This window comes from Mustela nivalis (assembly GCF_964662115.1).
Source record: "Mustela nivalis genome assembly, contig: HAP1_SCAFFOLD_1557, whole genome shotgun sequence".
Classification (NCBI taxonomy): Eukaryota; Metazoa; Chordata; class Mammalia; order Carnivora; family Mustelidae; genus Mustela; species Mustela nivalis.
Genome location: NW_028135107.1, coordinates 63,364 through 125,356, shown reverse-complemented (window position 1 = coordinate 125,356; position 61,993 = coordinate 63,364). Strand labels below are relative to the sequence as shown.

Below are 61,993 nucleotides of genomic sequence, written 5' to 3'. Positions count from 1 at the left end.
ATGTATCCTGCAACTTTGCTATAATTGCTTCTAAGTTCCAGGAGGTTTTTTTGTTGATTCTTTTTCATTTCCCACATAGATAATCATATCATTTGTGAATAAAGACAGTTTTGTTTTTCCTTTCCAACCTATATGCCTTTTACTTCCCTTTTTGTCTTATTATATTAGCTAGGAAACAGAGGACAATGCTGAAAAGGAGTGGTGACAGGAGACATTCTTGCCTTGGTCCTGATTGTAATGGGAAATTTTCTATTTTCTCACTTTATATATGATGTTAGCTGTAGGGTTTTTTTTTTAAGATTTTTTTAAATAATGTTGAGGACATTCCCTTGTATTCTTAGTTTACTGAGTATTTGTAATGAGTGGGTGTTGGAATTGTCAAATGCTTTTTACTTCATCTTTTGATGAGATCATATGATTTTTCTTTTTAGACTGGTAATGTGATGGATTTCATTAGCTGATTTTAGAATTTTGAACCAGCTTTGCATACCTATGGTAAATTCCCCTTGGTTGAGGAGTACAATTGTTTTTAGACATTTGTGGCTTTTATTTGTTAATATATTGCTTAGAACTTTTATACTTATAAGAGATATTGGTCTGTTATTTTCTTGTGAAGTCTTTGGTTTTGGTATTAGTGTGATGTTGGCCTCATAAAAAAAGTGAGGAAATATTTCTTCTATTCATGTCTTCTGAAAGAGATTGCAGAGACTTGGTGTAATTTAAATGTTTGGTAACATTTAATAATTATTATTTTTTTCAAATGTGTGTAGATAGGTTTTTATTATTACAGTAAGATCATTGCTCAGTTTTAGCACCTAGCTTCTCATATGCTGAATATATGTTTATTGTGTATTGTCTGCCTCCTCCCACTGGAATAAGAGCAGAAATTCTTGACTATTTTGTTTATTTGATATGTTTTATATGCCTAAAACAGTGGTTCTCAGTGTGTGCTTTGCAGTTTCTTGGGGTTTTGCAAAATCCTTTTGGAGAATATAGAAGGTCAAAGCTATTCTTGTGGTAATACTAAGACTAAGACTTAATTTGCTTTTTTCTGCCCCACTGTGCTGTTGCTCACACTGGTGGGGGAAAATCAGTCATGTGTAAAACTGCTGATGTTTTAGTGTGAATCGAGCAGTGACACCAAATTCTACTAGGAGCTACTACATACTTCCTGGTCCTCCCTCATGAGGGAGTGACAAGGGGATGCCAATTTCACTTAAAGCTGTAAAAAATATGAGTTTTATTAAGTCCTGACTCTTGAGCATGTGCCTTTTTAATATTCTGTGTGATGAAATGGGAAGTATATCTAGTACTTCTGCTGCATACTCAAAAATATGGTTGTCTCCAGGGACTAGAATTTGTGATTGAGTTGCTATGGAACATTATATTTACTTGAAATAACAACTGTGAGATAAACTATGTTTCAGTTTCAGGGCACTCAGGCATTTGGCAGATACTTTTTTTCAAAAAAAAAGAATAAAGTAAGCTTTTCACCTCAAGGAAAACAACTGATAGTACTTGTTGATGATGATAAATTCAAGTTTGCAAGGAAATTCGAGTTTTGGAAAATTTATATCTATGAGCTGGATACTTTCCAAATACCTACAGATTTTTCTAATGAGTTGGATAGTGATATTAACTATTGTGATGGTGGGTTTTCTTTGATATAAAATAACAAAATGTGTTAATATCTTGAAGATATATTTAACTCCCAGTGAATCATTGCTAAAAAAAAAAAAAAAAAGTACAGCATCAAGCATATGTAATACATCCCTTCAAACTGCAGATAGATTAGTTGGTTTTAATGCAACAGAGTGTGGAGAGTTCACTGATATCATTGGTTTCAGATTAAAAATCATGACTACCCTTTAAGAAATGACCACTTAATGAAGTTTGGTGTTGTATTAAAGAAGAATATCCACAACTATCTGAAAATGTTATAGCAATGAACATGTCTGTGTGACTTTTAAGAGTGATCTACTGTGCGTGCCTGACAGGAAGAGTGGGGAGGACAAAAATGAGTTGAAGGAGATAAATTAGTACATCAGAATTATAAAGTAAACTGGTACATTCTGAGAATGAAATTCATCGTGGAGTTTGTCTTACCCTTTCAACAAGCAGTGGCCCAGATGGGCAGACATGGAGGAAGGGAATTGCTGTTTTCTCTCTCTTTTATCCTCATGAGTTTTCTTCCTTCTTTTACTCTCTTGGTTGCACATTTGTGACATTTTTAGCTTTCTTAAGCTTTAATTAATATATGGCATTTATCCCGTTTTACCAAATACATGGTAGGAAAAAAACAAAATGGAAGAAACTGAAGAGGAGATGAAGAATTCTGTTCTTGGTGTAGGGAAAGAGAAGCCCCTGACTGCAGTGAATCTAGGAATGTGTTGTGTAATCATTGTTAGCTGAATGCTGGCAAATTGAGTTCATGCTGACACACCTGCAAGCTGGAAGGCACAAGAAAGGGTAACTGTGAGCCTCACCTCTTCCAAATGCAATGTAGTCTGTCTTAGGTCACTGGTCTCTGCATCTCCCTAGCCTTCAGACATATTATGCCCCGTTTATGCAGCCCATATTTGAGGTTCATGGTCCAAACGGTATCCTCTGGTATGATGATCAGGAACACCAAGTGGCAGATCCAGAGGTTATTGTGAATAGAGGGAGCTGACATAGGGTTTGAAAATAAAGAAGAAATAACTGAACCCATTTTTGCTATTGAGACTCACTTATTTCTTCGCGGTCTGTTTCTTTAGTCTTTGGAAGAATAAACTCACAGGAGTGTTCATCAGATGTGGTCTCTATACCAACTATATCAGAATCATCTGGGGAACTTACCAACGTGCAGATTTCTGGGTCCTCAACTAGTCTGCTGAGTCAGACCTTCTGGGGATAGGGCAATCTGCAATTAGAAGAAACTCTCCAGATTTCATGCACAATAAAAAGCTTGAGAACCACTGGCATTACAAGCTTTTTCCAGTACTTACTTTCAATGTATTCATATCAAAGTGAAGATGACCTAATTCTGATGAAACTCTGGACCAATAGGAATTAACGAATGCAGAGATAAAACAGTGTATGAAATCTCTCATGTATTTTTGTATTTAGGGTATTAATGACTAATTGGAGAAAAATTAAATGCTCCAATTACAAAGACTGAAAGGACTTTGTAGATGCTGGTTTTTACAAGAGGATTCTGAAAACATGTTATTTTTCTTTATCTTAGGGAAAGAAGACTTACATGTTTTGTTAAGAATGTCAGTTTTAGTGATTTTGTGCTCTAGGCAAACTATCTGAAATCTGACTGAACGGTGTGTATTAAATGAAAGACAAATGCCTCATCAGAAATGTTAACAATTTCCAGGTTTTCTTTCATATACAGTTAAACAAAAAGTTCCATGTTGTCACAGAGGCTAAGAAGATAAAAAGTCAGGTGAAGATACAGTTTACTTTCTTAGTGTGTATGTGCCTTTCTAACTCACATTTTGATCCATTCGTACTGTCTCCTTACTTTAATTCATGGGCTTCAGAATGTGACTGAGTTTAGCTCCTAAGAAAAGGTTTATAAATGTAGAGGTGAACTTTCGGTTTTGCTTGCATGAGAGGTTACCTGTTTACTGTGTGGTCAACACGAAATGTAAACTAGGCGACTACACCACCATGTTATTTTAAGACTAAGTGGAAAGAACTGATGGAGCCTTTTTGATATGAGTGTACAAAACCAAATCTAAAATTAAAAATGAGACTGATAGTGATTAAAATGGGCAAAGTCAGAAAATTTGAAATCTCTTTTCATGAGTAATTTTACTTAACTCTAGATAATAGTTCAAAAATCATATCACAAGTTTCCAATTAAAAAAACAAGGACAAGACATCCATTACTTTCTTATTAAGTTTATTTAATTCAGCTGAATTATTTCATTCTGTTGAGGCTGTTAGTATTGATGTGGCTTTGTAATTATAGACTGAAACATGAACTAATTGAATCAGGAATAGAGATGAGTTTGAAGCTAATGCTAGGAATGAGGTCCTATGGCTCATTTTTTTTAATAGTTTTGCTTTTCTTTTTACTAATGTTACAGTATGCTCACAGCCAAATATTCTGTGCATAAGGAGGTATACAAAGGTCACTTTAACCACTGTTGCATTTTGATATGTGCTACATATTTTTTCTTAGTATGAATGCACACTGCCATTACACAAGTATATTTATGCCTATATGCTTGTGTGTGTAATATGTATTTGTGTGTACATATAAGTGTGTACCTATCAAGAAAGCTGTTTGATAAATTTGTTCATGAAACAATATTTTATAGACATCTATTTACACATATTTCTATGAAATTTTGGTCACATTCCACTTATGATTATAGTTCTGCATAGTATTTTGTAATTTGCATGTACCATTATATAAATGATTCCCTTTTGAATGGGCATTTATGTTGTTTCCAATGTTTTCACTTTTGTAATTAATATTTCATCTTATCTGAAAAGCTTTCTTGGGATAAATTCTTGGAGGTAAGAATTTCTGGGTTAAAGGGTATGCCCATTTAAAAATTTGAGATATATGGTCAAGTTATTCCCAGATATGTTGTGCCATTTTATACCCCCCCCCCTTTTTTTAGAAGGGGGAGGGGCAGAGACAGAGGGAGAAAGAGAATCTTAAGTAGGCTTCACACTCAGCCCAGAGCCTGATGTGTGGCTCCGTCTCACAACTCAGAGATCAGGACCTGAGCTGAAATCAAGAGTTGGATGCTTAATCAACTGAGCCACTGAGGCGCCCCTGTGCCATTTCATATTCTTACTCCAGTGTGCTTGAGGGTGATTTGGAACATTATGAGCAATACTGGGTTTTCTTAATCTCTCTTTTTTTAAAAAATATTTTATTTATTGACAGAGAGAGAGAGATCACAAGTAGGCAGAGAGGCAAGCAGAGAGGGTTTTCTTAATCTCTTAAGTCTTTGTAAATATAGCATGTCAAAAATGGGATTCTTACTTTAATCTTCATTTGTTTGATATTAGTATCCAGAGGTTCCTTGGAGACTCTGTGTGCCCTGGGGATTGATGGGCTATGTACTCATACCCCAACTTGGCTGGTAGTACTTGAAGTTCTTAAGACAGACAGGGAAACAATGATTTCACCTGGTTACTAGGTGGCTAATGAGCAATGTCTTGAGGACACAAGTGACTGCATGGAAAGTCACTTCTCCTTTTCCTTCCAAACTTTCTATTTTAAGGCCCAATATAAAAAGTTCTTTCTACTCTTTTCTTCGTTTGCAAAAATAATAGCTTACTTGGTCATGGGTCCAAGTTTAATTAATGACTTATTAAGGAGAGTCCAGATCTTTGAAATACTAAGGAACTTTTCTGCCTACCATAGGGCTTTGGAGAGCCCTGACCTGATCCCAGAAATGCAAAATCTGGCTTTCTAAAACTTGGCAGGGGGTAGTTAGGAAGGGAAGGGAAATTGTTTCATTCCTTCTTGAAGAGTCACTTTCTTTCTCTCTTTCTCTTTCATTCTCTTTCTATCTTTGACTCCCTATTTCTTCCCTCAGTCTATCTCAGTCTATCTTAGTTCCAAAGGATCACCTTGGAATTTCTGACCCCTCCCCTTTTTTAAAAATCAGAAATCCCATTTTTCATTAGATCTTGGTGTTATGTGCTTCACAAGACTTAGAAGTTTAGGAAACATTTGACTCCTGTTTACCACAGAACAATGAGATCGTGATGGATAAATTTAGTTCATGTATATACATGGTCACTTTTGGTCTTGCCCCCAAATTCTGAAGGATATAATTCCCAGGGAAAAACCACTGTGAACCAGGGTTTCACTTTTTACAACAAAACTATTATTCTCAGTAGTTATTGGGTTTTTAAACTCTGGCTTCCTACAAAAAATTTAGTTCTAATCAATACCCTGTTATTTTACTAACCTAATGTTGCCTTCACAAAATCTTTTTTTATTTGTTTGTTTCATGCAGGCATTCTTACAAGAATGAACCAGTGTGCAGCATCAAAAATTGAGAAAAATATAACAAAAGAAACAGTAAAGGTGAGGAGACACAGACAGCCCTTAACCCAAGCACACATTCCCTTTTAGTTAAAATTTCTTCTGTGGGATGTTACTCTAGGCTTTTCAGCTTCTCCTCAGTTCCACTATAAGTTCTGCACCAGCCACTTGTGTGGGCAACCCTGAGATAAAGGGAAAGAGGGTTTGGGAAAAGAAACAGAGACTGACAAGGATGGCGAGAAGACATGGAACAACTTTCTGCCAAGGCCTTAGGACAGTTTGAAAAGAGGGAGAAAAACAAACTCCTGACCAAGAACCTCAGTGTCTGTGAGCAGGGGGGAATAGAGCCCTAAGTGGGAGAATTGCCAGATGTGGCTTAGGAAGGCAAGGGTAAATGATTTGAGTGGTTCCGTGGTGCGGATAATGTCTGCATAATGTCTTCAACTCAGAAACACATGTATAAGCCCTTCCTTTTAGGCTGCAGGAAAGGAAAATGATGAAGGGTTTTGTAAAGGGGGGAGGAGGTAAATGAAAATTAATTGCACTACATTACTATTCATTTAAGCTGCCTAAATTATTATTGATGTTTATTTTTGGTGCTGATTTGCTGTTTTATTTTACAAAAATTAAAAAATTCCCAAGGATTTTTATAGGCTCTTCTGACTATTTTTTCATAAATTAAAAATGAACTTTCAAATTCTCTTACCATGGGAGCATTTTAGTTTGTGTGCTTTAGGTCTCAAGCAAAAGACACTTATTATTCAAATGACTTGGAGACACTTCAGCTCTCATTTGGGGACTCCAGACAGAAGAGAAGGTTCAGGACCTGTGACTCAGGGAGGTCGATAAGATTGCCAGGTTCTGTCTAGCTCTTCACTTTGCCATTCAGGTTATCCACTTTGCCCCAGGAATGGCTCCTCTCATCCCTGCAAAATGACGTTGTAGCTGTCCAAGCTATCACTTCCAGACAGCACCTTTCCAGAGGGGAAGCTGTCCATTCCAGGATGCCGTTCCAGAACCAAAGAAGCCTTTGCTCTGAAAAGCCTACCAGCAAATCTGCCTGCACTATGTTACCTGCTGCCCATTCTCACTAATGGGTTTGGGACTGTCATGCTTGGATTTAGTCACTCGGGTTTTTCCTGAGAGCCAGGAATGGGTTCCTGGTTCCCAGAGCTGTGTAGGAGTAGAAAGGATGTCCATACAAAATTGGTCCTCTGCTCTCTGGGTGGGTGGAAAGGATAAGCATGCCCTGAAATTTTCAGCTTGGAAAGAGAATACCATCCTCTCATGGACTTTTTTTTTACCTGCTTCATTATTGCACTTATATTTATTTGTAGATGCTGTTCTCAAACATTGAAGATATCCTTGCTGTACATAAGGAATTTTCAAAAGTCGTGGAAGAATGCCTGCATTCAGAACCTAACGCTCAACAAGAAGTGGGAACCTGCTTTCCTCACTTTGTAAGATCAATTTCTGTTTATTTTAGAAGCTCTGGATTTTAAGGTTTTAAGGTATAGCTCCAGATTTTAAGGTTTAGCTTTTAGCACAGTAGCATGTGAGAACTCAGTGTAGAAGTAAAATGTGACACGGAAAATTTGGGGTCTTTTAAGGCCAATGAAATCTTCCACTGAGAGCCAGAAAGGGGATGAGGGCCTCACATCATCCATTTTACTCAGTGAAGAACAAACAGCCTTTTCTTTTTCCCAGCAAGTTAGTTCTTCGCATCCTCTGTAGCTTTGAATCCTAATGAATATTCAGGCTGTTCATAATGAATGGATTTTTATGTTTCTCCCAAAGACAGAGCATTTCCCTTTTGAGGCAGAAAATCCTTACTCTTATAATGGCGTGATGAGCCTTTTGTGAGTCAGAATGTTTCCTTGTTAATCGGCTGGTGACAAGCCTGCGGGTGAACAAGGGGTGTCACTCTAGGTACACAGACACCAGAGTCTTGGTGTTTCTCAAGGGTAGTTTCTCAGAAGGTCATACTGAGTGGTGGAGAAGTATAACCAGTCAGACCTCAGTTGTTTCAAATTACACATCACGCTCATGTAATCATTTCTGTCTCTTTGGACAGGATAGTTGAAATTATTTGTGTAATTGATTTATAAAATAAGAAGTCACCTATAAAATGAAAATTATTTTTAGAACTGAAGGGCATTCATAGCAAAAAAAAAAAAAAAAAGAAAAGAAAAATAGTGCTGCTATTTATAGCATTCCACAGACGCTAATTTTCCGAACACCTACCTGAATTTCTTTCTATACCAAAGTGCTATATAATTGATGTTTTATTTTAAAATGCATAAGAGTATTTTGTCACAGAAGTCAATGTTTGTTTATTTTTATTTATATTTAGCCTTTAGAAAGGTAATGGTATGTAGTCTCTAAGGCTGTAATTCTGTATGTAGTGGGCAGAGCTGCATATGTCCTTTTTATAATCAGGAAATATTTCATAAAGGTAATTAATATTAAATGGAGAGAGGCTCCTTGGCATAGGAAGATCAAGCCGTACTTTCCTTGGGTATAACTAGAAACCATGCATGATTGTGTCCACTTAATCCAGATTGTTCCTCTTCATGAAGGAATTCCCATCTTCTGCCAGATGGGCATTTGCTGCCTTAGTCCAGGGCCTCACATGGGAATCTTGCACTCTGACATCCATTTCCTCAGTAACACACTATGAATCTGTCATCCATGAATTTAGCTAAACTATTTCTGAAGCATATTTCATTCTGGGTCATACCATCTCTTGAAATAAGTAACTCAATATATATATATTTTACTTTATCAAGTTATCAATGATTTTTTTAATACTTTTTATTTTTTCAGCATAACAGAATTCATTATTTTTGCAGCATACCCAGTGCTCCATGCAACCCGTGCCCTCTCCAACACCCACCACCTGGATCCCCCAACCTACCACCCCCCACCCCTTCAAAACCCTCAGATTGTTTTTCAGAGTCCATAGTCTCTCATGGTTCACCTCCCCTTCAAATTTCCCTCAACTCCCTTCTCCTCTCCATCTCCCCTTGTCCTCCATGCTATTTGTTATGCTCCACAAATAAGTGAAACCATATGATAATTGACTTTCTCTGCTTGACTTATTTCACTCAACATCATCTCTTCCAGTCCTGTCCATCTTGCCACAAAAGTTGGGTATTCCTCCTTTCTGACGGAGGCATAATACTCCATAGTGTATATGGACACCTTTCTTATCCATTCATCCATTGAAGGGCATCTTGGTTCTTTCCACAGTTTGGCGACCGTGGCCATTGCTACTCTAAACACTGGGGTACAGATGGCCCTTCTTTTCACTACATCTGTATCTTTGGGGTAAATACTCAGTAATGCAATGGCAGGGTCATAGGGAAGCTCTATTTATAATTTCTTGAGGAATCTCCACACTGTTCTCCAAAGTGACTGCACCAACTTGCATTCCCACCAACAGTGTAAGAGGGTTCCCCTTTCTCCACATCCTCTCCAACACATGTTGCTTCCTGTCTTTCTATTTTTGGCCATTGTAACTGGTGTAAGGTGGTATCTCAATGTGGTTTTAATATGAATCTCCATGATGGCTAGTGATGATGAACATTTTTTCATGTGTCTAATAGCCATTTGTATGTCTTGATTGGAGAAGTGTCTGTTCATATCTTCTGCCCATTTTTTGATATGATTGTCTGTTTTGTGTGTGTTGAGTTTCAGGAGTTCTTTATAGATCCTGGATATCAACCTTTTGTCTGTACTGTCATTTGCAAATATCTTCTCCCATTCCGTGGGTTGCCTCTTTGTTTTTTTTGACTGTTTCCTTTGCTGTGCAGAAGCCTTTGATTTTGATGAAGTCCCAAAAGTTCATCTTTGCTTTTGTTTCCTTTGCATTTGGAGACATATCTTGAAAGAAGTTGCTGTGGCTGATATCGAACAGGTTACTGCCGGTGTTCTCCTCTACGATTCTGATGGATTCCTGTCTCACATTGAGATCTTTTATCCATTTTGAGTTTATCATCATGTACAGTGTAAGAGAATGGTCGAGTTTCGTTCTTCTGCATATAGCTGTCCAGTTTTCCCAGCACCATTTATTGAAGAGACTGTATTTAATTTTAGACCAATATCACTGATGAATATGGATGCTAAGATTCTCAAAAAGATCCTAGCAAACAGGATTGAATAGCACATTAAATGACCAGGTGGGATTCATCCCTGGGTTACAAGGGATTCGCAAATCAATCAATGTGATAGAACAAATCAATAAGAGAAGAGAGAAGAACCACGTGGTCCTCTCAATTGATGTAGAAAAAGCATTGGACAAAATCTAGCATCCATTCCTGATTAAAACACTTCGAAGTATAGGGATAGAGGGAACATTTCTGAACTTCATAAAATCTATCTATGAAAGACCCACAGCAAATATCATCCTCAATGGGAAAACGCTGCAGCCTTCCCATTGAGATCAGGAACACGACAAGGATGCCCACTCTCACCACTCTTGTTCAACATAGTATTAGAAGTCCTAGCAACAGCAATCAGAGAACAAGGAGAAATAAAAGGTATCTAAATAGGCAGTGAAGAAGTCAAACTCTCTCTCTTCGCAGATGACGTGATTCTTTATATGGAAAACCCAAAAGACTCCACCCCCAAACTACTAGAACTCATACAGCAATTCATAACGTGGCAGGATACAAAGTCAATGTACAGAAATCAGTGGCTTTCTTATACACTAACAATGAAAATACAGAAACTGGGGGCATCACGTTACCTGATTTCAAGCTTTACTACAAAGTCATGATCACCAAGACAGTATGGTACTGGTATAAAAAACAGAAGTGGCGGGGGGGTGGGAGGTTGGGGTACCAGGTGGTGGGTAATATAGAGGGCATGGGTGGCATGGAGCACTAGGTGTGGTGAAAAAATAATGAATACTGTTTTTCTGAAAATAAATAAATTGAAAAATTAAAAAAAAAAAAAGACACATAGACCATTGGATCAGAGTAGAGAGCCCAGATATGGACCCTAAGCTCTATGGTCAATTCATCTTCCACAGAACAGGAAAAAATATACAGTGGAAAAAAGACAGACTCAATATATTTTTTGCTGGCTATATAAAATAGTATACATTGTTGCTTTCCAAATGTATGTCATGGAAATTCCAGAGGGTACTTCGGTTCTAATATTTGATCAATACATTTTCTGTGTCTTCCTGGTATTGGAGCTGCTTTGGTAGATACTAATCCAAGCCACTGAGAGAAAATTTAATGACGGAAGGATGCTCAGAGGCCATGATGGTGAAATTACTCCCTTTTTGAAAGTACCCCTTCTGTAGCAAATACGAAGGTTATTTATTTTGTTCCTACTTGATCACTTTTAGTGAGAACTATAAACACTAGAAGACCTTTATGTTAATCCTGAATCTGCCTACCACTGCCCATTATGGATTGCCCTTGCAATTTCCACCCAGTGGTCTTGGCTTTTGTTTTGGAGCTACACGCTGTTGTAAGTCCTATTACAGTATGACAGCTGTCTGAAAGTAGCTACCATTTCCTTACTTTATTATACTAACAAATCATTCTACTTGAAATTACCTCTCATACTTTTTCACAGAGAGTCTCATATTAGAGTCTTCAAAGTCCATCATTATCTTAGTCACTTGTTGCTGACTATTCTCATTTGTTCCTGTCCCTCCTAAACACAGCTGTCCAGATTGGTGCATGTGAACTGCAGGGTACTAGGTCTCTCTATTCTTGCATGATCAGGCACATGCTTTTCCCTGTTCCTAAAATGCTTTCTTCCCTCACCCTGCCTGGGAATGATGGATTCATCTCTCTGAACCTTGCTCAGATACTACTTTTTTTTTTTTAAGCTGTATCTGAACCCTCTCAGGAAAGCTAAGCACTCTCTTCTCTGTAATTTGCTACCATTTGGCTCATTTACTTAGTATTGCATACATCATATTGGACTCTAGTTAATATAACCTTTTTTCTTAGATTATTATTCTTGAATCAGAGAAAATTGATAAATAAAGTGTGCTTAGATACATACATAGAATAGAGCTCCCAAAATATTGTAAACACTTTGGACACATAGCGTATGTTCACAAACATCATACAGGTTAATCTTTCCAAGTAACTACTGCCATGACTCTCTCTAACTTATCCTTATTCAAATTCACAGAAAGACAAGTTTCGTATATATGATGAATATTGTAGTAACCATGAGAAGGCAGAGAAATTGGTTCTCGAACTTAACAAAATAAGAACAATCTGCAAATTTTTTTTGGTAAGTATATGTATGAGTGTTACCATACGCTGTGATTTGTTGATAGGCTCTCTAAGGAACCAAGGACTAGCGTCAGTGTGGTGTAAAAAGTACTCATGGGACAATGCTTTAAATGTGTCTAACCTAGGAGACTAGAGTCCCAAAGGACTCTAATCGTAAGAGGAGAGAGTTGGCAGGAGCTCATGGATGGGCAAACACTGATAATGCCCTCTCCTGGCTGACTATGAATTGTTTGTGAGAACCACAGATTCTTAGTGAGAGAAGACATTTATGCTCATCATCGCTTTTATATCCCTCAGCTCCCTAGGGTTTCATTTGCTTTTCTAAGAGAGCTGTAAGTGGGGCAGTCACAGGAAGGAAGCAGATCCTGGATATGGTAGAAAAGAAATTTAAAGATTGACCTTTCTCCTGCATAAATTCTTTACTCACTTTCCACAGAAAGAATAAGAATCTATGTTTCATTTCTTCAGGATAGCACAAAGAAATGCATATTTTGGTAGTAATTTGGGCAATTTAATTGCCAGTGAGGACCACATTGAAGTGTACAATTCAATAATATCTAGCCAATTGTGGAGTGGAGGAATAATCCCCAATATCCAGTTATAGAGATTTCTAGCACATCCCTCATGCCTGCTCATGGCCCATCTCTACAACCCCTGTAAACTTTAGGCAATCATTGATTTATTTTCAATCTCTGTAGTTTGCCTTTTCTGGATAGTTCTTACAAATGGAATCCTTCAATGTAATATTTTACACCTGGTTTCTTTTACTGAGTAAAATGTTTTGAGGTTCATCCCCATTGTGACATGTATCCATATGCCATTCATTTTTATTGCTGGATAGTATTCGTTGTACGGCTATACCATATTTTATTTATCCATTTGCCAGTATATGGGCTTTGGTCAGCAAGCAGGTATGAGTTTAATGATGGGCCTTGAAGATCTTTTTGGAGAGAGGTATTAGTATAGAAAAAGTCAGGAAATGTCCAGTTTGAACTGTTTTATAAACGATGCTGAGATGAACATTCATGTACAAGTCTTTGTGTGGATATTTTCATTTTCTTGGATGGATGCTAAGAGTGGAATTGCTAGGTCATAGTAAGTGTATATTTAAGAAACTGCCAAAATGACTGTGCCATATACACCAGCAATGTATGTTTGCAGATTCTTTATATCTTTGCAAACACATGGTATTAACAGTTGCAATTACAGCTGGTTTAGTGGGTGTAGTTTATCTCAAGATGATTTTTATTTGCATTTCTCTCATGACCATTGATATCAGGTATGCTTTCAATGATCTCATTAGACATTCATATATCCTGTTAGTGAAATGCTTATTCAGAACTTTTGCTCAATTTTTAAATTGAGATGTTTATCTTATATTGAGCTACAAGTGTTCTTTATTTTGGAATACACCTTCTGTATCTGACATATAATTTGTGAATATTTCCACTCAGTGTGGTTTGTTTAAAAATGTTATCTTTTGGAAATCAAAATTCTTACATTTTGTTGAAGTAGGATTTATTAAATTTTTCCCTATGAACATATTTTCATTTTATTTAAGAAGTCCGTATTCAGGTTTTATTCTTACTTGTTAAGTTTTTTCCCAAGTATTTCGCTCTTTTTGATGCTGTTGTGATTGGAATGATCTTAATATCATTTTTGGACTGTTTATTGCTACCATATAAACATTTGACTTTTATTTATTTTTGTTTATTGTATATTTTTGTATCATGTGCTTTAAATTCATGTATTAGTTCTAGTAGTTTTTTGGTAGATTCTTAGGACACTTTACATATAGAATGAAGTCATCTGAGGGTAAAGACAGTTATATTACTTCCTTTACAATATAATTGTCTTTTTTATCTCCCTGGGTTTTGCACTGGTTAGAACCAGTTTACTATTGAATAGAAGTGATAAGAACAGACATGCCTGCCTTGGTTCTGATCTTGGGGGAAATCAATCAGTTTTTCATCATGAAGTGTGATGTTAACTGTTGTCACAGATGTCCTCTTACAGTTGAAGAAGTTCCACTATATTCATAGTTTGTCAAGAGTTTTTATTGGAACCTTTTTGCTTTTTCCAACGTAGGTGTTTAAAGCTATGAATTTTGCCCTACACACTGCATTAGTTTTATTCCCTAAAATTTTACATATGTTTTGTTATTGAAAAGGTCTAGTTTCCTTTGTAATATCTATAGTCTATTCTTTATTTAGAGTTTGTCTTGGAAGGCAGTTCTGCATGGGACTGTGTCCCTGCACATTTTCTGAGTGGAGGGACTGACTGCTTTTGTTCTGGCTGATCTTTAAAGGATGTTTATATCACAATATAAGGGACGTTTATATCAGAAAGTAGAGATATTCTCTTCCTCCTAAGTGATGGGCAGTCATGCCTGCTGACCTCATGAAAGATGCATGGTTCTTAGCCTTAGGTCTCCTTTCCTGGTGTCCCATGTGCATGGGCCACCTGGTCTTCCCTGTGTTGCAATTTGGGAACTGAGCCTTGGCAAACTGGCCCCCAAATAATGATACTCTGGCTACTGCTATTGCTCTAAGGGGAAAAAAGTCCTGTAGCTCTGGCTTAGGAGTTTCACGTGTTCTTCCAGCATCCAGAAATCTCTGGCCTGTTGACTTTTGAGCTTGTCAGTAGGGTAAAATCTTAGAATCATCAGTTTTAACATTCTGTTATTTTATTTCCCAATGTTGGAATTTTTCAAATTTCTTCCTGTAGTTGACTTTTTAAATTTAATTCCATTTTGGTCAGAGAACATAATTAAATCATTTAAATCTTTTTAAATTCATTAAGACATTTTTATGGCTTAGCATGTGATCTGTCCTGGAGTTTTTTGTTTTTTCCCCCTCTCTGTATGCTTCATGTGTGCTTAAAAACTATGCATATTCTGCAGCTGTTGAGTGGAATATTCTATAAATGTTAGGTCAGTTTTGTTCATAGTGTTGTTCTTCTCTTCTTTGTCTTTTCCTCTAGGTGTTCTGTCAGTTATTGAGGGTAGGATATTGAAATCTATAGGTATAATTGTTAAATTGTCTGTCTTGCCTTTCAATTATGTCAGTTTTGTTTTATATGTATTGGGGCTCTGTTATTAAATATATACGCATTGAAAGTGCTTGTATTTTTATTTCTATTGATCATAAAATGTTTTTCTTTGTCCCTAGGCATATTTCTTTTCTTTTTTATTTATTTATTTGTTTGTTTTTTTAAAGATTTTGTTTATTTATTTGACAGATGGAGATCACAAGTAGGCAGAGAGGCAGGCAGAGAGAGAGGGAAGCAGGCTCCGTGCTGAGCAGAGAGCCCGATGTGGGGCTTGATCCCAGGACCCTGAGATCATGACCTGAGCTGAAGGCAGAGGCTTAACCCACTGAGCCACCCAGGTGCCCCGGGATATTTCTTTTCTTAAAGTCTGTTTTGGCTGATATTATTATAGCCATGACACTTCTTGTACTGTTTGTTTATCTTTTTCCAGTATTTTACTTACAAACTATTTAGGTCTTTGAATCTAAAACATGTCCCTGGTAGACAGTATATAGTTAGATCCTACCTTTTTTTTTTTTTAAGTATATTTTATTTAAATTCAATTAGCCAACTATAGTACATCATTATGGATCTTGCTTTTTTTATCCAGCCTGATCATCTCTGACTTTTGATTGGAGTGTTCCATTCATTGATCTTTAACTGAATTATTGATATTGTATTGACAGGTATTGTTTTACTGTTTTTTCTGTATGTGTTTTTATTGTTGCCCCTCTGTTCCTCCTTTACCTTCCTTAGTGTACTGTTTTATCTCCTCTGTTGCTGTTTTTGAACTATTTTTTTTAGTGTTTAGTTTTTTAGTGTTTTTTTTAGGTTTTTTTTTTTTTTTTTTTTTTTTTTTTTACTGTTTAGTGTTTTTAGTGTTTAGTGTGATTGCTCTAAGAACAATATTCATCTTAATTTATCAAGTCTATTTCCTGAAGTTGGTTTTTGTTTTTTGTTTGTGTTGTTTTGTTTTGCTGTTGTAACTTTCCTGGACTTGATTTAAGAACCTGTGACTCTTGTATGTACAGCTTCTATCTCTACTCATTTTTTTGTTTGTTTGTTTTATAATTTAGCCTTTCTTTATAGGGGGTGACTACAGTAACTGCTTAACTTAGTTCTGTTGGTGGTTTGTCAGAGGTGACTAAACATCGTTAATCATCTTGTCTATGGATCTATGTGTTAGTTGGTGGGGGGTGGGGGAGACATTCAAAGGGTAGGCAGTTTACAAGTCAGATCTAGGTCTTTATTTCCATGGGGATACCCCTTCCCCTTTGGGTCTTTTCTACAGATGCACAGCCTGATATCTGCTCCAAAGAGGGCTGTAATCTCAGGCCAACAGAATTGTGGGCATTCTCCATTTTTCTTATAGAGTGTGCTAACTTTATTGACATTGCCCTCAGGAGTGAGATATTTACCCTCTGCAGTAAAGGGTCTACCTGAAAGCAGGTTTTCAGGGTCTATCACTATGTCAGGGCCCCTTTGATGGAGCCACTGCAGGACAGCCACTGTGGAAGCACCATTTTGATAGGGCCACTGGGCAGGGTGAGCTGAGGAGGATGGGGGCATGAGGAGGCAGAGGGAAGGTGGGAGAAGCTCTTGTGAGAATGTTATAGACTCCCACCTTTCTTATCTGAAATTTCCACAGTTTTTCATGAATAAAAATATCGTTTTTTTTTTTGTTTGTTTGTTTGACTTTAGTTGATTTCCAGAGCTCTGAAGTTGATATTTTTGACAATTTGCTGAGGTTACAGTTGTTTTTTTGTTGTTGTTGTTGTTTTGGTTTGGTTTGGTTTGGTTTTTTTGGAAGAGGATTTACTGATCCCTTTTCTCTGCCACAGCCAGAAGAGGTGTCTATGCCACTAAAATTTTAGGGCTTTTTAGGAGGTGTTAGAGCTTCATTGTCTTAGTGAATCCGGTCTTTTCTCAGCACAGTCAACTCTTTGATCCCCCTTGGTCTAGTTTATTGACTGAATTGTGTCAAGCCATGCCAGTAAAGTCCGAAGAGTGCTGGTTTTTATATGGTCTTACAGCACAGTCTGGTAGGAAACCTGGCTTTTATAATTCCCGCTCTGGTACTAAGTGACCTCTAATTACTTGAATGACTTTAAGAAATTCATTACATCGCTGGTGTCATTTTCCATCTCTGTAAAATGGGGGTTAATAACAGTCACCCTTGGGAAGACAGGTGAGAGCTTACAGATTTGGTGATAAATACTTGGATATGCCACCACCGTTTTCATCATCAGGGAGATCTCTGGGAGGTCATTTAGAAGATATTCTTTCTGGACGCATGGAGAGAGAGTTGGCTTTCATAAGCCAGTCTAAAGTGACAACCCACCTCTGCTGTTATGAAGACAGTCCATGATCTGTACGGGCCTATTAGACAAGGAAATAACAGTGTTAAGCAGTCATGAAATTCTTAGGGTACTTCAACCCAGGGATGGGGAAAGGGGTGGATGTGTTTATAAGGGGTGCTAACTTATGTAGGGATGCTGAAACATCACTGGAAATACAGTGAGATGTACATGGTTGTGTTTCATATGGTTCCTCTGGGGACAGCACCATGTGGGGTTGGAAAAAATATTTTGGTAAACTGATTGCAATGGGGGATGAAGCCCTCAAAGAGCATGCTTGAGTCAGAACATTTCTTTGCTTCCCTGTCTTCTAAAGTGTCTGGGTGAAGTTAAAGGCATGATGTTAGTTTTGCTGACATGAATACATTTGGCTAAAGCCAAGTTGCTCACGACAGTCGGGGGTGGGGGCATATACTGCTACCCCCAGTCTTTTCTTTTTCATCCTTTCCTGTTTAGCTCTTGGTCTCGCTTCTCAATGTATGTAGGACAGTAGTCTCAACCCTTGTAAAATGCTGGTATAAAGGTTGTTAAATTATCAGTATGATATTTGAGGAGCCCTTTTCTCCATTTATTACATATTTATTGACTACTTTCTTTTTGCCAGCCACTCTGATAGGCATTGTAGGAAAAGGATTTGGCACAAGTTTCTAATCTTTTTCTTTTTTAAATTGATACTTAAACTATGAAATAAAGACAAGATGCTTCAGAGGATATAGGCTTTTTTTTTTTTAATCAGAGTTGATTCTCTCTTCTATTACATCTTATTCTGATTGCTGCTTTTGAGATTTCTCCATTCATCTTGCCTCTCTGGTGATCATACCTGACCTCCTTCTCAGAGACTGGCTGGCCATTGTCACTGGTAGTGTATTATAACTAAAAGTAATTTAGCAATCACTTGGTTAAAACACGACAGTTTTACAGGCAGGAAAACTAGCATTCTGAAATCAACCCAAAGTGGGAGCTCTCTGCCACTCACGGAGCTCCCAGGGGAGTGAGCCGGTCCGATGGTGGAAGCAAACGGGTCACACACAATAACTGAAAGCGAAAACTGTTTATTAGCATGTACCACACAATAGCTAATACAAGACAGACAACTCTAGCCATGTGGGCTAGGGAGAGGGCTCGATCCCCTTCTCGGGAGCACACCGTTTGGGTGCATCGACTGATAAGGTGACCAATCCCCTCCCTGGAGCACACCTTTTGGGTGCATCGACCGGGAGGATGATCTGAGTGAGAGTGTCCCAAGAGCCCTCTGACAAGCAGAGGGCCAGTGTTGCTTATATGCCAGTTCAGTCACTGCGTCAAAGGCGCTTGCGGTTAATCTGCGGTCTGCTGTACGTGCGAGGCTGCTCGTCTGCTGCTGCTGATGTTGTTTGTAGCACATACCCCATGTCCTGGTGGTCTATCTGTGGTCGGTTATAACATCCTGTATAACATCTCCTAGTTCATAACAGTTCTCGGAAGCCCTTTGTCTGCTGGGAAGTTCTGCAACAGTGGGGTTCATGCTCACAGGACTCCCTCACAAAGTTACATCACTAGTCAGTGGTGAGGATGTATAGAACCCAGTTGTCTCCAGCCCTGTTCTTTACAACACAGCACAACACCACAATTCAGCTACAACACAACTCCCTTTATAAGCAGGATTGATCTGTGTATCTTTGTGTCTATTATTTATTTATCCATCAGTCCATTCATCCACCCATCTGTCCATCCATCCATCCATCCATCCACCTACCCATCATTTATTCCTCCATTTCTATCCTATTTCTTTTCTTCAGACTTCAGAGGATAGTACATGAAAATTAATTTTAAAGGTATGTATTTAAAACATATTTTGGTTTCTATAACTAACGTGATATGAAAATACTTCTCGTTGTCTTCTGTAAATGTTCTTTGTGATTTCACAGGCTCATCTCAGAGAAAGAAGGTATAAAGAAAGGCTTTCACAAGTTTTTGACAGAAAATTTTATGATAAAAGAAAATTTCATGCCTTCAGCTTTAAAAATTTATGATTATTTTTATCTCCACTGCAGAACTGCATGCTACTTGGAGGACGGAAGAATACAGATGTTCCCCTGGAAGGATATTTAGTAACACCAATACAAAGAATTTGCAAATACCCTCTCATTTTGAAGGTATTTTATGTGTTTATTTTACTGTAGTATCTTTCTTGTATCTGCATATTTTGCTGCATATTTTGCTTTAATTTTTTTTTCTTTTAAATAATCTGATTTTCTGAAGAAAGAGCAGCTCAGAGTTACTAGGGAAAATAGCTATTTCATCACATATATATGGATTAGGAAACAAATCTTTTAGGAAAGGAGACTTTTAGTGCTCTCTGTATAAAACGTATCCATTTGAGTTTTCTTTAGAGTAAATGCATTAGTTTCAAGATGGATCCCATTAAATATCTTATGACAAGTTTATATTGCATATTATCTACAGGGTTCATTATCTTAAGTAAATCTATTGTTTTATTTTTTGACTTCCCCATTGATGCTAATGAACTTAAAGTGAAAGTTACATAATTTCACAGTTTGGTTTTTGAATCAGTATTATAGGAAATGTTGTGGGTCACATGGGACAATAAATGGTACGATGTAGAATGACCGTGCTAAGCAAGTACTGCCTCTGGACACATTAATGGTCGTAGGCCATTGCCTCATTACAATGACTAAAAGTGTTGTGAAAAACATATTTTTTTTAAAGATTTATTTATTTATTTGACAGAGAGAGATTACAAGTAGGTAAAGAGGCAGGCAGAGAGAGAGAGGAGGAAGCAGGCTCCCTGCTGAGCAGAGAGCCCGATGCGGCACTCGATCCCAGGACCCTGAGATCATGACCTGAGCCGAAGGCAGTGGCTTAACCCACTGAGCCACCCAGGCGCCATATTTTAATGTGCTAATTATGCTTGTACTGTAAGAATATGTGAATAGATTGGAATAGCAATTCTGGAAATGGTGCTTCTTGGAACTACAGCAGCAGTTTGTGTTTGTGGTTGAGCACGGGAGCTCTGAGTTCAGATCCTAAGTATTCTGCTTACTAGCTGTGTGACTGAATACATAATCTAACTTCTTAAAGCCTTGGGTTTTTATTAATGAAACAGAAATAATGATGATGAAATTGTAGCATATGTCTGCAAGGATGTGTATAATGGATGTGTATGTCTGTGTATGTGTGTATATACATATATATACACACATATGGAAAATGTATTACATAAAAATAGTAATTAAACTGTTATGCCAATCATTTAGCACAGTATGTACTCCGTATATGTTAGCTATTATTATTCATATATATTTGATTCTGATTTATCTTAATAGTTTAACTACTTCTTTAAATTTTTAAAAATTTAAAATATTTCAATATGTTATGCACATATTAACTGGTGTTCTTATTGATTTACTTTTTGAGAAACAAATATAAGGAATTTGAACTTAAAATACATTTTTTTTAACTACAACTTCCATGAGTTGCATAATTGGGTTTTTGTGTAAAATTTCTTTGAAAACAATTTCTCCTTATTTAAAAAAACAAGTTAAAATTGCTTGGCTAAGCCACAGAGGGAAGCTAACATGGGGATCTTCAGTTCTGCAGACCTTTAATATGGTCTTCAGTACAGGAAGGTTGGGGCAAACATGACTCCTGTCTTTCTGAGAGTCCTTTCAGACTCTTGACTTGGTGACTCAGATCACATCAGCTATTCCTGGACCTGATTTAGCAATCCCAGGCATCTGTTTGTTTTAAGAGTCAGAAGGGGTAGTGATATTAAGAGAAGGATATCATGCTAAGTAGTTGTTCTAAATAACTTCTGGATGGGGATGACCACCAGAGAGGGTTGGCTGATCTGACCTCTCAACAGATAGAATAATGGCCACATCCTTGCTTAGGAAGAAAATGATCAACTCAGCGCTCCTTCAAGAAGTGGAAAGATGCCATATTTCCCCTTCTTTGGATGATTATCTTCACAAAGAAACTATTTACTTGTGTAGTAGATATGTTGGTGTTGATAATTTTTTTGTTGTTGTACCATTGTGCTGATAATCTCTTTGATTTTGGTTGGTTTTATATATTCAGAGAAAAACATTAGGGGTTACACTTTGTGTTAAACTATTGGTCATATTTGTGGAACTTGAAATTATTGGTGTGGCCAACCAGTACAGGGTTCATAGAAAGTAACTGACAAAAGATTATTACTAGTTATTTTTCTTGCTATTTCACATTGTCTACATTCATGTCTCAACTTCATGGATACCCACTGGGCACAATTCCATAGGACCTCAAATCACAGTCCGCAGACTGACTTGACCACTTCACATAATTTACAAATACTTCTGCACTTTAGAATTTTTAGAGAAGCTAGCATATATCTTTTATGGATTTGTGATCCAACATAAGTTTTTAAATTTTATCTTGGGAGTGATGCAATGTGTATTCTTCTGGCGATAGCTCTGCAGAATGAAGTTTGAACATACTGAATGCAGGGTCAAAGTTTATGGCAGAAGTTTCAACAGTAACAGCCCTCAAGAGAGTATAACAACTGCATAATTTCCCACTGGATATTAAGAATTGAGAAAATTATTTTAAAGACTTGCCCCAGGATTTCTGTAATTGTGTTAGTTACGTGATGATGGCAACTGTAGTAAAGAAACAAATGACTGATTAAAAAGCAATGTGGTCACAACTGTCTACACAGTGGGTGAAGATGTTTAATTTTGTGCTTCTAAACAACAAACAAAACCTTTAAATTTAAAATATTAAAGATCACGCTTGCTCTGATATCCTAAATGGGAAAAAAAAACCATAAAATGCCCCCCAAAATCAAATCAAAACCACAACAAAAAAAATAATCTGTGGCGGGGCTTATGGCAATTCATTCATTGCAGAAAGTGAAACCAGGTTTTTGGTGAAAATAGCATAATTGCTCTGTTAGTGATGGAGTATAATGGAACTTGTAAGTTATTTATTTTGCTAGAGTATAAGACATTATTTAAAAATTTTGCTTTACTTATGGCATGTTTTTGTAGTTTCTCAAAGGTGTATTAGGAAATAAGGCATTGAAATTATTTTTGATATTATGAGACATATTTATATAATGACTTAATGTTCCGCTAAGGCTCTAGGAAGACATACAGAGTTCTATTTCTGTTGGAGCAGAGGTCAATCTTAGAAACAAATTACATGCTGCAGGTGAGATATTTGACAATTCAAAAGGAGAAATCTAATTTAGTTTTTAAAACAAAATAATTTTAAGGCAAAAAAATTAAAGGAGCTGCAAAATGTGTGTCAGGGTAATGTATATTCATTGATTCAACCTTTGTTTTTGATCTGAATTTTAGTGGAGTTTGTGATGTCCCTTCTGAAAGTGACTCTCACAATCTCTGCAGTTCTCATTTCCTGGCCATTCTGAACATGCTATACCAGAAAGCTGAAGATCAAAGGGCGATTTATTTTTTTGTGTGTATAAACAGGAGTTGCTGAAGCAGAGTCCAAGGAAACACAGTGACTACGCAGCGGTAATGGAAGCCCTCCAAGTCGTGAAAGCTGTCTGTTCCAACATAAATGAGGCCAAGAGGCAGATGGAGAAGTTAGAAGTCTTAGAGGAATGGCAGTCTCACATTGAAGGCTGGGAGGTACATTCACTCTACTCAACAATGGAGCTTAAAATAGTTTTGTTATGTCTTGTGCTGCATGTAGAATTGTTGACATTGGATGGAACCATAAATGGTCATTTTAACAGATAATGCCAGAGGGCTATAACCATTTCTGCAAAGTGCTGTCATTATCATTTTTAAATATCTTTAGAGTGGCAAGTTAACTAACTTTACATCAACCTGAAAGCTTTGTCATAGAACCTTCTAATATTGTGTGGGTTATGAGCTTTGGTATTTCAGTATTTGTGCATCTTGATTATCCTGCCCTCCTTTGGTCAGTAAGTACATAGCCTAAAACCTGGAGAGAGTAAGGAAGGGGAGTTATGCCCCATATGTGTTCTATGATACTGTTATTTTCAGATTCTAAATTAGGTGTTTGATGATGATTTTAATTTTAAGGCCACTTAATCTCTTAAATTGCATTTCATTGCAATTATTTCATCATTTCTAAATGAAGAGACTGTCTATGATGTGATTTTTAAGGTCCATTCAAGATGAAAAGTCTTATGGATTTATGACACATTAAAGAAAGATTTTTTTAAATGATAAAAAAAGCAAACGAAGAGTGATATATGTTTTCATCCATGGTAACTTTGAATCCCTATTATTTCATGGGGTTGGAGCCCTATGTTATTTTAATGCTATATAAAGCATAAACTAAAATTTTGTCTTTAAATTGACTTAATTGAGATGAGATGAGCTTTCAACTGGGATCATTTATTTTTATAAAGTAAAGCAATTAAGACATTTTTTAAAGGTATAGGGAAGATTTAAAATGTTTCCAACCAAATAATGTATCACACAAATTCGATTGGATTGCTTTTTATCTTTAGGACCTTATAATTGACTGATTTGTTTCGTATCTTCAATATGTTGGTTTCCATTTAGATCTAAAATTATATCCATTCAGATTTGCAAAGAAACTTCAAACGTTGACGTCCACGAATTCCCCAGTTTATCCACTCTTCACCATGAAACTTTCAAATCCAGTAGGGATCAAAGCTTTCTCTTTATCTATATTCTTTCATTTCAAGTGTCCAGGGTGACCTCATATTTCAGCATGAATGCTACTTATTTCAGTCAGTTAAAATGGTTGTGTGTTTTACAGTTGATTCACGATGATAATTCCTTTCCTGGGGAGTGGTTGTCCTGCTGGGTTGAGAAAAATGGATTGAAGTTTGCTTTTGTCATTCTGTTGTCACTTGAGCATTGGAAGAAAAACTGAATGTGCTTTACATTGCAGGGTTTTTCATTGATATCTGCCCAGCCTTTTCCCAAAACAAAACCTCACAGATTCTTCTTGGTACTCTAGGGGAATGGAATCTGTCATAATTTTGTTCCTCCTCACTTATATTCTAAAAATAAAATTGCATCTAGTGCAGAATTAAGAGATTCTTTAAAAAGTTGATATTTCTTGCTCTGGGCAAGCCAGTTACTCAAAGGAAGAATGTGTGTGGATCATGTTCCGTTACTATCAGCCCCTAACAGGGGGGCCCTCAATCTCACCAGCTCTCTATGTTTACAATAAACAGTTGAAGTGCAAGAGGAAAATGCAGCACCTGGACAGAGGAAACTGGCTGCAGGAAATCAGATATGACTACAGTTCCAGCAGGCACAGAGGAGATCATATGAGTGTTGGGTCCCAATAAAAGGGCAGCAATGCAGATTCTATTTGAGTAGGATTTGAATATAATTGCATGAGACACAGCCAGGCTACTTTGGGGGGTTTTGGGACATTGAGGGAATGCAGCTTGGAGGAAGGCCCAGCTAACTGGTTGGCAATTTTTGATAAGAACATGATTCCTCATCTCAGTCCACCAGCTTGGAGAGCGGGGGAAAGGTCTTATAATACTCACACCTGGTCTGTTCCTGGAAGCTTTGGAGAAACTGCTGATAGGACTCCAATTTGTCCAGGAGAGAGGGGTAGTCTTAAAGAATAAATGCAGGCCCTGGGAGGGAAGGAGGATAGATACAGAGCTTTCTCTAAATTGCAAACAGAGATTACTGCTCAGCTTGCAGACAGCTTTGTGTATGTTTAAAGTAGCTCTAGTGGGTTTAGGACATGGCCAAGGGCAGATGTCAGGTGGCATGCTGGCCAAGAATTGAGAGTTACTTAAAAAACCTTTGAGGTAAGAAGTCTTGAGCTTATAAGGTTGGGAAAACAACTCCCTGTCTAATTCCTTCCCCAAGCTCCTGCAGACCCTTGAGGACCACCTGAGGGATGACACCCTCGCTCCAGTAACTAAAATTTCTTGAATGGGATCTGAATCTGATACACCATGATTTAGCATTATTTTCACCTTAGGTGGATTATTTATTTCAAGTAAGTCACTTCATTATCCAGTCTTATCTTCCCATTAATCAAATAAAGGCTTTTTAGAGTGAAATATATCAGGTATCTTGCCTGTCTAATATTCTGTGCTATAAATTATCGTTACATTCCTTTATGTTGAATTTAGGTAAACAAGTGATTGAAATCTATGGTCCCAAATTAGATGACATAGAGCTGAAGCCTGATTTTCAAGCAGACTTCATCTTTTGTCCAGACTCTAACCCTTACCTTGGGGATGATGTATCAGACCTCTCCCACATACTATGTGGGTTATTACAGGAGCCAAACGAAATAAGTGGAGGTGCCTTGAATAATGTCAAATGCTATGCAAATGAGTAATTTTTTTATTATTTATTTTTTATAAACATATATTTTTATCCCCAGGGGTACAGGTCTGTGAATCACCAGGTTTACACACTTCACAGCACTCACCAAATCACATACCCTCCCCAATGTCCATAATCCCACCCCCTCCTCCCAAACCCCCTCCCCCCAGCAACCCTCAGTTTGTTTTGTGAGATTAAGAGCCACAAATGAGTAATATTTTAAAGCTCTGGTTCAATGGTAGGATTTTACCCTTGAGAAATTCCTATTTGTCTAATACATGCTCCTGCCTACTGAAGGTGTTATATTACTTCAGTTAAGGTTAGATAGTTCCAAGTCACAGAAACTAAAAGAAAAATTAATTTAAAAAGATATGGGGCAGCTCACAGAATCAGTAGAAAAGCTACACTCTCAAGGGTGTCTAGGCAGCCAATGCTCATAAGTAGGTTCATCAGTGCCCTGACTAAAATGAATAGACTCTAATAATTTTTTCTATCATTCTATTACATCACTCAGGATTCAAGATCAAAATCTAAGATTCCTGTAGTCTTGCCTAGGGGAAGACAGAGGTCCTTATTGGCCAGTCAGCCACTTTCCTTTTGGGGAAAGACTGATCTTCCATTGTATGCAATCTTGGTGAGCCCTTAACAGTTTGCTGAGGTATTATAATCCCCATTACACAGATTTAAAAAATGAGGGCCATAAAATTTCCCTCAAGTGCTTACAGCTAATGGATGGCAGAGTTTAAACCTATATTCCTTGTCACCATGTAATATTGTATCTACTCAGAAAAAAATTAAGCTAATTCTTTAGATTAATTTGATTGCTTGCCATTTAGAAGTAAATTGAATATAGAAATTAGGTTTTGTCATCATTTACATAGTGACTGCCATTACAGAAGATCTGTAGTTTAATTGCTCATATTTGAAGTTTTGCCTTTTATTAGTATAATTTATCATATCTCATTTTTATGTCTTATCCAACATTCAGAGCATTGCATAGGATATTCTACCAAAGGTAATTGTAGGGCAATGATCAGTGTGCTTGGAAAGGAAGTTCGTTAGTTGTTTAATCAGAGTCACTGGTTCATTTCATAGAACAGGACCAGTTGCTGTCTTGGTCTGCTTTTTGGCTGATTGATAGCATTGTAATGGTAACTTTAATCTTTGGAATCATAATGAACTCTATCAACAAGGGAGTATCAAAAAGCATTATATTACTTGGTAATTCAGCTTTATATCCGTGATAGCCCTGTTTGGAATAGATCTCTCAAATCTGAAAACAATCATATTAAAAGATAAGAGGGAGAATTATTAATATATGAAGGTGCTGGAAAAAATAAGATCAAAATAGTCACTGCATTTTACGAAATAGAAACAGAATAGAAATTTGACACCTCTTGGCTTTCTACATGGAGAAATATAATGGCACAAAACCATTTTAACATCCATTTCCTGCTTTACATATGATTAAGTTTGTGTCTGACAGTATATTGACTTCAAGTCATGTTCTCTTACTTTATGAGTGTGAGTCTAACAGAGGTTGTGATCAGAATTTTTTTTCTTTTCTACAAAGTGATTTGGTAGATACAAATTTGTCTATTGCCTTGAGACAGAATTGATTTATAGATGGCCCTTGTTACTTAAGGATAGGTCGTTTGGGAAGAAGGCCATTGAAAGTTAATCTGTGAAGAAAGGGAGCAGAATTTTCTAAGTGGGAGGGGGCGAAGCTTGATTGGGACTTCATTTCAATAAAATGAACATTTATGTTATTAGTTTTATCTAATATATGACAGAATGTAGGTTAAAACATCAGTTAATAAATTGAATCTCAAAAAGAGTGAACCAAATGCTGAATCTTGCTGGGCGGCATACATTTTATGACATTACATGATAAAATGATGTGATATTCTTCATTTCATGTTTAACTTTTCTAGTAGTTTTAAAAGATTTTTTGAGAGAATATTCAAATGCTTCATTCATTTTCTTGAGACACTTCTTTGATATTGAAACCATTCTCTTATGCGACGCCCACCCAGTTGTCATTCTTGTCAATTTTCTTCCACAGTGAGTGGGTCTAACTCTTGTTAGATCTTCATCTGTCTGTGCTTTGTATATGATTGGGGGAAGTTTCAGAGCCTCCTGTCATCCTTCTTCTTTGCCAAGATTATGCCTTTTCTCTGCAGTCTGCGTTTTTCTGGTATTGACATTCAACATTTAGTTGACAAGATGAATGAGGTAGACTCTGGTATTAAGCAGGGAGCGCTGACAGTGGGGTCAGATAGTGACTAGTTTCCTATTATAGTGATTTTTTGCCTCTTCATAGCTGCAAAGAATCAGTAATGAACCCTTACATAACATATTGAGAACTTAATATAAAAAGATTTAACCTTTCAAATAATCCAGACGTGGTTTAGCAATATTATTTTCATTGCATCTTTTTCAGAGGTGGGGCTTTGTTCTACTGTTGCAGTGTTTAATAAATCATTTCATAAATCATATTTGAAGACACACTGGAAATTAGAAAAGGAGCCATAAAATAAATGCACACACTCCTGACTGTCTTTTCTGAGTGTTGTCATTTTCTGAAAGCATACTTTGGCACCTAACTAGTGTCCAGCTATGGAAATTCATCATATTCCAAATTAAATTAAATTAAATTAAATTAAATACAGTAAGTTCTGTAATGGCACTTTGAATTTACTAGTCTTTCATGTATGCTGACTATATATAATTCACACCTGATTATACCTCAAATTGTAGAATCAAAATTTATTCAGCTTCTTAGCAAATTAGATTCTGAATTGTCACCATTTTCTGGCTGGATCTTGACCACGAGACACCCACAGTGAGAAGGGGAGCCATTGGTGAGGAGTGTTGCCAACATGGATTGCCTCTGGGTCCTGGATTTAGTGACTGAAATCATGGTTTGCTCCATCCATTTCAGACTGATCTTTTCACCCTATGAGAAGGTGATACTGAAATGGTGTACTTTGTAAGTGACAAAGAAAATCCCTAAAGCATGATTGAAATCTGAAACCATGACATGAAATGAACTATATAGTTAATGATAAACAAATAATCATACACACACAGCTATCTCTAATAGTGTTAATTCATGCCAGCTCTCATTTTGTTGATACTCTGCTACTACAGTGATCATGCTGCATTTAATTCTATGCTTTAATATGTATTTCTTCCACTAGTATCAGGAACAGGGGTCATGTCCCAAGACTGCACCTGCTGGGACCAAAGTGAAGGAGGCGGGATAACATAGGTTTCCACAGACTGGACTAGAAAGAGAAGCTTTTGGAAGGAGAGGCACTGGATGAGTGAGTAGATTCCCACCTATGGTGCAGTTATTAGTGGATGGTTACTTCTCCTCTTGAACTGCCACTCAGCCTACCTTTCCTGATTTAATAAAAGTGGTCAGGATTAGAACCATCCATGGAACTTCCTTGCTGGGTCTTTTCTGTATTTAGTTCTATATATATATATAATTCATCACAGGTGTGATTTCACATGATCAATATTGCTTCTTAAAGGGAATTGCATGTTAAAAAGGATAAATCATCTAGATGAAAAAAGTCCATTATTTTGGTTATTTATTTATTAAGGGAATGTTGAGACAGCATAACTCTGAATCATATGGGTAAACACATTATTTAAAAATACTTGTTTTGGGGCACCTGGGTGGCTCAGTGGGTTAAAGCCTCTGTCTTCAGCTCAGGTCATGGTCTCAGGGTCCTGGGATCCAGCCCCACATGGGGTTCTGCTCAGCAGGGAGCTTGCTTCCCCTCTCTCTCTCTGCTTGCCTCTCTGCCAGATTGTGATCTCTCTCTGTGTGTCAAATAAATAAGTAAAATCTTTTTTAAAAATCTGTATTTAATTGTGTATATATATCACATCTTCTTTATCCACAATGGAATACTATGCAGCCATCAAAAGAAATGAAATCTTGCCATTTGCGACAACATGGATGGAACTAGAGCATATCATGCTTAGCGAAATAAGTCAAGCAGAGAAAGGCAACTATCATATGATCTCCCTGCTATGAGGAAGTGGTGATGCAACATGGGGGCTTAAGTGGGTAGGAGAAGAATCAATGAAACAAGATGGGATTGGGAGGGAGACAAACAATAAGTGACTCTTAATCTCACAAAACAAATTGAGGGTTGCTGAGGGAGGGGTGTTGGGAGAAGGGGGGTGGGGTTCTGGACATTGGGGAGGGTATGTGCTTCGGTAAGTGCTGTGAAGTGTGTAAACCTGATAATACATAGACCTGTACTCCTGGGGATAAAAATATATGTTTATAAAAAATTAAAAAAAAATTTTAAAAATCTGTATTTAATATGTACATATACATATTACATTATGGGTAATAGCTTTAGAATAGTTCAAAATAAATGATTTATACAAGCCCTCTTACTTTTTAAAAATAATTCTTTTATACCTTGCCTCTCAAATGTTGGTTTATGACTCTATGATATATCAGTGTACTTTTAAAATAGCTTATTTTCATGGACAATATTTTTTTCACAAACACATGAAATTCCATCTTTGTAAAAGTATTTCTATAGGTTTGTTTGTTTGTTTTCCCATAGTGAAATAATCTGCTGCTTTCAACATCTACTTGGTGACCCATGAAAAACTGTACAAAACTGATCTAACCAAACATCTTTCCCTTTCTTTTATCTTCCTTGCACCTGTCCTCCCTCCATCTTTCTTTCTTTCCTTCCTTCCTTCCTCCCTTCCTCCTTTACTCCCTCCCTCCAGTTTCCCTCCCTCCCATCTCCCTCTGTCCGTCCCTCTTGCTTCCTAAAAGTTTACAAACAGAGAAACCAACCTGCTAGAGATTTATACCAGGAAAAAATGTTTAACAAATTGTTTGACATGTTATAAAATGTTAAAATCCTGACTTCAGTATTCATATAGAGAAAAGTGTTTATCATACATTATTGTTCAATGACTAAATATGGAATTGCCAAAGAACATATTTCTAGATTTAAAAATTAGCATCAATTTTCAAAATGAAGATAAAACACTAACTAGGTTATGTAACATTATTTAGGTGTAAGTGAATATTCACCGGTGATGAAATATACCATAGGTGACCATGGGGTATATTTGCGACCATGGTAACATGATCAGTGCCTATCTGCCCTGGGACTAGGAAGCAGTCAGGACTACCTCAGGCAGAGACCTGTGCTCACCTCTATCTCCCTGTCAGCAGGGTTGCCATCTGATGCACTTGAGCACCTGGATTCAGGTACCCAAAACCTCCAAGGTAATTTTACTTAGAGTGTTCCAGATGCATCAGCATTTACTGAAATGACCTGGGACCTACCACAGCTTTACTCAGTTTCAATCTCCAAAGGTAGGACCAGGGAAACTGGGAATTTCAAGAATCATATCAGGTGTGTCTCCCAAACACTAAACTTTGAGAACCATGCCCTAGAGGCTTTGCTCTCTTCCAATGATCTGCCTGGCTTGTTTTACTGCTTCCACATTTTTTATATTCTAGTTCACTTGCCTGACGTTGTCATTTTGATAGACTTTAGCGCTCCTGACCCTTACCTAGTAATCTGATGTTCATAATCATACTTTATTTCAATTTCTTCTGTGAATTTTGTAGCTTGACTTCTTTATTTCTGACCCCAGAAAACTCTCCTGGGATTTCTAGGTAAATGAAAAAAAATTGCATGTAATTTCAAAATATCATAAATTTCATTTACTTTAAAGATAAAGTTGTGAGGTTTTTGTTTTGTTTTCTTTTGTTTTAGCTACAGAGAAAGGTAGATTTATCATGTAAGCAAGGAGAATATAACCACAACATTATTTAAAAAGAGACGCTTATTAAGTGTCTACTTGTACATGGGATGGATTTGAAGTGAGAGGCATATCATGACTATACAGAAGACTGTATATACACTTGGTCAAATTTTTAATATTTCTAACATTGTACGTCTCTGTAGTTAAAAGATTCTTAGTGATTTCTAGTTGCCATTGTCCTATTAATAATGCACGGATTCAATCATGGTAAATCAAAGACACAATGGTTCTTCTTTACCATTTACGGCTTTACACAGGGTATAAAGAGAAATGCTATAGGCCATTCATTTAGAAGGAGTTTTTTAGACAAATGTGTATGTTCAACTCAGATTCCTTTAAGTGACTAAGCAATCCTCTGGGAATTATTTAATGGACATTTCCTGTGATAATAGTAGATTACTATTATCTAATACTATTACTATTCTACTCTGGTACAAGATGGTAAAGGTACCTACTCTACTGATTCTTAAAGCTTGATGTTAAATATGAAAGAAATATCTTTACAGTGATAGAAATGTCTCAGTAGGATTTAGTAAAATATAATGAGTGATGTTATGTTTATAGTGTGAGATATACTTTAAAACATAAAAAGATTGTTGGGCTTGATGTCATTACCCGACAAAGTTTCATTAATAGATTATTAAACAGATGCTTTGGGCTGTTTTTGAAAAGAAGTGTTTTACCTCACAGAGCTCAATTAATATTCAGATTTTTTATCAGGAGCTAGGAGCTAATGGGAACTTATGGTAATGACTTAAACATAATTTAGTTTTTAATATTTTTTAAAAATTTTATTTATTTGAAAGGGAGAGAGAGAGCACAAGTGGAGGGACAGGGAGAGGGAGAGGCAGACTCCCTGCTAGGCAGGGAGCCTGACACAGGGCTCCATTCCAGGACCTTGGGATCATGACCTGAGCTGAAAACAGACAGTTAACTAACTGAGCCACCAGGTGCCCCCAAATATAATGTATTTGTATATTAGTAGGGGGTTTAGGGTTTGCTATGATACCAATCTAGATTAAATCAAAAGTCGAACTATTTAAGCATACAATAGAGGAAAATGATCTAGAGGCGTTGTTGACTAATGGAGCACTTTGAATTAGTTGGAAGATGGAATTGCCATAGATGTGTTAATACAATCTTATAGAATCAAGATATATATTGTAGGGGTCTGGAGAAATACTGATATCACTACATGATTTATTCGCCAACTTGCATCTGAGTAGTAGTGCTCACTTCTCGAGATGTTTCATATTGAGGGAGACCCTCACAAACTGGAGAAGGTTCAGAAGAGATCTTCAGGGATCTTGCAAATCTTTCCATAGTTTGGCTATTGTGGACATTACTGCTATAGACATTTGGGTGCATGTACCCCTTCAGATTACTACACTTGTATCGTTAGGGTAAATACCCAGTAGTGAGAGTGCTGGGTCATAGGGTAGCTCTATTTTCAACTTTTTGAGGAACCTCTATACTGTTTTCCAGAGTGGCTGCACCAGCTTGCATTCCCACCGACAGTGTAGGAGGGTTCCCCTTTCTTCGCATCCTCTCCAACATCTATTGTTTCCTGACTTGTTAATTTTAGCCATTCTCATTGGTATGGGGTGGTATCTTATTGTGGTTTTGATTTGTATGTCCTGATGCCGAGTGATGTTGAGTACTTTTTCATGTGTTTGGTGGCCATTTGGATGTCTTCTTTTCAGAAATGTCTGTTCATGTCTTCTGCCCATTTCTTGATTGGATTATTTGTTCTTTGGGTGTTGAGTTTGATAAGTTCTTTATAGATTATAGGTACTAGTCCTTTATCAGATATGTCATTTGCAGATATCTTCTCCCATTCTGCCAGTTGTCTTTTGGTTTTGTTGACTGTTTCCCTTGCTGTGCAAAAGCTTTTGATCTTGATGAAATCCCAAGAGTTCATTTTTTCCCTCGCTTGCCTTGCCTTTGGTGATGTTTCTAGGAAGAAGTTGTTGCAGCTGAGGTTGAAGAGGTTTTGCTGCCTGTGTTCTTCTCAAGGATTTTGATGGATTTCTGTCTCACATTGAGGTATTCCATCCGTTTTTAGTCTATTTATGTGTGTGGTGTAAGGAAATGGTCCAGCTTTATTCCTCTGCATGTAGCTGTCCAATTTCCCCAACACCATTTGTTGAAGAGACCATCATTTTTCCATTGGACATTCTTTCCTGCCTTATCAAAGATTAGTTGACCATAGAGTTGAGGATCCATTTCTGGGATTTCTATTCTGTTCCATTGACCTATGTGTCTGTTTTTGAGCCCATCCCATACTGTCTTGATGATTATAGGTTTGTAATAGAGCTTGAAGTCCGGAATTGTGATTCTGCCAACTTTAGTTTTCTTTTCAACATTCCTCTGGCTATTTGGGGTCTTTTCTGGTTCCATATAAATTTTAAGATTACTTATTCAATTTCTTTGAAAAAAATTGATGGTATTTTGATAGAGATTGCATTAAATGTATAGATTGCTTTAGGTAGCATAGACATACTCACAATATTTGTTTTTCCAATCTATGAGCATGAAACACTTTTCCATTTCTTTGTGTCTTCCTCAATTTCTTTCATGAATACATTATCGTTTTCTGAGTACAGATTCCTTGCCTCTTTGGTTAGGTTTATTCCTAGGTGTCTTATGGTTTTGGGTGCAATTGTAAATGGGATTGACTGTTTAATTTCTCTTTCTTCTGTCCTGTTGTTGGTGTATAGAAATGCAGCTTATTTCTGTGCACTGATTTTATATCCTGACACTTTACTGAATTCCTGTATTAGTTCTAGCAGTTTTGGAGTGGAGTCTTTGGGTTTTCCACATAATGTATCATATCTGCAAAGAGGGAGAGTTTGACTTCTTCATTGCCAATTTGGATGCCTTTAATTTCTTTTCCTTGTCTGATTATTGAGGCTAATACTTCTGGTATTATGTTGAATAGCAGTGATGATAGTGGACATCCCTGCTGTGTTCTTGACCTTAGGGAAAATGTTCTTAGTTTTTCCCCTGTGAGAATGGACATTTGCTTTGAGTTTTTTACAGATGGCTTTGATGACTTTGAGGTATGTACCCTCTATCCCTACACTGTGAAGAGTTTTGATCAAGAGAGGATGCTGTACTTTGTCAAATGCTTTTTGAGCATCTATTAAGAATATCATATGGTTCTTGTTCTTTCTTTTATTAATGTACTGTGTCACATTGATTGATTTGCAGATGTTGAACAAACCTTGCAGCCGAAGATAAATCCCACTTGATCATGGTGAATAATCTTTTTAATGTACTATTAGATCCTATTGGCTAGTATTTTAGCGAGATTATCTGCATCCATGTTCATCAAGGATATTGGTCATAATTCTTTTTGATGCGGTCTCTGTCTGGTTTTGGGAATGCTGGTCTCATAAAATGAGTTTGAAAGTTTTTCTTTCATTTCCAATTTTTGGAACAGTTTCAGGAGAATAGGTGTTAATCCTTTAAATGCTTGGTAGAATTCCCCTTGGAATACATCTGGCCCTGGGCTCTTGTTTGTTGGGAGATTTTTTTTTTTTTTAAAGACTGTTTCAGTCTCCTTACTGGTTATGGTTATTTTTCTGTTTCTTCCTGGTTTAATTTTGGTAGTTTATATGTCTCTAGGAATGCATCCATTTCTTCCAGATTGTCAAATTTGCTGGTGTGTAGTTGCTCATATGTTCTTTATATTGTTTGTATTTCTTTGGTGTTGGTTGTGATCTCTCCTCTTTCATTCATGTTTTTTATTTATTTGGTTCTTTCTCTTTTCTTTTCGATAAGTGTGGCCAGGAGTTTATCAATCTTATTAGTTCTTTCAAAGAACCAGCTCCCAGTTTTGTTGATTTGTTCTGCTGTTTTTTTGGTTTCTATTTCATTTATTTCTCCTCTGAGTCTTTATGAGTTCTCTTCTGATCTTTATGATTTCTCTTCTCCTGCTGGGTTTAGGCTTTCTTTGCTATTCTTTCTCCAGCTCCTTTAGGTGTAGGTTTAGGTTGAGTACTTGAGACCTTTCTTTTTTTCTTGAGAAGGGTTATCTTGCTATATACTTCCTATCAGGACTCTCTTTGTTGTTTCCAAAAATTTAGAATAGTTGTGTTTTCATTGTCATTTTTTTTCCATGAATTTTTTTAATTCTTTAATTTTCTGGTTGACCCATTCATTCTTTAGCAGTATGCTCTTTAGCCTCTATGTATTTGAGTGTTTTACAACTTTCCTTTTATGGTTGGGTTCTAGTTTCAAAGCACTGCAGCCTGAAAATATGTGGGGAATGATCCCAATCTTTTGGTACCAGTTGAGACTTGATTTGTGATCCAGAATGTGATCTATTCTGGAGAATGTTCCATGTGCACTAGAGGAATATGTGTAATCTGTTATTCTGGGATAGAATGTTCTAAATATATCTGAGATGTCTATCTGGTCCAATGTGTCATTTAAAGCCTTCATTTCCTTCTTGATCTCTTCCTTAGAGGATCTGTCCATTTCAGTGAGGGGGTTGTTAAAGTTTCCTACTATTATTATTAGTATTATTATTGATGTATTTCTTTGATTTTGTTATTAATTGGTTTATATAATTAGCTGATTCCATGTTAGGGGCATAGATATTTAAAATTGTTAGATCTTGTTGGACAAAACTTGTAAGCATGGTATAGTTTCCTTTCTCATCTCTTACTATAGTCTTTGGCTTAAAATTTAAATTATCTCATGTAAGGATTGCTACACCAGCTTTCTTTTGATGTTTATTAACGTGGTAACTTGCTTTCCACCCCCTGACTTTAAATCTGGTGTCTTTAGGTCTCAAATGAGTTTCTTGCTGACAGCATATCAATGGGTCTTTTCTTTCTTCTTCTTCTTTTTTTAATCCATTCTGATACTCTGTGTCTTTTGACTGGAGCATTTAGCCTACTTACATTCAGAGTTACTATTGAAAGCTATACAGTTAGTGCCCTTCTAGTGCCTGTAAGGTGACGGTTACTGTATATTGTCTTTGTTCCTTTTTGGTCTGTTACTTTTAGGCTCTGTCTTTGATTAGAGGACCACTTTCAATATTTTCGATAGGGCTGGTTTGGTGTTTGCAAATTCTTTTAGTCTTTGTCCTGGAAGTTTTTTATCTCTCCTATTTTCAATGACAGCCAAGCTGGATGTAGTATTCTTGGTTGCATATTTTTCTCCTTATAGTGCTCTGATTATATCATGCCAGTACTTTTGGCCTGCCTGATCTCTGTAGACAGGTCTGCTTCCAATCTAATATTTTTACTGTTGTAGGTTACAGACCTCTTGTCCCAGGCTGCGTTCAGGGTTTTCTCTTTGTCCCTAGGAATTGTAAGTTTTACTATTCAATGATAGGGTGTGGACCTATTTTTATTGATTTTTAAATTTTTTAAAATTTATTTTTATTTTTTTATAAACATAAAATATATTTTTATCCCCAGGGGTACAGGTCTGTGAATTGCCGGGTTTACACGCTTCACAGCACTCACCATACACATACCCTCCCCAATGTCCATAACCCCCCCATTTTTATTGATTTTGAGGGGGGTTCTCTAAGCCTCCTGGATTTTTATGCTTGTTCCCTTTGCCCAATTGGGGAAATTCTCCGCTATAATTTTTTCCAAAATACCTTCTACCTCTCTCTTTCTTTCTTCTTCTGGGATCCCAATTATCCTAATATTATTTCATCTATTTCATCTTATGGTATCATTTATTTCTCAAATTCTGCCCTCATGGTTCAGTAGTAGTTTGTCTTTTTCTCAGCTTCTTTATTCTCCATCATTTGGTCTTCTAAATCACTAATTCTTTCTTCTGCCTCATTTATCCTAGAAGTAAGAGCCTCCATTTTTTTTATTACACCTCATCAATACCTTGTTTGATTTCAACTTAGTTAGATTTTCATTCCTGTATTTCTCCAGAAAGGGATTTTATTTCTCCAGAAAGGGATTCTCTAGGGTCTTTCATGCTTTTTTCAAGCCAAGTTAGCACCTTGATAGTTATCATTCTGAACATTAGTTCTGAGATATTACTGTTGTTTGTATTGGTTAGGTCTCTAGGCATCCGTACTGCCTCTTGTTCTTCTTCTTTTTTTTTTTTTTGTGGTGAGTTTTTCCACCTTGTCATTTTATACAGATAAAAAAGATGAATGATTGAACAAAATACTACAAGGGTGGCAATGATCCCAGAAAATTATATATTAACCAAGTCAGAAGAGACCCAAAACTGGGAGGAAAACAAAGGAGGAAAAAAGGAAAAAAGAAAAAAATTTATATTAGACTGGAGAATAGAACAGACAAAATAAGGGTAAACATGATGAAGGGGTGGAATATGACTGTAAAGCTAAAAATTAAAAAATATTCTAAAAAAGGAAACAATAATTTCTTTGAAAAAGGGGAAAGAATGTGATTAGGCTGGAGACTAGAACAAAGACATGTGCTAGATTTAGGGTATATTTTGGCCTATTAGAAGAATCTGTGTCCCAGAATTTAAAAAAAATAAACCTGTATGTATACAAAAAATAAAGTTAAATACAATGAAGGGATAGAATATGACTATCCCAATGAAAATTTAAAAAGAATTTTAAAAGGTATTGATAAGATAAAATAGTTTTAAAAAACGTTAAAATAAGATGGAGGAGAAATTTTTACAAATAGAATGAGGAAAAAAAAATGTAAAAAATTAACTTTCAAAGACTAAAGAATCATGGGAAAAAGTAATGAATTCTATGTGTTGCTTTCCCCTAGCTCTGGAGTTCTGCAGTTCTCATTGAGAGGAAACTTGTTCTTGGCTAGATGTTCTTGCTAATATACTGGGGAAGGGGCCTGTTGCAGTGATTCTCAAATGTCTTTGCCTGAGGTGGAACTGAACCACCCTTGCCAGGGGCCAGGCTAAGTAATCTGCTTGTGTTTGCTTTCAGGAACTTTTGTTCCCTGAACACTTTCTGTATAACTTTGGAGGACCAAAATGAAGATGGTGGCTTCTCAATCTCTGGCCTTGGAGGATCTGAGAGCTTGGGGGCCCTACTGCTCAGTGCACCCTCAAAGAAAAGCATTTAATCCCTCTGTCTCCCAGGTCTCTGGCTGCAATCCAAGCTCACTCATCCTGTGACTGAGTTTTACTATCTCTGGAGAATTGACCCATTTGGAGTCTCCAAACCCAGCTGATTCTGGCACTGTGCTCCTGTGGAGCTCCTGTTGGAGGAGGAAGGGCGTTTCTCCCCTGATCTGCCCTTTGTGGGGTTCCTGCTGGGAGAGTAGTGGCCCAACTATGCCTCAGATTATGGTTTAAGGTAATCCTGAGCTTAGTTCTCCCCCCTTGGCTCTGTCTCTGAAGCCAGCTTCCCTGCTCTATACCTGGAAGCTTTGCCACACTCAGACACCCCTGGTCTTTTTTTGACCCCGTGGGTCCTGAGACCATACTATCCCGAGAAGAGTTACCCCTTACCCTCTTAGCCTCTACAATGACATCCCACAGTGGTGTAGACTTCTAAAAGTTCCTTTTTGTGCCCAGCTGCTCCCTCTTTCGCTGGAAGCTGGCCCTTCCCCCCCAGTTTGTCTTCCCATATGTCGCCTTGGATTCACTTCTCTGCACGTTCTACCTTCTGGAAAGTGGTCTATTTTCTCTTCTTAGAATTACTGGTCTTCTTCTCTTTGATCTCCTGTTGAGTTTGTAGGGATTCAGAATGGTTTGATAACTATCTAGCTGAACTCCTGATGATATATTTTTTTAAATGAATTAAAATTATTTATGGTCAGAACACTTGAAGATAAATCTCAGGAATACAAATACAGGAGGAAAAAAATGAGTGTGGAATGCATTCTGTATCATCCAGTAATGTTTGCTACAGTGAGTCCATTCTCAAGGCACATTCCTAGGGTTTTACTGCTTATGATGGAAACCTTTATGAGTGGATTCTGATTTTGAGAAATGACGCGTGGAATTATGCTGGTTTGTAAAATGAGTGTAATCCAAATCTTCAGCATCTGTCATGATAGGTGGTGGTGGCCGTGAGGGTGGAGTGAGGGTCATCACTCTCTTTTGACTTTGAGTGTGCCGATTTAGTTGTTTTTGGCTTCTAATCAGGGCTGTGCTTCCTTTTGTCCAAAGATGATTTCTCCCGCTCCTTGGCCTTCTTATAAGCTTTCTTTTCTTCAGCCATGAGAAGTCTAGCTATTTCCTCATCCTGGGCTACTTGAACTGCTCTCATGTCCACCTGGGTAGCCAAAATTTCTTCTTCTTGCAGTTTTCTGGCAATTTCAGCATCATACCATTCCTGATCTCTGTGGGCCACTCGTGAGGGAGTAGAGAGAGCTTCTTTCATCCCTCTTGGCTTCATTCCTCCATTTTCATAATAGTAACTATCTCCATACACCTCCCCCATCTTGCTCCTCTCTTGCAGGTCCCATTTAATTAGATAACAACTTAGCTTCTTTGTTTTACTTTTTTGGGCTACCATGAGAAATAACCTAAGGTGAAGTATTTTGTATGTTTAGTAAAATTGTTATCAATAAAACCACTTCCATAACATTGTATAGGTCCTTGTGCAAGAATCAATGTGATGTTTCCTTATTTCCATTTTTAATAGTATTCTATTGTAATTTTTTTCTGAGGTAGGGATAGTACTTAAGTAAGAGTCATTGCCACTGAAATTGGGATTTATATTTGAATTTGATGACAGTTTTTACTTCACTATCACATGAGGTAGGATATGTAATTGTATAAATTTTTGATAGATCTCTAGTTATATGTCCACCTTTATGATGAAAGATGAAAAAAGGGAAATGTCTTAAATCTAAAATATTTTGTAATGGATGGTCCCCAGAGGAAAGGTGAGTCGGGGGAAGGGTGAAAGAGGTGAGGGGGATTAAGAATACACTTCTCATGATGAGCACTGAATAAGGCATGGACTTGCTGAGTCATTATATTATACACTTGAAACTAGTATAACACGGTATGTTAACTCTCCTGGAATTAAAATTATTTTTTTAATTTAAGTTAAATATAAAAACAAAAAATAAAATATGGGTGTAGTGTTGCCTGGGTGTCTCACTCAATTAAGCACCTGCCTTTGGCTCAGGTCATGACCCCAGGGTCCTGGGATTGAGCCTGCTTCTCTCCCTCTGCCTGTTGCTCCCCCTGTTTGTGCTCTCTCTGTCTCTCTCTCTCTGACAAATAAATAAAAATTTTTAAAATAATAAAGTTAGTAAAAAGTAAAAAAAAAAAAATAAAATATGTTTGTAATGCAGATACTCAGCACAATCACATTCTCTTCACTTCCCATTTGGGAAATTTCTTACTGACATGTATGAGTTATCACTTTAATTTAAATTTTTATAATCAGGGAAACTGTATCAGTGATTACTGTGGAAATATGAAATTTACAATTAGTTGTCTGATTTTTAAATATCAAAAACAAAAATAAAAGCATTGAGTTGAAAAAGAATTAGAAATTTATCCCTAGATTTAAAGAGACCAGAATATTGAAAAGAGAGCATGTTATCAGCTATCTACTAAAAAAATTTTTTTTCTTTGCTTCTTGTTTTGTCTAACTTAGTGCATTACTTGTGATAGTTTAAGTTGTAGAAACAAATGCACTGCCACTTTTATAATGGCTCAAAGGAGAAACTTTTGATCAGCTCACACAATAATCCAATGCTTGTGCTCGGCTTCATCGGGCAGCTTTCCTCTGTTCATGATTCAGGCTCTTTCCATCTGTGGCTCCTCTCAGTGGTTAGTTTTTGTGTTAAGACTTAGTTTTGTCACTAGTCATCTGACCTTAGCATGCACTCAGTGAAGTGCCTATGCTAACTTTTAACTTGGGTTAAAGCTCTATGGAAGGTTGCTCTCTTTAAATAGCTTATTTTTTTCTTTTGTTTCTTCTTTTTTCTTCTATCCATCCAAGGAGTGGATAAATAGGTTGAGACCTGTTAAAAATTTAGAGAATTTAATGTACTTTGTGATATATCCATGGAACTCTTTTCCCATACCAAGGAAAGAGAGGAGGGGGAGAGGAGTGCTAGACACATGAATTTTACACATCAGTTTGAAATCATCTCTTTGTAAAAGAGCATAGGTAACATGTATCATCCATGCTTATATATGCCTACATGTGTAAGAAAGCTAAAAGAAGACCCAGAGTCTCCTAACCACAGTTGTATCTGCTGAGACTGATGAGGAGGAGTCTGAGAGGAAAAGAGAATTCCATCCAGTGTTTATTTATGGTGTTTCAATTTTTATCCTGTCCATATATTGTATCTTGATATAAAAACAGACTTTTAATGAGAAAAAGAATTACACAGAAGTTTCTGTTAAGTAATCGGACATTGTCTCTCTCTCTCTTTTACTTTTTTTTTTTTTTTAACCTAGGGATCCAATATCATTGACACCTGCACTGAGATGCTAATGTGTGGCATCTTGCTGAAAATTTCTTCTGGAAATATTCAAGAACGGGTGTTTTTTCTTTTTGATAATCTTCTGATGTATTGCAAAAGGAAACACAGGTAGGGTGATAAAGAGGTACTACTTTAGAAATAATTTATTAATCTTGGAAAATATTTTTTAATAAAAAATAAATTATCAATCTCACAGTTTCAACCTTTTCCTCTGTCCTCCTGGGAACTCAGGATCTCCTCAGTAAAATTCACATACTCTTAGCCTGTTTTCTGATTCTTCTCATTACCTTCTTGTAAAACCTGACTGAAATGTGACTATCATTCAATAACACTACCTTCCTAGGAAGCTTTTGGAGGAAAAAAAAATTCTTCTGTTGCTAACCCACATGCCTCAGGCTCTATAGGAAAGGCGAAAATGTCTTCCATGTTTCCCAGTGCTGTTTCCCAGTAATTTCCTCCCTGTCCTTGGAAATATTTTCCTTGACTGCCCCATCTGGTATAGCTTCCCGGCAATTTTATATCGGTATCTAGAAAATTCTTGCTAATATTTTCTTTATTATTTATTTATTTGTTGCCACCTTTGATGGATTAGACTATAAAGTCCATGAGAATACTGGTCTTGCTATTTATTCTGTGCTATTTCCCCCGAGACTGGACCTGCCGTGAAAAAGACACTCAAGAGGTATTTGTTGAATAAGTGAATAAATGAATGAACAAGTGAATGAATGAAACCCAAGCAAGTTCCTGGTATATCTTAGTTATCATTAGTTTAAGTAATTTAATGTAGCAGTGTTACTGATGTATGTTATTTGTTTTAAAGTTGGGAATATAATTTTTTCCTCAGGAGGTACTTAATTTATAGGATGTTTCCTTGAACACCTGGTGAAACATTTTACAGATTGTTTAAGCAAAATAATAAAGCTGAAATTAATTAGGAAATTTCCAGAGCCTTTATATACTTCCTCCTAACCATATCTAGGATACAATATTTTCAGTGAAAAGGTACTAAAAGTCTTCATGAAATCTAAAGGTAAAACAGATGGGTTGAGGATGCAGGGTTTGCGTGAGTGTTTATTATAGGTTCAGAAATGAGGACAATGTAACCAAAGATTTTTGGTAACATGAGAATGAGAAACTCAAACACTGATTTCTGAGGCAACATTAAGGGAACATCATTCTTCATCTCTTGAAATGAAATTTCCTAAGTCAATGTACACAAGATGTCAAGAGCAAGTTCTCTGAGTTGGCAGCTATGTTGATGGCATGGGAGTTCAACCTCTTGGATTATAGTATCAGAATGCCCTAGCAGGAGACATTAGTGCAAAAATACAGTGATGCTGAGAAAGCATAAAACTACCCATGTGTCTTGCTGAAAGGGAACAGGTTAGGGTTAAAGTCAAAAGATAGTTATGGATTGCCTGGGTGGTGCAGTTGGTTAAGTGTCTAACTCTTGGTTTTGAATCAGGTTATGATCTCAGGTTTGTGAAATTGAGCCCCATATCAGGCTCTGCAACAAATTGGTGTCAGCTTGAGTTTCTCTCTCTCATTCCTTCTCTCTCACTCTGCCCTTTCCCAATCTCACACATGCTCTCTCTCTTTAAAATAAATAAAGAAATAATAAAATTTTCAAAAAAAGATAGTTTTTAATCCCCGCCTTAATGAGTTTAAAAAAAAAAAAAGATGCTTTCTACCACATATGAAAATTAATTGTCTATTTTATTTTACTGTGCAATTCTAAATTCTTTGTATTTTGCAGCAAGATTGGGACTCACAGAAATAGGTTTCAGGAAGATGTAGAAAAGGCTGTTAATTTTACTTGTATAGCACTCATTAAAAAATTATAATGTGCTTCAAGTTGTTAAGGTACAATTGTTTTTATCCAGCTTTATTGAGGACTAGTTGACAAATAACATTGTAATATATTTTAATTGAACAACATGATGATTTGATATACATCATGAAAGGATTTTGCCCATGGAGTCAATTAATACATCCATCTAGGTCCAGTTATTAAAGGCATCCATTTGAGAATGAGAACTTTTTTTAAAATTACAATTGATCTTATACGGATTAATATATATGCCTGCCTTCAAGTGCAAGCTTTTGCAAGGTTAGTTGTGTACAATGATGATATCATTTACAGTCTTATGACTTTCCTTGTTAAATTGGTAAACAACAGAAAAGATTTTGTAAAATTAAAATCTTGAAGGGTTTTTTTGTTTATTTTTAAAAGATTTATTTAATTATTTTGAGAGAGAGAGAGTGAGCAGCAGGAGGGGCAAAGGGAGAGGGAGAGAAGCAGACTCTTCCCGTTGAAGTGCAGAGCCTGACATGGACTTAGTCCCAGTAACCTAAGATCACATTTTTGGCTTCTCTGCTGGGGTTGAAATTCCAGGGAAATCAAGAGATGGTAGAAACTACTGAGAGATTAGGGTAAACCATGTAAGAAAGAGGACCTCTGTTCTGTTCACCATGTATCTCTCTGAGAGGAAATCCCCTCACTTGATCCTCCCATGCCGATATTTGGCAAATGCAGGAGGAGACAATGGCTGTGTGGTACAAGTCTGCTGAGAGCACTAGACCCAGCCCCGTAGAGCCTCCTAGAAGGCAGAGAAAGAGCCCAGAAGTTCCTTGGTGTCCCTAGAGAAGGCACAGAAATTAGATGAGTTGAAAGCCTAGGACATGGTCATTGGACTTCTGGGCTAGAGGGGAGATGGCCTGTGGAAGGGATGCTACCCACAACCCCTCTTGGACCAGATGCCTCCTGTCTGCTTTGGGATACTGAGGATTAATAGGAGAATGAACTAGCATAGAAGAGATGGTGTTCTAATGCTTGGCAGGTTTAAAGTTGTTGAAATCATTGACATTCCTTTTCTCCTCCTCCGCAGGACCACCATTAGTGGGAAGGGGCCTTCAAAGATGCAAGAGGAGTTTATCACTTACAGGCCTGTCAAGTGTCAATATCCAACCACTCCAGTCCCTTCCACCCCCTTGGCAGCCCCACTGCTTTCATAAGGACACAGATACATTCATGTACAGGCTTTTGAACAAACGTAAGTTTTGATTCCTCTAAGATAAATGCCATAGTGCCATGACTGGGTCATATGGTAGTAGCAAGTCTAGTTTTCAAAGAATCTGTGTGGAAGTGTTGAGTCACTCTAGTGTGCACCCGAAATTGGTATTACATTTCATGCTAACTCGAATTTAACTCAAGGCTTTGAAAAGGAAAAGAAACTGTTAACTGTTTTCAAGATTTAGCTCTATCATCTTCTATTCCCAACAGCGATGCAGGAGTGATCCTGTCATTCCACATCCTGCCTTGCATTTGGTAGTGGGGTCTGTCTCTCCCTTTCTGGTGCATTTGGTTTGAATCATTGTGATAGGTGTGCAGTGAGAGCTCAGTGTAGTTTTAATTTGAATTGCCCCAATGGCAACTTCCTATGTGATTTCCATCTGTATACTCTTTGGTAAAGTATTTAAGTCTTTTGCCCCCTTTTTTTTTCCTTTTCCTGACTGGATTGCTTGCTTTCTTATTTGGGGGACAAATTTTGAGTTTTTATACTTCAGACAGGAGTCTTTTATCAGGTATGTGGTTTACACATATTTTCTCCCAGTTTGTAGCTTGTCTTTTGTGTCTTCTTAACAGGGTCTTTCACACAGTTCAGATTTATAATCCGGATTGTTGGATAATGTCCAATTAATCAACTTTTCCCTTATGGAAAATGGTTTGATGTCCAAATGGAGGATTCTTTACCTAGCTTTACATTCTGGAAAATTTCTCCCATTTTTTCCTTTATCACTTTAGATGTAAGGCAGTAAATAATTATGAGTTAATTTTTAAAATTTCTTTTTTTTTTTTGAGAGAGAATGAGCATGCACATGAGCAGGGGATGGGGTGGAGGGAGAAGGGCAAAGAGCATCCTTAAGCAGACTCGCCAGTAAGCTTAGAGCCTGACTTTGTCCCAGGACCCTGGGAGCATGACAAGAGCTGAAATCAAGAGCTGGCTGCCTCACCAGCTGAGTCATCCAGGCACCCTGAGCTAAGTTTTGTATAGGGTATGCCACTTAGATTGTGGTCCTCATCCTCCACCACCTCCTCATCTCTCCCCCTCCCTCTTCTTCTCCTTATTCTTCTTTGGCTATGCAAGTCCACTTGTTCTAGCACCATTTATTCAAAACGCTGTCACGCCTCCACTGAACTGCTTTTTACCTTTGTCAAAACCCCATTGCACATATTGGTGTCGGTCTCTTTTGGGTCCTTGATCCTCTTCCACTTCACTAACTTTATTCTGTTCCATTTGTCTATCCCTTCACCAACACCCCACACTCTTGATTACTGTAGCTATAGATCTTGAAATTGGGTAGAAGGATTCTTTTGGTTTTATTCTTTAGTTTATTTTCTCTATTTTTTCTAGGTTCTTAAGCTGAGAGCTTGTTGTTTTGAGACTCTTTTTTTTTTAGATGGGAGGGAGAGAGAGACAGGGAAGGGGTGCAGAGAGAAAGAGAGAGAGATTATTAAGCAGCCTCCATGCCCAGCACCAGCACAATGCAGGTTCAGTCTCACAACACCGAGAATGATCATGACCTGAGTCAAAATCAAGAATTGGACTAATTGACTGAGCCACCCCTCCTTCTGAATGATGCCCCTCCTCCTTTCTAACATATGCATTAAGTGCTATAAATTTGGCTATCCATTGATTTAGCTGTGTCCCACAAATTTTAATATGTTGTATTTAATTTTCCTTCAGTTCAGCACATTGAGATATTATCTTTTATCTTTGATAATGTAGAATGTTTCTTTCTAAGTGTTTGGATATTTGTTATCTTTCTCCTTTTGATATTTTTTTATTTTTTTAATTTTTAAAATTTTAATTCCAATAAATTGACATCTAGTGTTGTATTTGTTTCAGGTATATAATAGAGGGATTCACCCCCCCACCCCAGCTACTGTCAGCTCCTGTTGCCACGCACTGATTTGCAGGCGGGCCCAAGCTTCCTGATGGAGGAGTGTGGGTTCAGGCCACCGGTGAGGGCCAGAGCCAACACCACACCCTCAGCCAGATCCTACTGAAGTTGATGCATCTGCTGGAGCTGCTTAGAGATCATCTAGAACGTGGGGGCTCAAGGAGGCAGGTGGAGACTGGCTCCTCCTCCACTGACCATGTGCCCTCAGGCGGGACCCTCGTGAACAAAGGAAAGCCTTCCAGGGCCCAGAAGAAGGCACATCAGAGGCATGAAGAGCTCTCAAGGAACAAAATTATCCACCAGGCTGAGCAGAGATCTTTTCACCTGCCAAACACCCTCCTCCTGAACAGTGAGATTCAGAAGTTGCACCTGAAGCTGGAGGCAGAGCCTAAGCTATGGGAAAAGCACATCAAACACCTGAAGAGGAAGGTGATGGAGGTGAAGGCACGCTGCCTGCAAGTGAATAAGGAACTTGCCAAGGTGCACAAGAAGGCGGCTGCTGCCCACTGGGACTTAGGCCTCTACAGGTCCATGGGCTAGGACCTGCACCGCCAGGGGTGGAAAAATCTCCTCTTTGCATGACCGTGAGCACCTCCTGTGGACAACAGAAGTAAGGAGAGCCAGAAAGCTGTTCTGTGGCCAGAGAGGGAGTTCCAAAGGCTCCAGGCACAAAAGCACTGCCTCAGGCAGAAGCTGGCCAACTCTGGGCCCAGGGTCCAGCCTGTCTCTGGGGGGGGGGGGAGGGCTCCTGCTCCTGCTCCTGCTCTTCTGGGCACAGCCCACAAGGGCCAAAGGCTCCCCTGAATCCCCAGGAGCCCAAGAAGGGAGCAAGGGTGCACTGGCCAGACTCCCAAGTTCTTGGGTCCCCTGCAGGTCTGATTCCCTTTCCTAGCAGCCACCAACACTCACAACCAGAGCCCAAAAGCTCCTGTGCTTACCCCTTAAGCCATACCCATTGCTCCTTTTACTGGAGATCCACCCCATTATTGTACTAATGCTACATATTCCCTATAGCATGTGAGAGAGTATTTTTCAATGTGAAGCATACAAAAAATAAAAATATCAAATTGCTGATACTACTTCTACTGAGAATTGATTTTATTAAGGGATTCTATGCCTTAATAGAATGAATAGAATGAAGGGTTTGAAATGTCTTTTACTGTTCACTTAATTGTCCCAATAACCCAGTGTGTCATATATGACTGAGGTTCAGAGAGGGGAAACAATTTGCCCCAAGATCACACAGCTAGTGAATTTCAGAGCTCCCATTCCAAACCAGGGTTGTCTCATTATGAACTGCTATGCAAAAAGCTTCTACTCCTACTACTCCTCCTACTTCTACTACTAGACAAAAAGGGAGAGGACACACACAGACAAGTGGGAGAGGGGCGGAGGGAGAGAGTTACCTAGACAGCCTTTCCACTCAAGTGCAGAAGTGGATGTTGGGCTGGATTTCACAGCTCATAGGATTACGATTTGAACCAAAATCAAGAGTCAGACGCTGAACTTACGGAGCACACAGGCACCCTTGTGCAAGGAACTTCTAGGCAAGCTGCTTGCAGGATCCCAGAAGGGCTTGATAAAATATTCTCCTAGTTCATGTTCTAGTAAGGATGCAAAGATTCTCGTGGTGGCTAGCAAAGGTAAAGTCCCACCAAATTATGGAGGGCAGCCTTTAAGGGTCTCCAATGATTCCCATCTTTGGTACACATAGTTTTGTGTTGCATACTCTACCTCTTGAATGCAGTTAGGAACGACTGACTCACTTCTAAAGGACGGAATGGGGAAAAGTGATAGGATGTCACTTCTGAAGTTAGTTGACAAAGAGACCAGTCTCCTCTTGAGCTTGCTCTCCCTCCCTCCGTCCCTCCCTCTTCTGTTCCTAGGGAAGCCTGCTGCTTGTTGTGGGCTAAATTATGGAGAGGCCCATGTGGCAAGGAATGAATATTTCCTGCTTATAGCAATAAAGAACCTCTGGCTGCTAACAGCCACCTGAGTGAGCTCAAAAGAAGATTTTCCCCTGAAAAGCCCTGAGATGACTGAAGAGCCAGATGACATCTTGACTGCAGCCTTGTGAGAGATCCTGAGCCACAGGTACCTGGCTAGTTGCACCTGAATGGCTGGCTCACAGAAACCATATCAGATTATCAATGTTGTTCCCTTTGGTTTGGGGATATAAGTAAAACAGAAGCGTGAAGCCGAATTTTTGGCTTCTGACCCACCCCACCCCCCTCTCCTGGGGTTGAAATTCCAGGGAAATCAAGAGATGGTAGAAACTACTGAAAGATTAGGGTGAACAATGTAAGAAAGAGGACCTCTATCTGTTCACCATGTATCTCTCTGAGAGGACATGTCCTCACTTGATCCTCCCGTGCTGATATATTTGGCAAATGCAGGAGGAAACAACTGGCAGTGTGGTACAAGTCGGCTGAGAGCACTAGACCCAGCCCCGTAGAGCCTCCTAGAAGGCAGAGAAAGAGCCCAGAAGTTCCCTGGTGTCCCTAGAGAAAGCACAGAAATTATATGAGTTGAAAGTCTGGGACCTGGCCATTGGACTTCTTGGCTGAAGGGGAGATGGCCTTTGGAAGGGACGCTGCCCAGAACCCCTCTTGGACCAGATGCCTTCTGTCTGCTTTGGGAGACTGAGGATTAATACGAGAATGAATTAGTGTAGAAGAGATGGTGTTCTAATACTTGGTAGGTTTAAACTTCTTGAAATCATTGACATTTCTTTTTTCCTTGTCCCATCCAGTTGCACCTGGATGGCTGGCCCACAGAAACCATATCAGATTATCAATGTTGTTTTAAACCCTTTGGTTTGGGGAAATCATTCAAGTAAAACAGAAGTGTGAAGGACCACCATAAATGGGAAGGGGCCTTCAAAGAAGCAAGATGAGAACACCTCTTATAAGCCTGTAAAGTGTCAATATCAGACCACTGCAGTCACTTCTACCCCCTTGGCAGCCCCACTGCTTCCATAAGGACACAGATACATTTATGTACAGGTTTTGAGTTTTTAGTGGGTTAGTGTGGAAGCTCCTTAAAATCATGTTGTCAGACCAGACATTTCTAAAGATGCGGTAACACCAAACTGCGGGGTGATTTTCCTGTGTTTTCCCTGAGAAGTTTTCATTGGTGGATGGGGCCTGCAGTCATACCAGATGTCTGGCCCTAGCTCATTGCTGGGTCCACAGTGGAACTGGTGTGTGTGGTTATCTTCTCTTCCTAGGGGAGGAATCACTTTAGAGTGGTTCTGGCTGCTGTTGGGCTGCTTGCACACTGCTAGGCTTGTAATACTGCTTTTGATGGTCTCCAGCCAAGATTGTATTGGTGGGAGCAGGTCTGCAGAATGTAAGGGCAGGATACATGTTTCTATCAAGGTTAGAGCTGGCCTGCTGCAGGACAGGACCTGCAGCTGCTTGGGAAAACTCCTGGGGTGTCAGGTTGGGATGGAAGGTATGGCTTCACAGAACTGTGTGTGGACAAGGCATACTGTTTGCAAGCTAGTTCTAGAGTATTAATCTGTGCTAGTTCCCTCAGGTGTCCCCTTATTTACGCTGGGGTGCAGGGGAGCAAAATGATACTTGCCAGCTGTTTTGTATTTGGTGAAGTCTCCCCAAAATCCTTGCCTCCAGCACATGCTCTGAGATTAAGAAATCAATCAGTCAATCGTCCTGTGTACTCTAGGCATTTTTCAAACTGCTACTTCTGTGCTGTATCACAGGAGCGGTATTTGTTGTGCTATCTCTGGCTCTCCTAGAACCAAGCTGCTGATTTTAAAGCTCCAAGTGGAACTGATTCTTTGCCCATTCTGGTTTTCACAGCCAAATATTATGCTGATTTGTTTTCTCAGTCAGGATCTCCCATGCCTGGGATGCCTGGTGTGGGGTCTGTTCCTCTCCCCTCCCTGAGCCCACAACATCCCTCCCTCTTGCAGACAGTCTCACAGGTCCATTTGACTCCCTACTATGTCTCTTTCCTTCCTATTGTCTTGAATGTGGGCTTGTCTCTACATTTAGCTGTGGGGAGTCTTGTGCTAATCTTCAGGTCATTTTCTGGATTATTTACTCTGATGTTGGTGTTTCCTAGCTGTATCCAGAGGTTGAAGGATTAGTTTAGGAACTTCCTACTCTGTTGTCTTCTTCTGATGTCCAGTCCTCATTGCTTTAAATTCCCTGTCTGAAAATTCCAACATCCCTGTCATGTCCAGTTCTGGTGCTTGCTCTTTCTCTTCAAACTGTGTTTATTGCCTTTTAATATGCCTTGTAATTTTCTCTTGATTACTGGATGTGATGTGCTAGGTAAAATGAACAACAGTAAGTAGGCCTTTGGTAATGTAGTTGTAGTTCTAGTGAAAGGGAAGCATTCTATAGTGCAATGGTTAGGTCTCAGTCTTTTAGTGTGCCTATGCCTCTGGACTGTGAACATCACAAGTTTGTTTGTTTGTTTGTTTAACTCCACAAAGACTTAAGTTGGGTATTTTCCTCCTTAGGTCAAATAGGCTCAGAGAAAATCCCAGCAGGTTAGGCTCTGGTTTTTTCAGAAGATATTCAGTTGAGTTTTTCCAGAAGATAGACCATGTTAAGAAGAGTAGAGTGTTCTGGCATGTGTCCAAATGCCTTTCCCCTCTCCCTGCCAGAAACATGAAGGGAATTTACTGTGATATTTCTTGTGAGCACCAGTCAAGCTCCTAACGGTAGGGTCACAAAAGTGTGGCAGTCACCTATGACTGGTTTCCCCTAAAGCCCTTAATTCCAAGATTTGTACAGGCCTAGCCTCCAGCAATTTACCAATACACTCAGATTTTTTGACCCTATTACTGGTTCCTGGGGAGGTTTCTACTCCTGTATATTGTAATTCTCTGTCTGTCCAATTTTGGTGGAAAGTTTGCCCCACGACCTTAATCCTCTTAAAGATCCAAAAAAAAAAAAAAAAAAAAGGTGTTGATTTTTCAGTTTGTTTAGTTTTGTATCTGATGTTAAGATAAAGCAGTGACCCTCTAATGTCCTTACATACCAATCCAGAAATCATAACCATCCTTAATTTTTAAGCCTAAATAATTCTAAATAAAACATACATTGGCAATATGTTTACACATTCCATAAACCTGATGTGTCTCTTAATTCAGCCCTTGTGGGCTTAACCCAAACATTTGGAATAGGTCAAAAGGACTGAGACAAAGAGATAGTTTCTTATTATGAGGAGACAATGTGCTTCAGGGTAGGCTTTGAATGGAATCCTTCTTGCAGTGATCATCTAACTATTTAGGTTTCACTTTCTGCCTCTGTAAAGGGAAGGAGGAAGAGTTCCCAGTGGTGTAACTTGAGCTCATTCCACACTCTTAGGACCTCTATGAAGCTGGATCATACCTTCTCACCATTATAACTCATAAAGGAAGTGCTTGTCCAAAAGGCAACTAATTTACAGGGTGACCAGCATCATCGTAGGTGGGCATGCACAAGATCTCCATGAGGCAGGAAGGAGAGTAGCTATCTTAAGAAACCTGAATCTGTGGAATTTGGTTTGATTTGAGTTTTAGGCTTGTAGAGAGCATTAGCACTTGGACTTCTAGGCAGGAGCAGGAGCATAAAGTAGGCAGAGAGAGTAGTGATAGAAATAGTGGCTCACGACAAGCTGGGCATAAGTAGCCACTAGAGCAATGGCTCTATAACAGTAGTTCCAGCTCTGGCAGCAGTGTATGCCTGTTCATAAGAAGACAGCTTGGAGCTGTTTAATCACAGAGCTGCTCTCAGATGCTGGACATGGCACTCTCCTCACATGACCTTCCTTTCTGGCCCCCGATCGCTGTTTCAGATCTTTATCCTTCCTATCTTCTTAGCTAACCTGGAAGAGCTAATGGAAGTGTAAATAAGTTAGGATTTCTCCTGGCTCTAATATTCTAGAATTATTCTGAGCACAGTAGAAACACATTAATTCAGATGGCTTTTTCCAAATTTTTAATTATTCCATTTGGACTAAGCTGCAGTTTATTTTTGTTCAGCAACATTTTATTATAGATAGCTCAAATTCAAAAGAAAGGGGGGGTAAAGAAATTATTAAAATATTTAAGGAGACAAACTGTTAATTTAATACATTGAAACTATTTGATATATATATGGAACTTGCATCTCAACAGCTTAAAAATGGATGGGGAAAACAGAAAAAATCAACAAATTGATTGCTGAGATAAATGCTGAGAGAAAGGTGTACACACGGTGCATTAACAAGAAGAAGAATACCTCAGGTACACTAGAGTTGGGGGTCCAGAGAGAGAGAGTGTCTCCCTGAGGATTTGAGCATGGAGGATAAAACAACACTCCTTCTGTGTGCTTCTTCTCTCTCATTACTCTTCTACCTTATTGACAGCACTTCTGATACCAGGTATGTGTGTGTGTGTGTGTGTGTGTGCTTCCCAAACCAAGCAATTCTCTGCAATGCCTGTTGAGTATCCTACAGTTTAATTCAATTTTAATACTAGTTGGAATTAATGCAGACTCCACAATTTAAGGGTTCAGTTACAAACAACTGCACCCAACTTCAACTTGTCAATTGCAAAGTAAAAGGTCCCCATGTTACCCATAACTTAGCTACAAACAGAGGTTCCCATGATTTCCCCTCCCCCCTTGAATTCAATTATTCCCTAGAAAAACTCACTAAACTCAAGAAAACTCTTACTTGCATTTATTGTGTTTATTATAAAAATAGTATATGATTAAGGATGTAGATGAGCAGCCAGATGAAGAGCTCCATAAGACAAGGTCTGGAAGGGTCCTAAGCATAGGAGCTTCTATCCCTATGGAGTTGAGTACTTTTCCAACATGTGGTTGTGTATACCAACCTGAAAGCTCCCTGAATCTCATACCTTTGGGATTTTTATGGGGACTTCATCACATAGGTATGATTAATTGTAAACTCAATTTCTAGCCCCTCTTCTGTTCCTTGGGGTTGGGGCTTGGGCTAAAAGTTCTGAGCATCTTCCTGGCAACCAGTCCTTATCCAGGAGCCAGAAAATTCCAAAGGATTTAGGAGCTCTGTGTAAGGAACCAGTGTCAAAGACCAAATATTAGAACGAATGCTCCTAGTGCTCTTATCACTTGGGAAATTACAACAGTTTCAGGAACTCTCTGTCAGGAACCAGGGCCAGAGTCCAATATATATATATTAGTGGAAATGGAGACCATATGGCAATAATATTGGAGAGAATAATCAATTCTCATTATTCATGGTAGTTATATACTATAAACTTGTGAGCACTGAATTAGGGAACACTGAACTATTACTTTGTGGTGTGGGTCACAGAATATAGGGTTAAGTTTCTATGAGTCTCTGTTCAAAACATTTTCATCAACTGAAACACAATTTGTGTTACATAGGTTTGTTTTCCAGGATCCTTGTGAAACAAGCTGGTCTCATCAGTGTTGAAAGTCTGTCCTTACACATAACACTTTTCCTGTATAACACTTGTCAGATACTTTTAAAATTCTTCTATAGCTTCCAGATTCCTTTGGCCACACTGACTCAGGTCTTTACAAAACATAAAAATAAAAAATAAAATAAAATAAAAGCAAATGGTATTCTGTTCAACAGAGGTGCTTGAAGTCCTAGCCAGAGCGACCAAATAAGAAAATAATAATTATAATAAGGGCATCAAAATTGTAAAGGAAGAAGAAATTTTTTTTCTGTCTGAAGACGAGATGACCTTATATACATAGAAAACCTTGTAAATTCACTTCCACAAAGAAACTGTTAGAAAAAGTGAATTCAACAAAGTTGTGAGATATAAAATCAGCACACAAATATCAATAGAGTTTCCGTATATTAACAATGAACAGTGTAAAAATGATGTTAAGAAAACTCAGTCAGGAAGGGTGTCTAGGTGGCTCAGTCAGTTGAGCACCTCATTCTTGTTTTTGGCTCAAGTCACGCTCTCAGGGTTCCGGGATTGAGCCCCATGTTCAGCTCCACACTCAGTGGGGAGTCTGCTTGAAAGATTCTCTCCCTCTGCCCCTTCTCACGACTCTCTCAAATAAATAAATAGATCTTAAAAGAAAGAAGTCTCATTTACGATAGCATCATAAAGAATAAAATACTCAGAATATAAATATAACCAAGAAGCTGAAAGGCTTTTATTTTGAAGCTTAATTTCTGGAACTTATAGATCATCACTTCTATCACATTCTTTTGGAAAAGGCAATTCACGACGTCAGTTAAGACTTAAGGTAGTGAGAAAAAAAGACTCTATCCCTTATGGGAGCAACCAAATTGTGAAATTACTAAATGATGTGGATATAGGGAATTCATTAAGGGGCATTAGGTACCTACAATGGTTGAATGAGGTCAGTTATGCTGTAAAATACCACATGTTCTGTAACCCACTATCTAGTATTATCTTTAAAAACTTATGTAGGGGTGCCTGGGTGTCTCAGTGAGTTAAAGCCACTGCCCTTGGCTCAGGTCATGATCTCAGGGTCCTGGGTTTGAGCCCTGCATCAGTCTTTCTGCTACTTCCCCCTCTCTCTCTGCTTGCCTCTCTGCCTACTTGTGATCTCTCACTCTGTCAAACAAATAAACGAGATCTTAAAACAAAGAGCCACTTACTATTTTTTAAAAATTATATAAACTCTTCCATCTAGTGTATTTCAGTTCCATAACTTTCCTCTTAGAACTGGTTATTTGTTCTACCACATCTTGTGTGTGTACACTTATTTAAGTGTATGTATACATGTCGTTAATCAAGATATGAAGTCACCACTAGTTTTCTCTTTTTGGTAATACAGACTTTTTTATTTAAATGTTCCACTGGCAGCAGTGTTACATAGAATTTGAAATTTGTATTTCTAGGTGGTACAAGATAATGGGCAGAGGGTGTGTGTTTTTCCTTAATCCCTTCAACCCCACTACCAACGTTCAGTAAGAGTAAAAGAAAACACCCATTGCTGCAAAGGGAATAAAATAGAAACATGAGCAGGAGAGAGATTTCAACACATTTATGAAAGGTAAAAAAAAAATCTTCCACTTATGGAAGATTTTCAACAAAAAAAAAGAGAGTGAGGCAGGTGTAGAGCAGAAAATAGGAGAAGGTTGACCTAGAGGAAAGTTGGAGTGGGTAAAGGCGACAAGAGTAAGAAGAGTGGCATATCTGAGAAGGCTATTTGCACAGCAGCCTCATGTTTTCTCCCTGACATGCTCATTTCTTTGCTTCCCTTCTCTGTGTTTTCTGATGCTTAGTGTAAAAATCAAGCATCAGTCTCAGACTAAAAACACCTAAGGATTCTTCTCTAATAAGATGCAAGCATCGATATAGGCAGAATTGGAACTTTTGGTGCCAGCACCCCAGAATAAAGTTCTCCCATTTTGGCAGTTGGGACCTCCACAGCTAAAGACCTGTTACCTGCCTGTACCCATTAAATAATTCATCTCACTTAGACAAGTCCTAGACACCTATATAAAGGTCTCAGTAAATGTCTATTAATGAGAGAAACCAAGTAGAAAAACAAACCCACATAAATAGAGGAAACGCATCCCTGCTACAGAGAGAAACAATCCCATTCCCTTTTCTTAATTGGAATGAATATACTGTCAACATCACAAAAGGACTGGATAAAAGAAAGACAAGACAAAAAAAAAAGAAAGAAAGAAAAAGAAAAAACCCCAAAAAGCAACAACAACAGAAAAATTGTTGCTAGAAGAAACAAAGAAATTTCAGAGAAAGATTTGAGAAGGTAGTACCCCCAAGTACAAGAGCAGAATGCTACAAGAAAGAACAGTCAAGGAACAAATTGGAACATTCATTATATATTTAATTATATGCCAAATGAAATATTTAAAGAAGGGTTAGAATATAATGTGAGTAGTTCTCGCACAACATAAAGAGAAAAACAAAGAGATTGAATGAGACAGAGGCAACAACAACAAAACAAGGAGATTGAACACTTGAAATAGATAAGATATTCAGAGTATAATTCTAAGAGATCCAACTCAACTAACAGGATTTCCAGAAAAATGGGCATACATTAACAAAGGTAAAGAAATTTTAATTTAAATTTTAAATTTTAATTTTAAAAATTTCTATGCCTAGCATGGAGCTCAATGGGTTTGAACTCACAACCCTGAGATCAAGATCTGAGTTGAGATTAAGAGTCAGACATTTAACCAACTGAGCCACCCAGGTGCCCCACTAAGAGAAAGAAATTTTAAAGAAATACTACAAAAAAACTTTCCCAGAGGTCAGAAAACACTATTCTGTTTGAGCCTATCAAGTTTCTTGTAAATTAAGAGAAAATCCACATGTAAACGTATGCCTGAAATCTTTCTGTCAGAACACAAAAGAAAGAGAATTCCAAAAAACTTTCACATAGATAAAATAGGTCATCTACAAAGAATAGAGAGTCAAAGTCACACTGGACTTCTAATCACCAACACAACTGGTAAGAGAAAAATGAGCAATGGTATTTACAGTTCTAATGGATAATAGTTCTGAAGCAAATACATCATGGCAAAATAACTACATTTTAGATATCCTAGGACTCAGAAAATTTATATCTCATGTACTCTTCTAAAGGAAGTCATTTGAGATATAATCCAGTAAAATGGGTGTAGATATCAAGTGTTGTCAGTTGAATTGTATGCCCCCAAAAGATTTTGTCATTCTAGTCCCCAGTACCTATGAATGTGACCTTCTTTGGAACAAAGTTTTTCAGATCAATTTAAGATGAGGTCATTAGGAGAGACCACAATCCAATATGACTGTGTCCTTCTAAAAAGGGAATAAAGACATGCACAGAAGAAAAACAGTGTGAGGACATGGAGAGAACACACCTACAAGCTAAGGAGTATCTAAGAATACCCAACAATAGGAGAGAGGGATGACCAGATTCTCCCTCACGGACCTTAGAAGAAATCAACCTTTTTAACCTCTTGATCTTATTCTTTCAGCTTCCAGTACTGTGAGATGTTAAAACTTAGTTATGGTAGCCATAGAAAATGAATATACCAAGAGAAAAGACTCTGAAAAGAGAGATTGTGGAATTCACCTGAAGGCCTTGGAAGACCAATCCCAGGATGACTGTTTTGATCAGGTACTTAATCAATCAGTCCAGTGTGGGAATGAAATCAAGGGCTTCAAGAAGAATGAACAGAATAAAAACAAAACAGAGCAACAGATAGTACCTAAGGGACTGGAGAATATTAATGATTTTCCAAAGAAAGGATATACTTCTTCTTTTCACAGAAAATTAGAATCTCTACCAAAAATAGAAAATAAAACCCAAACCTAACAGACTGTGTAATAAAGTCATGGTTCAGATATGAAAGAAACCAAATGTCATGTAGGTCTTACAGCAATCGATAGTGTGTTATGAAACAGAATCCATTTAACCTAGAAGAGGTCCCTGAGTGTCCTGAGTGTTATGAATTTGGACCTAAAGAGAAAGAAGTACAATTTTATTGTACTACTTATTTATGCAATGAGCATTATTTAAGTAGTCATATAATATATACACTGTTAATTAATTTTAAACTTTTAAAAAGAAACGTGGGTGTCTTAAATGTAGTTACAGAATACACGATAAATATTATCAATCCTGACAGTACAAAACTAAAGATACTGATTAAAAGGTAAAGGTGGTAGGTGGTGAGTCAAAGAAAGAAAGGCAGAATTGTTAATAGTCTCATGTAATACAGTGGGTAGTCAGGAGACATTGCATAACTTTTCTGTAACAGGAAGGAGTATTTTAAGTGTGCTGCTTATTTACAGATGTTGCCAATATAAGAATTAAAACAACTATCAAAAATGGGCATACCCTCTCTCAACTTGATAAAGAACATCCTTGAAAACCTACAACTAATATCATACTTAATGGTGAGCAACTAGATGCTTTCCCACTAAGATCAAGAATACGGCAAGGATACATGCTCTCACCCTTCTATTTTATATTGTATTAAATCCTAGCTAATGCAATAAAATAAGAAAAGAAAATTAAAAGTATACAGATTAGGAAGGAAGAAATAAAACTGTCCTTGCTGTAGGATGACATGACTGTCTATGTGGAAATCCAAAACAATAACAATAAAAACCTCCTGTTACTAGTAAGTGATTAAAACAAGCTAGAAGGATACTAGGCTAAAATAAAAATCTAATTGCTTTCTTCTATACTAACAATGAATAATTAAAATTTGAAATAAAAAACACAAGACCATTTACTGGTAAATCTCATGTCCACACAAAAACCTGCACACTAAAGTTTATAGCAGCTTTGTTCTTATTTTTTGTACCAAAAATTATACTTAAGTATAATGTTAACAAAGTATATGTAATATCTATATAAGAAACATAATGAAACTCTGATGAAAGAAATCAATGAAGATCCAAATAAATGAAGAGATATTCTATGTTCATGGGTAGAAATATTCCATATTGTAAGTATGTCAGTTCTTTCTAACTTGATATATAGATTCAACATAATTCCAAACAAAATCTCAGCAAGCTAACTTGTGAATATTGAAAAAACTATTCTAAAGTTGATATGGAGAGGCAAAAGACCCAAAATAGTCAATTCGATATGGCAAAGAACAAAGTCAGAGGAGTAACTTTAAGCCATAGTATAAATCTAGAGTAATCAATACAGTGTGGTACTGGGGAAAGAATAGACAAATAGATCAAGGAAAGAGAATAAAGAGTCCAGAAAAAGACCCACACAAACATTATCAATTGATCTTTGGTAAAGGAGCAAAGGCAATTTAATAGAGAAAGGATAATCTTTTTATCAAATCATGCAGGAACAACTGGACAACCAATGCAAAAAACAAACCAAAAAACCCCCCACAAATATAGACAAATACCTTACACCCCTCAAAAATATTAACTCATGGATCATGGGTCTGAATGTAAAATGCAAAGCTAAACATCTGAGAAGACAACCTAAGAGAAAATCTGAGTGACTTTGGGTGTGACAATGATAAATCCAAACATATTTCGGATAGAGTGCCAAAAATGTGATCTATGAAAGAAAAACTTGATAAGTTGGACTTCATTAAAATCAAGATCTTCTCTGCCAAAAGACAAAGTCAAAAGAATAAAAAGACGAGCCACAAACTGGGAGAAATTATTTGCAAAAGACACATCTGATAAAAGGACTATTGTACAAGATATACAAATAGCTCTTATAGCTCAATAAAAAGAAAACAACCTAGTTAAAAATGGACCAAAGACCTTAACAGACAGATTATGAAAGAGGATATACAGAAGACAAGTAAGCATATGAAAAGATATTCAGTCTTGTATGGCACTAGGGAATAAAACAACAATAGAGTGCAACTACATACCAATTAGAATGGCCCAAATCCAAAATCCTGATACCGCCAAAGGCTGGTGAGGATGTGGAACAACAGGAATATTCGTTCACAGCTGATGGGAATAAAAAATGATACAGTCTCTTCAGAACAGTTTGGCAGAAATACACTCTCATCTTGTGATCCAGCAGTCATACTCCTTGGTATTTACTTGAAGGAGTTGAAATGTTCTATCTGTATAAAACCTGCCCAATAATGTTCATAGTAGCTTTCTTCCTAATTGCCAAAACTTGGAAACATTCAAGATGTCCTTCTACAGGTAAGTTGATAAGCTAGTACATCCTGATAATGGAATTTTATTCAGTGATAAAAAGAAATGAGCTATCAAGCCATGAAGAGAGATGGAGGAAACTTAAATGCAGATTACTAAGTGGAAGAAGCTTGTCTGAAAATGTACATAATGTATGATTCCAACTATATGTCACTCTGTAAAAGACAAAACTACAGAGACAGTAAAAAGATCAGTAATTGCCAGGATGGGGGAACAGAGAGAGAAGCAAATACGTAGAGAGCAGGGCACTTTTAGAAATTATTTTCTGACCTGTAATGGTGGATATATGTCATCCATTTTTTTTAAAAAGATTTACTTATTTATTGAAGAGAAAGAGAGCAAAAGAGCATGGTGGAAGAGGCAGAGAGAGAGAGAGAGGCAGAGAAGCAGACTCCCCTCTTAGCACAGAGCCTGATGCAGGGCTCAATCTCTGGACCCTGAGATCATGACCTGAGCCAAAATCTAGAGTTAGACGCTTAACAGACTAAGCCTCCCAGGCGCCCCTATATCATACATCTGTTAAAACACACAGAATGTGCAACACAAGGAGTGTATTCTAATGTTAAAACACACAGAATGTGCAACACAAGGAGTGTATTCTAATGTAAACTATAGATTTTCATTAATAATAATTTATACATATTGTCTGATTAATTGTAGCAAGCGTGCCACACTAATGCAAGATGTTCACAATAAGAAAATCTGTGTTGGGAAGGTAGAATATAAGGGGGTTTACAGGAATTCTCTAGCCTAATACATTATATATCTGTTTTCAGTAAACTTGCTTTTCTGCTTTGGTAATGTGATTTCTTTTTTTTTTTTTTTTAAAGATTTTATTTATTTATTTGACAGAGAGAAATCACAAGTAGATGGAGAGGCAGGCAGAGAGAGAGAGAGGGAAGCAGGCTCTCTGCTCAGCAGAGAGCCCGATGTGGGACTCGATCCCAGGACTCTGAGATCATGACCTGAGCCGAAGGCAGCGGCTTAACCCACTGAGCCACCCAGGCGCCCAGTAATGTGATTTCTTTCCTGAATTTATTATCATGTATTTCTTTCAGTTTTCCATGTTTGGTTTAGGAATAGTGTTTATTGATTTTAATTATGTGATTGCCACATTTCAGGGGAAATGAATGATACTTCTTTGAGAATATAAGAAATTTAATATTTGTAGTTTCTTCTTGTTCCTTAAACAGGCTCATAATTCACAGTGAC

The 61,993-nt window shown here is 37.7% G+C and overlaps 1 protein-coding gene and 1 pseudogene across 5 annotated transcripts; one reads left to right on the top strand and one right to left on the bottom strand.

Moving 5' to 3' along the window:
• Positions 1–5,958: 5,958 nt before the first annotated feature.
• Positions 5,959–47,185, top strand: LOC309857930 (phosphatidylinositol 3,4,5-trisphosphate-dependent Rac exchanger 2 protein-like). 4 transcript variants are annotated; one of them, XM_082750635.1, is made up of 7 exons: positions 5,959–6,052; positions 7,348–7,470; positions 19,700–19,801; positions 23,141–23,302; positions 42,170–42,303; positions 45,084–45,248; positions 47,106–47,175. In XM_082750635.1, the coding sequence occupies exons 1-6, from the start codon at positions 5,996–5,998 to the stop codon at positions 45,208–45,210; spliced, it is 705 nt and encodes a 234-aa protein (XP_082606761.1). In that variant the 5' UTR covers positions 5,959–5,995; the 3' UTR covers positions 45,211–45,248; positions 47,106–47,175. The 4 variants fall into 4 exon arrangements, with proteins under 4 accessions (XP_082606761.1, XP_082606762.1, XP_082606763.1 ...); XM_082750636.1 differs by lacking the exon at positions 45,084–45,248 and having other exon boundaries at positions 47,106–47,185; XM_082750637.1 differs by lacking the exons at positions 45,084–45,248; positions 47,106–47,175 and adding an exon at positions 33,771–33,856 and having other exon boundaries at positions 42,170–42,299.
• On the bottom strand, positions 39,534–40,169 carry LOC309857931 (coiled-coil domain-containing protein 50 pseudogene; annotated as a pseudogene). The gene has a single exon. The product of its transcript is annotated as a coiled-coil domain-containing protein 50 pseudogene (transcript).
• Positions 47,186–61,993: the final 14,808 nt, after the last annotated feature.

Excerpts from the sequence above, each read along its gene's own strand:
- LOC309857930 (XM_082750635.1), top strand. The coding sequence starts at position 5,996 with ATGAACCAGTGTGCAGCATCAAAAATTGAGAAAAATATAACAAAAGAA. Across the intron at positions 6,053-7,347 it reads TAACAAAAGAAACAGTAAAG|ATGCTGTTCTCAAACATTGA; the intron begins GTGAGGAGACAC and ends ATTTATTTGTAG. Across the intron at positions 42,304-45,083 it reads TATTGCAAAAGGAAACACAG|GACCACCATTAGTGGGAAGG; the intron begins GTAGGGTGATAA and ends CCTCCTCCGCAG.